This window comes from Triticum aestivum, chromosome 7B (assembly GCF_018294505.1).
Source record: "Triticum aestivum cultivar Chinese Spring chromosome 7B, IWGSC CS RefSeq v2.1, whole genome shotgun sequence".
Taxonomy (NCBI): Eukaryota; Viridiplantae; Streptophyta; class Magnoliopsida; order Poales; family Poaceae; genus Triticum; species Triticum aestivum.
This window is the reverse complement of record NC_057813.1, coordinates 32,903,231-32,975,319: the sequence shown is the minus strand read 5'-3', so window position 1 is coordinate 32,975,319 and position 72,089 is coordinate 32,903,231.

Sequence of the window (72,089 nt, the reverse complement as noted above, 5' to 3'; positions counted from 1 at the left end):
TGTTTTGAGCAGCAAGGGCATGTTGATCAAGCAGGTGTTCATGGGGAAAAGGGAAGGAAAATGGAAAAATGCCATAAGGAATTGAGTACAATTACCATGTGTCAGGTATATATGATTGGCAAAAAACAGAACATGAGAAATTGACAACAGAAATAATGGTAATGATATGGGTGTGTGAAATTTGCCATGGGGGAGGGTGGATTTTTTTATAAGTAGTCCCTTTGGTTAATTTGCCATGAATTTTAAAAATTAGCATGACTAGTTTATGGGAAACTAGCTAACATTTGCCATGCATGTGAAACCGTTGAAGCAACATTGGCTAATTTTCCATAGATATGGACATGTAATGGTTGAAATTTATACAATGCATAGAAAACTTGAATTCCAAAACAAACATTTACCATCCAAAAATGAACATAGTAATTGGAAGCAACAAGGTAACATTTGTCATCCATATGGAAACTGCTAAGAAAATCAAGATTTATATTTTTGCCAAATGATATGAACATGTGATAGATAAAATTTCCATCACTGCATGGGAAACTTCATGTCGAAACAAAAAAATGCCCTCCATGTAGGATAACACGAAAAAAGTAGAAATCATTCATCTATCATTTACCCGCAAAAGAAAATGCTTAGTTCTAATCTTTTTCTCTGCGCTTGTCCAGGTTAGAGGGAAACCCTCCTTTCCCCGCAGTCTGTCCTAGAAAGAGGAGGCAGTGACCAAGGGAGGCCATCAATAGCGGTGCCCAGGTGAGATCTCCTCCTACTCGTCCTTCTATACAAGCATGGGCATCCCTGCCGCTGCATCTCCTTCCCCAACTCTCTTGGCGCCCCATCATCTCTGTTGCGAGATCTCGCCTTTGCCATGGTCGTCATGGCATGCAACTTCTTGTCCGCCACCGCTCCAACTCCCGTAACCCTTCCGAGGCACGACCCTTTCCCATGCTCCGGATCACTTACTCCTCCATTCTTTCCCCATCGAACCACCTCCTCATCCATCCCTTCCACACTGAACCACTTTCTTGTGACACATTGATAGTTAAGCTACAGTAAACCCCTGCTAATGATGGCAGGTCATCATAATTATTTTTTGCTAAACCTCACTTGTTTTAAAATAAGTTCCAATTCAAATTCAGATAACAAGTCAAATTATAATTTCATAAAACAATGAATTGAAATTGTTCAAAGGGTTGTAAATATTCCCTAAATAATGGAAATACATCAACCAACATTTTTTTGGAATGTTTATGTGCCTCTAAGATAATTAAAACAGGAACAAACAACATTTAAATTAACCATTTGAAATAAACTAATATTTTTCCTTTTCAAAATGACTTGAAACTATGTGTGAAACTCCATTATATGACCCAATATTTATGTGCCAAGTTTCATATTCACTAAAACTCATTTGCTACTTAAACCTAAATGCAAAACAGAGGAGAAATAAATAAACAAAAAAAAGAAAAGAAAAGAGAGAGAAGTGCTACTGGGCACTTTGGCCTAGCTAGCTACAGCCCACCTCACCTTTCCTCCTTCCTCTGTTCATCCAGGGCATGGTGGACGTCGTGCAGCCGCCCGTGACCGCGGATGGCCATGTGCCGGCCATCCGTCGTGCCCCCGAGCCAGATAAGAGCCCCCCCTCTCTCCCCGAAACCCTAGCCCCATTCGCCTCTCTTCTTGCTCCCTATTCACGATCTGGACGCGCCCGACACTGCAATCACGATGGGTTCCCTAGTCGCCGCGGTCATCATGACTGCCTTCGTCAAAGCTCGCGCCAGGAGCTTCCATTGCTTCGCATTCATCGACTCCGAGCAGCAGATTGAGTTTAGCCGCACTTCATCGCCCGGATCCCCGTCTTCCTCATCTACTGTTACCTCTGCCGCTGCCGTCGATCCGACGCACTCCAGCTAGCTCGCCCCCCTAAACCGCTCCCGCGCATCACCGTGAGGCCCTCCTCTCATTTAGTCGCTGGAGGCGCCACCGACGACCTCCCGTAGTCGCGCGCGCCTGCTGCTCGTGCGCTACTGCTCTGCTTCTATGTTGTGTGGCTGTTGTCGCTGCTACTTGACGTCGCTGCCGCCCAGCCCGCACCCACGCTCTCTCCCGCACAACTCACTGCCCGGCGACACCTCCGCCCATGCCCATCAGTACCACGTTCGCGCGCGCCCGTGCCTCCCGTCGCCTTGCCTGGCCGTGCTCGTCGCGAGCTCCGCTGCCCTGGCCGTGCCCGGCGCTGCTCGCCGGGCCCCTGCCGCCCACGGTGGCGCCACGGCGCCCGCCGCCTACATCCTCGCACACACCCCGCACAACGCCTGCCGCTTCCCTTGCCGGCCACTCCTCTACCAACCACCGCGATGCCCGCCTTCAGCGTCGCCCCCCCACCCCCCTCCCTCCGGTCGGCTGCTGCTAGCGCTGCCCCACCCTGCGCCGTACTCGGTCGTGGCCGAAGGCCACTGCACGACGGGGCTGGTTTTGTTCATTGGGGACTAGCCCCTGACCAGTAGTCCCCCTCTTTTTATATTTTTTGTTTTACTAGTTCAGTTACGTACTTTTAGCAAATGAGTCTATTACATGTGGGCCCTTGAACCCTGTTGACCAGTCAACTGTGACTGGTCAACTGCTGTTGGCTGAACCCCTGGGTCCCGGCTGTCATACTCCTAGTCTAGCCAACTAGTGGGTACAAAAGGAATTCTGCGATGTTTAACTTTTAAAGTAAACTATTGAATTAATTCCGAAAAATGATTAAAACTTAGAAAATGAACACTAGAAAATAAACCATAATTCAGATGATACATGAAAGTTCCTTACAGAAACATGTCAACTTCGAATACGGCCTCCATTCGTTTGTTACACGCTCCTAGCACAGCGAGCAAGGAATCACCCCCCTTCGTTTCATCTGTCCAAAAATGCCTAACACTGGGAATACTTTCCCGGATGTTTTCCCCCTTCGATGGTATCATCTAGTACTGCGTTAGGTCACACATAGCATCGCTTATCACCATTTAATGCATCGTCATGCATCTGTTTGCATTGTATTCATTGTTTATTCTCCCTCTTCTCTCCGGTAGATTTCGAGACCGACGTCGCTGCTCTAGACGTCGACTACACCCCTGATGACCCGTCCTTCTCCGTAGAGCTTACAAGGAAGCAAACCCCCTTTATCATCCTGATATCGCATACTTCTTCTCTCTACTGCTTGCATTAGAGTAGTGTAGTTGTTACTTATCGGTTTGATTCTATACCGTTGCATAGCATGTCTTTACTACTACTTTTGATACTTTAACCGCAATCCTGAATGCTTGGTATAGGTTGCTAGGATTCCATTAGTGGCCCTACATTCTTGTCCGTCTGCCATGCTATTCTATCAGGCTGTGATCATGTTGGGTGTTGATCACGGGTATATACATACATACATACATATTATACTTGATTCATGTTGTGAGTATAGTCAGGTCGGCTCGTAGAGTATCCACGGGTGATTCACGAATGTGGGGGCTAAAGGGACGAGTGGTTCCATCCAGGTAGTGGTGGACCTAGGTTCCCAACCCTCCCCCTTGATTGATACCTTGTGGTGGGGCGACAGGGCAGGTTGAAACCACCCAGGAGAGAGGTGGGCCTAGACCCTAGTCGGCATCCGCGGTTTCTCCAAATAACACGCTTAACAAGATTGAGTATTTGATCTGAGTTGGTTTTGACCTATATGCACTAACCGCCATGTGGGACAAGATATGGGCTACCGGCGTCGTAGTATTAGCCGAAGCTTTCCAAACGTTACCGACTAAGCGGCACGCGCCGGGTTAGACCGCGTAAAGCATCTGCCTTTGTAATGGAGGTTGCCAGGTCTGCTCACAGGCCACGTACGCAACATGTAGGAGTGCAACGGGCGATGGGCCCAAGACCCCTGCGCGCTTCGGATTTAGACCGGTGTGCTGGCCTCTCTATTGGGCCTAGGTAGGGCTGCGGCGTGTTGATCTTCCAAGGCCGGGCATGACCCATGAAAGTCTGTGCGGCCAGAGTGATCGAGTGTGTCGGGTAATGTGGTGCACCCCTGTAGGGAAGTTTATTTATTCGAATAGCCATGTCCACAGTAGCATGACATATTGGAGTTGTATTACGACCTCTGACAACTAGAACTGGATACTTAATAAAACACACCCAGATAAGTTCCGGAGACAACCCGATGATTGCTGTCCCACAGGGCGACGAGGAGAGGATCGCCTGGTAGGATTATGCTATACGATGATACTTGACATATACCAGCTACTCTCTTCTATTTGCTTCAAGATAGAGGCTGCCAGAAGCATAGTCTTCGATAGGAGTAGCTTCTCCCCCTCTTATTCTGGCATTCTGAAGTTTAGTCCACAGATACTACCCGTTTCATTGATACCGATGCATATGTAATGTAGATCCTTGCTTGCGAGTACTTTGGATGAGTACTCATGGTTGCTTTGCTCCCTCTTTCCCCCCTTTTCCATTCTTCTCGGATGTCACAACCAGATGGTGGAGCCCAGGAGCCAGATTCCACCGACAACGACTACCACTACTCCGAGGGTGCTTGCTACTACGTGTAGGCCATCGACGACCAGGAGTAGTTTAGGAGGATCCCAGGCAGGAGGCCTGCGCCTCTTCGATATGTATCTATGTTTGTCCTAGCCATCTTATGGCACCTTTTTTAACTTAGTGTCTGTACTCATATATTGTTGCTTCCACTGACTCGTTTATGATCAAGCATTTGTATTCGAGCCCTCGAGGCCCCTGGCTTGTAATATGAATCATGTATGACTTAATTTGTGTTTAGAGTTGTGTTGTGATATCTTCCCGTGAGTCCCTGATCTTGATCGTACACATTTACGTGTATGATTAGTGTAAGATTGAAGGGGGGCGTCACAAGTTGGGATCAGAGCCAACTTCCTATAGGAATCCCCCTTCCAAACTCCTTAGCTAAAGTCGAGTCTAGTCATTGCAAAACTTTTACTAACATGGATGTGTGACTTACGGGCCGACATCGCCATTGGGTGGTATTAGGGTCTTTTATTCCTCGACCTATACTCTGGGAATCTGATCTCTCTCCTATTTGGGTTAAATGATTTTACTAACTCCGACTCTAGGTTCTCGTGACTATTTCCTGCTGAAGAGCCCCTCCATTCCAGATGATCGACTGCTTCACCAAAATGTTCCGAAGATGTTATTCAATGTTTTGCCTAGACACTTGTGCCCACCGCCTTTGCAGATTCCCCACCACTATTATATCCTTATGGATAACTACTTACACTTGCCATTCTTACATGCAATCCCATTGATCTTGTTATTACAAGATGCCCCGAACTACTCTCTGTTGTTCCGAGAATCCTTTGGGTTTACTGCCTTGCAGTTCTTGCCAAATGAATACCCCCTACGGATAATTCCTCGCACTTACCGAGTATCCGTTCTTCCCCCGTTCTTCAGATGATTCACCAGATACATTGAAATACTATCTGATCTTCCGGTAATCCTCTGCCCGCTATTTCTCTGCAAATACTTGTCTGCTTGCATTATGATTGCATTCCATATGACTAGCAATATTCAGTAGTATCCTTTGGCATTATCATTTCGAGCTCCTTGATTCAATATGTTACGAATGCTCGCAATCCTCAATCAGATCCTAGAATTCATCCTTCCGACTCAGACATCATTTTAAACATGAGCTGGTTCTTGATCAATCAAGTTACCGTTGATTGTACCCCTAAGTCTATTCAACTTACCCATCATTAATTAGAGCATTTGCTTCTGATACCTTGATTTGGAAATCATAATTCCTTTGCATTTGAGCTTTGAATTAGTCAGTTGTTTCTATAATATGATCTCCTTGCATTGTTTCTTCCTCTGGGTGTGTGCCAGTGCTCACATCAGCTCCGCTAGGGACCGTTAGATCCTTTATTGAATTATCATCCGATGATGTCCTTTGTATACAAAAACCTCAAGGAGTTCTTTCCCTGATACATAATGCCATTGGTACATCCTATTCTCTAATTTGGCCAACCATGCTGTGCTTTTGAGATGGTGATATTTACTCTTGAAGCTTGTGGTATATGTTTCTAAGATGCCCCGATGGGTTGAACCTATACCTTCCCTAAACCATATGAACCCGAAAGTTTTCACAAGTCATACCCTTCTGGTGTTTACCTGATAATTTTCTACCCTACAACTTCTTTGAAGACGAGAAGTGAATGAAAGGTTAGCCATTGAAGAAGTGGGAGTCGACCTTGAACCTTTGTGCTCATGCCCATGGACCGGATGTGGAACTTATCATGAAAGCTTCTTGCAAGGATATTTAATCATTTGAATAATTCTTCTGGTGTCATTAAATTGGATCCATTGCAGTTATGGTTACAGCCATGCTAACCTTATTCAATATATCTGAAAGGAAACCATTCTAGTGCCTCGTCTATTGTTGACAAGGTTATAGTATCTGTTACCGCAAGACAACAATCCAGTTCAGTTTCTATTCTGATCTACCTTCAAGGATTACCCTCTGGTATCTCGATAATATCACAGAACTGCAATACTTCTTGTGAGTCTTCGTCAAGTATTGCTTGTCACTAATTTCGTTTTCCTAGGTTTTTGATTTGTCGGACACTCAAGGACACCAATAACCGAATCAAGTCCGCACCATGATTAAACAACTCTTAGTAATCTTCATTACTTATGAGTTTGTACATGATCACGTCACTCCTAGCCTGATCGTCTAAATCATTATCATGCTGATTTTAACTATGCTACCTAATCCTTATTGCCGAAGCACAACTTTCGATGATGGCTAAGCTTACATCGATCTTCCTCGTCTTATAGTTTCACCCCGAACAACTAGCTTGATTTCGAGTTGTTGTCGAATCCATGGATCCAATGATCTTTTGTTGCATTAGTCCTTTTGCTTGATGCAGTCACTGTTCGATTGCTTCTTCGTGGAGCCTATCGATAAAATTTGTTGTGATCATCATCAACATTTTGACTTCTTCTAGGATATCAATTGAATTCATGATGATAAGTTCCATCCTCGTCCCTTGGTAATTTGAGTTACCATTGACAACATCCTTACCTTCCTTTCATCATAAATTTGTTCATGTTATGGATGCAACTAGCTATCCAACTTGTATTATGTTCTACCTTGGAGTATTACCATCTGTTATGTCAAGAATGTTGTGAGAATTGCTCCACCTCTTAAGAATTATTAATATAGTAATACTTCTCACCATCTCCGTTCATTTCTTGGTCCCCATGTTGTTTCTAACAGGAATACCGACAATTGAACTATGACATGTGAATTCAAAACTTCTAGCAACCCTATTGCCTTGAAGTGAATGCTTGATAGTTTCATTCTAAGTCTTTTGGTTATTGAATCACCATTCTAACATTGACTGTGCTAGTTGGCCCATATTTCGGGTCCACCTTTCAACCAAAGTTTAATTGTGTATGCTTTCCTCGAGCATACATCATTCTATCATTTGATCTGACAAATATTATCTCCTTGTTCACATAATTGTGGAAATCCATCTTTTTGGGAATCTTGATGAATTGTTGTTGAGTCCATCAGCCACCTCCTCATCCTCTCCTTGGTTTAATTATGAACTCTTGTTTCAGAACTCGCTTCCATAGTTCACTTCCCGAGAATCTTGCAATGTCATCTCGTCAATTTGTGTTGCACCTTTTTCTTCTCAGGGATCCTGAGTCTGAGGTATCCGGACACCAATCGGACCTGAATCTTGTCAGATATTATGGTTGGAGCATATTTCCAAGAGTTATAATGATGGTCTTTGTATGAGCCGGTAAGGTGATGTCATGCCTACCACACTTGGCAGGAGGACCTATTGTTATAATTCTTCTTTTTTTGCAAGGTTAACCATTCTTCTATCAAGAAATTGAGTGACTTGTTTTATAAGTTGTTCCTGATGGATCCTTTATGTATAAGTCTGGCCCTTACCTGATGACCATTTCAATGCTATCCTAAAGCACGTCTGTGTTGCTCCGATCATCAATAGGAACATTGGAAGCTCAATAAAAATATATATTTCTTGACCAATTATCCCAACACCATGGCATGGTTAACATGATGAGTTTCATAGCCCCTTTACCCAAATGGGTATGTACTTGTTATCTTGTTGTGTATATCAATCTCATCTTGTCCTTTGGAAGGATATACTCTAATACTTGAGTATAAACACCTTTTCCTTTCCTTTGGTCTGATTAACATAATAATCACATTTTCCTTTCCATTATTTTGTTTAACCTTTCTTGTGATCTATATGAAATTAACAGTAATATTTCCCTGTTTATGTAAACATCTCGGCGTACAACCATGTCAGTAAGACCCTGTTACTATTGTTGATAACATTCCCGTAACCACCGATGGACGAGAACTTTGCCTATTGGTCCACCTCGTTTCAATGAGGAAGAAAATGGCTCTCTTCGCCCCTCGCCCTTGGTACCGACGTTGTTGCCAACATAACTGATAGGCTATCCTCTGACTCGCCTTGCTACCATGACAGTACAAGATGTCACTGCTATTCCCACTCTTAACCCACATGGTGTGCCCATAACCCTTAGTTCCACAGGATCGAATCCTGACTCTCATATACACCCCTATTTCTAAAGTTATTCCTCACAACATCTTTGGGAAGAGCAACCAAGACTAAGAAGATCCGCTAGAATTTCATAACCAGAACTTTCCCCCTTCCCCTACCTCTTAAATCTCGAGACGAGATTTCTTGTAGTGGAGGAGATTTGTGACACCCCGATAGTTAAGCTACAGTAAACTCCTGCTAATCATGCCAGGTCATCATTATTTTTTTTTGCTAAACCTCACTTGTTTGAAACTAAGTTCCAATTCAAATTTGAATAACAAGTCAAATTATAATTTCATAAAATAGTGAATTAAAATTGTTCAAAGGGTTGTAAATATTCACTAACTAATTAACAAACATCAACCAACATTTTTTTGGAATGTTTATGTGCCTCTAAGATAAATTAAACGGGAACACACAACATTTCAATTAACCATTTGAATAAACAAATATTTATCCTTTTCAAAATGACTTGAAACTTTGTGTGTAGCTCCATTATATGACCCAATATTTATGTGCCAATTTTCATATTCACCAAAACTCATTTGCTACTTAAAAACTAAATACACAACATAGGAGAAATAAATAAACAAAAAAGAGAGAAGAAAAGAGATAGAAGTGCTATTGGGCACTTTGGCTCAGCTAGATACAACCCAGCCCGCCTCATCTCTCCTCCTTCCTCTGTTCATCCAGGGCATGGTGGACGTTGTGCAGCCGCCCTTGACTGCAGAGGGCCACGTGCCAGCCATCCGCCATGCCCTCGAGCCGGATAAGATCCCCACTCTCTCTCATCGGGAACCCTAGCCCCATTCGCCCCTCTTCTCGCTCCCTATTCATGATCTGGACGCGCCTGATGCTGCCATCGCCATGGGTTCCCTTGTCGCTGCGGCCATCCCTATTGCCTTCAGCAAAGCTCACGTCAGGAGCTTCCAGTGCTTTGCCTTCATTGACTCCGAGCAGCAGATCGAGTCCGACCCACTACATCGCCCGGATCCTCATCTTCCTCATCTACTGTCACTGCCGCCACTTTCGTCGATCCTGCACACTCCGGCTAGGTCGCCCCCCTAAACCACTCCCACGCACCACCTTGAGCCCCTCCTCCGTGTTTCCCTTCCCCCTCCTCTCATTTAGTCGCTGGAGGCGCCACACTCGACCTCCTATAGCCGCGCGCGCCTGCTGTTCGTGCGCTACTACTCTGCTCCTAAGTTGCGTAGCCGTTGTCGCTGCTACTTGCCATCGCTGCCGCCCAGCATGCGTCCACGCTCGGTCCCATGCAGCTCAGCGCCCAGCCGCACCTCCGCCCGTGCCCACCAGGACCACGTTCGCGCGCACCTGCGCCTCCTGTCGCCTCGTCTGGCCGCGCTCGTCGCGAGCTCCGCTGCCCGGGCCGCACCTGACGCTGCTCACCGGGCCCTACCCTTGCGCCCACGGCCGCACTACCACGCCCGTGATACGTCTCCAACGTATCTATAATTTTTGATCGTTCCATGCTATTATATTACCTATTTTGGATGTTTATGGGGTTTACTATACACTTTTATATCATTTTTGGGACTAACCTATTAACCGGAGACCCAACCCAAATTGTTGTTTTTTTTGCCTATTTCAGTGTTTCGAGGAAAAGGAATATCAAATGGAGTCCAAACGGAATGAAACCTTCGGGAGAGATCTTTTTGGAACAAACACAATCCAGGAGAATTGGAGTGGACATAAAGAAGTAAACAAGGTGGCCACGAGGGTCCAGGGTGCGCCCTAGGGGGGTGGGCGCACCCCCACCCTCGTGGCTCCCTTGACCGACTTCCTTCGCCTATATATATCTACATAACCCGGAAACATCCAGGAGCACCACGAAACCCTATTTCCACCGCCGCAACCTTCTATACCCATGAGATCCCATCTTGGAGCCTTTTCCGGCGCTCCGCCGGAGGGGGACTTGATCACAGAGGGCTTCTACATCAACGCCAAGGCCTCTCCGATGAGTTGTGAGTAGTTTACCATAGACCTTCGGGTCCATAGTTATTAGCTAGATGGCTTCTTCTCTCTCTTTGAATATCAATACAATGTTTTCCTCGATCTTCTTGGAGATCTATTCGATGTAACTATTTTTGCGGTGTGTTTATCGAGATCCGATGAATTGTGGGTGTATGATCAAGTTTATCTATGAGAAATATTTGAATCTCCTCTGAATTCTTGTATGTATGATTGGTTATTTTTGCAAGTCTCTTCGAATTATCAGTTTAGTTTGGCCTACTAGATTGATCTTTCTTGCAATGGGAGAAGTTCTTAGCTTTGGGTTCAATCTTGCGGTGTCCTTTCCCAGTGACAGCAGGTGGAACAAGGCACGTATTGTATTGTTGCCATCGAGGATAAAAAGATGGGGTTTATATCATATTGGTTGAGTTTATCCCTCTACATCATGTCATCTTGCCTAATGCGTTACTCTGTTCTTATGAACTTAATACTCTAAATGCATGCTGGATAGCGGTCGATGTGTGGAGTAATAGTAGTAGATGCAGAATCGTTTCGATCTACTTGTCGCAGACGTGATGCCTATGTACATGATCATGCCTAGATATTCTCATAACTATGCACTTTTCTATCAATTGCTCGACAGTAATTTGTTCACCCACCATAATACTAATGCTATCTTGAGGGAAGCCACTAGTGAAACCTATGGCCCCCGGGTCTATTTTCCATCATATAAGTTTCTGATCTACTTTATTTTGCAATCTTTACTTTTCAATCTATATCATAAAATATCAAAAATATTTATATTATCTTATTATCTCTTTCAAATCTCACTTACGCAAGTGGCCGTAAAGGGATTGACAACCCCTTTACCGCGTTGGTTGCGAGGTTCTTGTTTGTTTGTGTAAGTACGAGGGACTTGCGTGAGGCCTCCTACTGGATTGATACCTTGGTTCTCAAAAACTGAGGGAAATACTTAAGCTACTTTGCTGCATCACCCTTTCCTCTTCAGGGGAAAACCAATGCAATGCTCAAGAGGTAGCAACACTACAGAAAAGACACATCCGTAACATTTTGGGCCGAACGAATTTTTTCCTGTCATACTTATGACACTTCTAAGATGATAATTGTGACAAAACCTGGTGTCATCATAGATGTGGTGGGATCCTACTTCTATGACAAAAAAATCATGACAGAAAATGGGCTTTTCTTCCTTGGCGGGCCGGAGACGCAGCTGCATGACATTCTTTGGGCCTTCCATGTCGGAAAAAACAATGGTAGAAGCGAGGGCGAGGAAAATTTCGATGAGTTCCCGGTCACGATGGGTGGTCGTGGGCCGAGCGATGCGCGTTTCCCTCGTACACATACGCGTGTGTGTGCGAGGCGTTGGGCTGTAACTGAACCCGAGTGAGGCATTGGGCTCTACTGAACCCGAGCGATTGCACTGCAGGCCAGGCGTTACTAAACCCGAGCGATCGATCGATGGCTGTTAACTGAACCCGATCGAGCGATTCTTTCGCTACTGCTACTAACTAAAGCTGATTGATGCTGCCTCTGGATGAACAGTGAGTGGTGGGGGTGGATGAACAGGACCCTGTGGTGTTGCCTCTGGATGAACAGGACCCCGATCGATCGAGCCGGTTGGGGCTGGATGAACAGGACCCCGTGGAGGGCTGGATGAACAGGACGACCTCGTGGAGGGCTGGATGAACAGTAGACGATGGAGGGGTGGATGAACAGTAGCCCGTGGAGGGGTGGTTGAACAGTAGCCCGTGGAGAGGGGTGGTTAAATAGTAGCCGGTGGAGTAGCGCGCGGTGGAGGCTGGATGAACAGGAGCCCGTGGATGAACAGTCGTATTTGGAGGCTGGAGGAGGTCGACGGTGGATGAACAGTAGCCCGTGGAGGCTAGAGGAGGTCGACAGTGGACATAAACACTATCTCGTGGAGTCCTGTTTTGCGGTACGCCACACCCCTCCCGATGAACAGGACCCTCGTTTCGACTGTAGCTCTCCAGCGCAAGTCCGTTTCCTCCGTTTTGTGGTACGACACACCCCTCCCGATCAACAAGACCCCGTTTCGACCGTAGGAGGTCCAACACAAGTCCGTTTCCTCCGTTTTGGGGTACGCCAGACCCCTCCCGATGAACAGGATCCTGTTTCGAACATGGCCGATCGAACACAAGGCTGTTTCCTCCGTTGTGCGGTAGGCCAGGCCTCGTTTCCATCGCCTGTTCCGTCCAAGCTGGTAGGCTCCCACGCGTTCCGTTGCCTCCCGATGAACATGACGCATTTTGTTGCCTCCCGATGAACACGACGCACTCTGTTGCCTCCCCATGAACACGACGATGACGTAGTTTCTCCGTTCTGACCCAGCCATGTACACGAGCCCCTGGCCGTACGTATCCGTGAGTAGGCATTTGAGACACCGCCCATATGTACATATGTGGCCGTATTTTCTTTCTTGCACACTGGCCATTGTACGTACGTGTACATGCTACATACGCGCCTCTACTATGACACGTGCGCGCCTCTACATCGACAAGTATGTATGTACACGTTTGCGACCAGAATGACAATGCTACGTACGCTTCGACCAGGTGGGTCCCGACTGTCAGGCACTTCCTTGCGTGTGAAGATGTAGCTGGTGGGTCCCAGCAGTCAGGGGGGAGAATCATTTTTTCGCCCGGACGCACTTCCTTGTGTGCGAAGATATAGCTGGTGGGTCCCAGCAGTCAGGGGGCAAATCATTTTTTTTGCCCGGACGCACTTCCTTGCGTGGGTCCCAGCTGTTAGGGGGAAAATGTATTTTTCACGAAATACGGTGGCCCGTCTGGTGGGTCCCCTCTGTCAGGTGGAGGAATAATTATTTTGCGCGTAATAAGGAGGCTCTTCCATGCGGCTGCCGTGGAACCAGCTGTCAACCTTTCCACGTATAGTACTCTTCCGATGGAAGTCGGTCGTTGACCACGTTGACCACGCCGCGCCGAGAGCACCACGGCGGTGGACGAGGGCGAGGCCTAAAAAGGGGACGACGCGGAGCCGGGGAAGATGCGCCAGTGGATGCCCACGCAGAGAGGAGTAGGAGGGTTCACTGGTTCGGCTACGGTGTGAGGCTACCGTCGCCGCAGAATAACATGGGGTGTGGGTGAGTAGAGGGATGGCCTGGCCAGCGGTGGGAGTAGTAGGAGGCGGTGAGACCTCCGCGGCACCACAGCCGGCCACGGCAGGCAGGAACATGCGGCACGACCAGCGCGGCTTTGGGCGGCTGGTGCAAGAAGACCAGAGGTTGAAGAAGCACTACGGCCATTGGATGGACATCGTATGGTCACTAGAGATAGAATTGTTCATATTGACTAAAGTTGACAAAGGCCTCCGTCCTAGTCAACTTAGTAGGCCCACAAGTCATCCTCCCACCAAGGTGGGTCTCAGCTAGCAGGGGGAGTATTCATGTTTTTGTGCGTAATAAGGAGGCACTTCTGGTGGGTCCGAGCTGAAAGCAGGGGGAACATTTTTTTTGTGAAATACGGTGGCCCATCCGGCGGGTCCCAACAGTTAGGGGGGAAACATTTTTTTCGTGAAATACTGATGGTCGGTCTGGTGGGTCCCGGCTTTTAGGTCGAGGAATAATTACTTTTCGTGTAATAAGGAGGCACTTCCTTGCGGCTGCCATGGACCCAACTGTCAGCCTCTCCACGTATAGTATTCTTCCGATGGAAGTCAGCCGTTGACCACATTGATCACGCCGCGCCGAGAGCACCACGGTGGTGGACGACGGCGTGGCCTAAGAAGGGGACGACACGACAGTGGATGCCCACGCGAAGAGGAGTACGAGGGTTCACTGGTTCGGCTGCGTTGCCGTCGCCGCAGAATAATAGGGGGTGTGGGTGCGTGGAGTGGAGGGATGACCTGGCCAGCGGTGGGAGTAGTATGGGGGCGGTGAGGCCTCCATGGCAGCACATCCGACTACGAGAGACAGGAGCAGGCAACAGGACCGGCGCTGCTTTGGGCTGCTGGAGCAAGAAGACCAGAGGTTGAAGAAGCACTATGGCCGTTGGATGGACATCGTACGGTCACTCGAGCTAGAATCGTGCATATTGACTAAGTTGACATAGCCCTCCATCCCCTTCAACTTAGTAGGCCCACTATACTAGGTCCCAGCTAGCAGGGGGAGTATTCATTTTTTTGTGCGTAATAAGGAGGCACTTCCTTGCGTGCGAAGATATAGCTGGTGGGTCCGAGCTGTCAGCGGCGGTAATGTTTTTTTTCGTGAAATACAGAGGCCGTTTCGGTGGGTCCCAGATGTTAGGTGGAGGAATCATTATTTTGCGTGTAATAAGGAGGCATTTCCTTGCGTGCGGACGTGGACCTAGCTGTCAGCCTCTCCAAGTACAGTCCACTTCAGATGCATGTCGGTCGTTGACCACGTTGACCACGCCACGCCGAGAGCACTAGGGCGGTGGACGACGGCGAGGCCTAGGAAGGGAACGACATGGAGCCAGGGAAGACTCGGCAGTTGTTTCCCATTCGGAGGGGAGTACGACTGTACGAGGGTTTACTGGTTCGTTTGTCATCGCCGGAGAATAACAACAGGTGTGGGTGAGTAGAGGGATGGCTAGGCCAGCTATGGGAGTACGGTGGGGCTGTGGGCCTGCATGGCAGCACAGCCGACCGCGGGGAGGAGGGAGTAGGCAGTCCCGCGGGCGCTTGTTTGAGCGGCTGGAGCAGGAAGAGCAGAGATTGAAGAAGCACAACGGCCGTTGGATGGACATCCAGCAGTCACTGCTTGTGCGTCAACCTTTTTTAGGAAAGCCTCAAATCTGTGGAAAACAGCATACATGCCATCTGCCATTATTTCTAATAATTTACAACCCATTTGCTAATTCTTAAGGTTTTTTTGGAGCCCATGTTCTTTTTGTTAGCATTACAGCCCATATTGTGGCCACGGTTAAAAAATTATACGAAATTTTGCATATGTCGGTGCAGTCTGAACTGTTTTAATCCTGAAATTTCGAGTCACATTCAAACTGATTTTAAAAATAAATGTATATCAATATAAAATCCAATAAATTGTCCACGCATAAAAATCAATGCAATTTAAAATCTCAAAAATGAAAAAATAGATTTGAAACTAATTGCCGGTTTGATGTGTTTTATAAATGTACAACCAATTTCTCATTATTGATAGGCCATTTTCTCGGCCAGTCGAATGAAGCTCTCCTCGTCTTGAAAGATTTGCAGCCCAACAGGCCTGACAAAGCGACTTACTTGACAAATCACAAAAAAACTGGGCTAGCCATTTTCCGAAACGAAAAAAAAACTACTAGGCTGGTCTGTGGTAAACATAAAAGAAAAGGCTGTCTAGACAGGCCAGAGTGTCCCGCACAACCCTGCTTCTGTCTGAAAAACAAATTAGATAAATGCCACTCCAATTATGGCGATTCAAAAAAATGGCATTGCAATTTCCAAACTTTGAAAAATGCCACTACAATTTTTGCAAACTTTGAAAAATGCCACTACAATTTTTGCAAACTTTGAAAAACGCCACTGCAATTTGCAAACTTTGAAAAACGCCACTCCAGACTTCGAAAAATGCCACTAGAAATGGCATGAAATGGCATTTTTCAAAGTTTGGAAATTGCAGTGGCCTTTCACGGAAACACCAGATTTGGAGTGACATTTATCAAATTAAGCCAAAACAAAAATAACTGGGCGAGCTGTTGGGTCCCTGGTGTCAGCCGCTCGTTGTGCAATTCTCTCGTTTATTGACTACATTGACAATGGCATGGGACCCAGATGTCAGAAATCCATTAGGAGGAGCCATTTTTCTATTGGCTTGAAATAAGGAGGCACTTGCTTGCGTACTGCCATGACCTTGGCGGGTCCCTGCTATCATCCTCTCCACGTACAATCATCTCCTCATTGTGTACGCGTCAACTTGGTAGGCCCACAAGTCAGCCTCTAAACCCATGGAGGACAAATACAACCCATTTAAGAAAATAACAACCCATTCCATACGGTCAAACGGAAAGTTCAACATTCAGAGCAAAGTAACAGGTCTGATCCACATATAGAGTACTGAACTTCCACGTTGACAACCATCATAGCCAAGTTAACTATCTACTCCCACTAATACTCTAGTAGCGTACAAGTACTAACTTACTCTTAGCTAACTACAAGATGCCAGCCGCCATCTGCGGTACACGCTAAACGCCGGCACCGGCGTCCTCCGCCTCGCCTCGGACTTGCCAGAGGTGCGATAGGGTGCGTTGCTTGCGCGCGTTGACCCTTTCCATGCCGGCGTGGTCCACTGAAGCTTCGGCTTCTAAGCGGGAAACATACTTGATGAGCTGGTAGTAAAAATCAGCGTCGCGAACGCGTGCTTGCCTGACAGCCTCCAGGGCTATTTGCCGGGCGCCGGCCTCCATGTAGTCGGCCCTGTTGCGGGAGCTCTTCTCACGACTCAGAGGGTCAGTGTGCTGCTGCTCCATGTCCCACTGGCGGCGCAAATCGGCGATATGCTGCTCCTGCGCCAGGTGGTCGCGCTCGAATAACTCCTGCTCCTCCGCCAGATGGTTGCGCTCCAACAAGTCCTCGATCTCCGCATTGCCATCTAAAGACAGATAGAATGCCTCCTCCCTCCGTCTTCCCTCCGGTGAAAAACTGAACACTAGTTGTGGCGGTGACCGCCTCTGGCCTCGCCTACCGCGGACGGGCGGGGGCATGGTGGACGTGGCGAGGGCGAGGATAAGTGGCGAGCAACGTCGGGCCAGTGGGGGCTTATGAGGATATGGCGACTTGGGTCACGGTGCTACCGAAGAAGGTCGGGAAAAAATACTTATAGGCGGAAGGTAGCGCGACGGTCATCGGAATCCAATACATAAGCAGGCATGGCTTAGAGTGCCAGCTTGCCTTGGAAAACTAGAGAAACTGAAATTATTACTGTGTCATCCCATCCCTTCTGGGTCACACGCTAGCATGACGGTCAAATGAGTGCACTCGAATCATCTCCCTCCTTGTCAATAATGATTCCACAGATTTAGAAAGCCTACAACAATTAGAGCGCATCTTTTTTCGCATCTTAGCTGCCTTAGAATCGCTCGCAGGCACTCAGAATCGCTCGCAGCCAGTACGCAGAGCAGCATGCAATGAGTCGCAGCCGAGGGCACGCATGCAGCCACTTAAATTGCTAGAATTAATTAGGCTTGAACTTCTGCATGCCGTTAATTGTTGCCATGCCTTGGTCTTGCTGCTTTGCTCACGGGACTAATAAACCCGGACGGAGGGAGTACCTTGGTTGGTGATAGGTTTGAATTAATCCCTGCAAACCGGAAAGGAGGTACTAGTACGTGCGTGATCCACTATTGTTTTGTGTAGGATCGAGTAGTCGTTTCTTGAATTGAGCCCTGTAAATCGGAAAGGAGGTAGTATGTGCGTGATCCGCTATTTATCCGTGTAGGATCGAGTAGGTAGGATAGTGTAGCTTGTCAGTTTCTGCAGAGGTAGGCATTTTTATTCAAAAAACTGCCACTTCGGATCTTGTGTCGCAAATAAAGCTGCCAGCAGCGCATTAGTAGGATAGCTAGTGATCAATTAGTAACTTGTAAACACTGAGCGAACAGAAATAAGTAACTTCTAATGCATCTCAATGATTCACAAATCATATACAAATATGTAGCTCCAAAAGCAAAGATCAGCCACTTCATATCTTGCGTCGCAACTAAAATCAACTAGGACGATTCCCATACATAAGATCAACATGTTAATGCATCTCAATGATTCACAGATCATATACAAATATGTAGCTCCAAAAGCAAAGATCTAGAAAAAACATGTGTTCTTCCTACTAACATGGATGCTTCTATTGGCCAACATTCAGTACAGACTGAAAGACAAATTTGTTTGTGAAGTCTACAATTCCTCTTGCAAACGTAAGTGGTTTCACCAACAGCTGGAAACATGAGAATGAACCACACATGATGGAGGAAGATCCACTGCAATATGATTTGTTCTTCTCTCGATCACACGGCAAGACTATTTTTGGAATACAAACTTTAACTTTGGCAAAATGATGCCCATTGTATAATCAGACCAAAGCAATGAAGCACCTAGTGTTGCCCAATAAATAGTATAATACTACTTTTCTGCAGTCCATGAAGTGACTATCCAATCTTTCTGTGTCTATTTCCAAATGGCACTGCATGCAGTGACTATACTATTCTCTTGTGCAGTTCAACCAAAATTGCGGTCACTTTGTTTGTTTGCCAAATAGCAATGGGCAGACATCTCTGTCTGCACAAATATCTAGTAGCTAGTAAACATATACCACACCTTGTATTTTCGGTTTAAACCTTTCTCTTCCGCTTAGCATCTGTCATGTTCTGCACTGGACAATTTGATATAATTATGTTTTGCCCTGGACAATTTCATACTGAATTGATTTGCTAGTTCAGAGCAGAAATATAGCGCCTATTCTTCATCAGACCAAGGATATCCATGTTCGCAGTGATGGAAGAGGTGAAATCTATACAACCGAAATTGAGCATCCAATCATTGAATCCTGTCCTACACCTCCAATGTAGGTCCACTCTGCCAATAAATTCACATGCAAACCACTAGTATTACTATCTAATGATAGTACAAAAAGAGTAGCAAGATAGTAGCAAACCATGTACCTTCGTAATGAATAGCTCATAGTACCACCAATTGGATATAAAGGTTTGGAAGAAAACATGCTCCTAATGTTGAACCAGTTGGACTTTTTGTGCAGTTCCACTAAAATCGAGCATCCCTGTTTGCATAGATATTGAAAGTGTGATTACTGTAAAAACTACACTAGTTGAAGCATAGACTCACAAATATAAGCATTCCAATTTCTTAATGGAAAAGGTAGCAAGACTGTTTCTAACCACCTGTTTGAAGGAATAAATAAGGCAACAACGGTTGCGTTCAGAAAGGCATATATAGTTCTTTTCGAAAGAATGATAGACTCCTGACCTTTCCTCTTCTTTTAAGCATATTTTGTGCAGTTCAACTAAAATAAAATGCCATCACCGCCTTGACAATTCAGTGACACTGTACAAAAGGAAATGACTTAACATTACATCATGATGTCAGGTATGTAGTCGACAGGCATTAGAGACAAACATACAGACCTCCTCCGATAACATAATGAACAATAATTTTAACAAAGGTGTGACTAGCTTTACCGGGATAATTATAGTGAACTCTACACCCTCTGTTCCTTAATATAAGACGTTTTCGCGGTTCAATTTAAAGTACCCAAGCGTCTAGTATTTAGAATAACAGGGAGTAGTTTTCTTGAGCACATATCTGGGAAAGCTTGCCACACTATATTTATGTCCATACGCTAATGCAACACCATTCGCATACTACAAATATACACTAATCCAGTGGCTAGTGCAACAGTAGAGTAGTTAGTTTATTACAGGGTATAGTACAATGGTTTTACTGAACAGATTTCAATAAACTCTAGCACTAGAAGATTTCTATGAGAATTAACAACACAAAATGTAAATGTAACAAGTTTCAGCATTGGTATACTAACTATGCATGAGCATTAAACTAAATACAAAAGTCTGAAGGTAACTAGCATTATTAACTAATGACAGTATAAAAAATTTGCAAACCATGTACCTCCAAGGTAAATATCATTTCAAACTCGTGGAGACCTTAAAAATTGCTATCCCAATCTTGATAATCGATCAAACATAAGTACTTGATCGAACGAATCAAGAGAACAACCGGAGGAGGAGGTGCCCACTCTTGACCTTTCCTCTTGTCTTCATGATTTTTGTGCAGTTTAAGCAAAATAAAATGACATCAGCGCCTTGGCATTTTGGTGACACTATACAAAATAATAACTTAGCTCATGAAAGTGAGGTATGTAATCTATAAGCATTAACAGTGCAAAAATCTGAAGGTAGTAACAAGTTTCATCGTTGGTATACTGGCTGTGCAACAACATTAGAATGCCTTAGCTGAAAAATCTTTAATACATCCACAATCAACAGCTAACCCTGAAATAATCCAGTGACATTAACTGGCATTGCTTAAATTTATCGGTGGCATTAGACTGAGTGCGACATTAGTTAAATGTGGCATCACTTTAACAGTAGCATTGCTTGACTTGACTGCTGGCTTTATACTAACAACAAAGAAGTGGCAATAAGAGCATGGGAGGCCCATTCGAACAGTGGGCGCACCAGTACGATGTACCTCCACAGACGCAGTGTCGGTGGTTGGGTGCGACATATGCCAAAGGATGGCTTATCATGGTGGGGGCGAGTAGAACATTGTCGGTGCCTGGAAATGGGATGAGACGAAGACATGCACGACGGCAGATCTTACCCAGCTTCAGGGCTCTCCGTGGAGATAACACCCCTACTGCTACTATGGCAAAGTGAGTACAAGGTTGCTCCTTGAGCTGTTTCCCGGAGGTAGGAGAAGGCAAGGCTAGCTCCCTCCTTCCTGTATGGTCTAGTCTATTGCTAAAAGAATCGACCCCCCTTGCATGGGTGCCCGGGTGGCTTATATAGGCCCGCCCCCCAGGGATACAATGGTAATCCGGCTTGGTGCGGGTCCCAGCCGTCTGTCGCTCAGGCTACCGTCTTCTCTGCCGACTGTTGGGGCCCGCCGACTGGTGGGCCCCACCGATAGGCCCGGTACTGTAGCCGTGCTTCTAATGACGCTGGCTTGGTCATGGGGTCGTGGCAACAGTGCCGCCGCCTGACGAACGATCACTGTTGCCATTCCACGTCTTGTCTAGTTAATGGCATGCGGGGCCCGTGGGAGGGGCTGGCCGACTCCCAACGGGTCCGTCTTGTCGCGCTCTTGCCGTCTCCTGTATCCCCACTGACGGATGGGACCCGCCGTTTCTGGGCCGTACAGACAGGCCGTCGTGGGCACAGTGCGCCACCCATTGGGGCTGAGGTCAGGGCAGGCATGGCAACAGTGCCGCGCCGGATGGAGATCTCCATCGATACGGCGCACTGTGGCCATGCCAGCCCTTCGTAAGCGGGGCGGGGATGGGTCGCACGGTGGCCGTACCCCGTCCCGCCCATCGTGGCGTAGGCAGGAGGTGTTCGGAGTCGCGGGCCGACTCCCCATAGACGGCTTCTCTGGAAGTCGCCAGCTAGGAGTCGGCTTATCTCGAAGTCGTCCCTGGGACTCGGCCGTGAGGGGCAGTTGCCGTTGACTCTCAGGAGGCGGCTCTTTATCGTGGGGTCTTGAGGGGCGCAGCCCGTCCCGATGTCTTGAAAGGTTCAGGGGCTCGGGTTAGCCTACCCGTGGCCCATTACTCTGACAGTAGTCCCCGAAGCTAGTGAGGCGCCGAGGGAGACATGTCGAGGAGCCTCAATAGTTTCATCTTTCTGGGGGTGGAATCTGGACCTTGCCCGCCGTCTTCCTCTAGGCCGACTAGCTGGAGTCGGACTTGCAGAAGGCCGTCTTGCCCCCTTAGAGAGTTTGAAGATCGCAGCGGGATCCAGGTAGCGTGCCTGATAAACTTCCAGGCAGTTGCCCGTTGCGGACCCGTCGCATGGTGCCATGCGACAGGGTCAGTCTGCCCACCCACGCGCGCGACGGGACAGGCCGTCAGGCGGGGCCCACCACTACCGCGCCTCGGCACGCGAACAGATTTATTGCGGTCGTGCGGACGGTTGGGGTTCCCACGTCGTAACTGCATGCAGTTACTTCGTGTGGTAAATCGTGGGGGGCGTGGGGTTCTGGGCGTAGTTAATCCCACGTTCGCCCCATCGGCTTCTCAGCCCACGAGCCTATAAGTAGGCGGGAGGAAGGGGGTAGCGAAGCACGCGCGCCCATCTCCCCTACTCCCCTACTCCCCTCGCTTCCTCTTTCTTCTTCTTCTTGCTCTCGCCGCCGCCGCACCGGACCACGCCACGCCCGCAGCGATGAGCTCTTCCTCCGCCGCTGCACCTCCCGCCGTGCGCTCCGTCGTGTGGGACGGCTCTGAGGTGGACGACGACCACATTGAGTTTCTTCGCACGACACGTCGCCTCCCCGGCGAGGACCTAGTGCGGGCCCGCGCTGCACCGGAGAGGGAAATATCGCCGGCGCCGGAGGAGGGCGAGCGGGTCGTATTCCGCTCGCACCTCGTGCGCGGCCTAGGGCTGCCGGCGAGCGGTTTCTTCCGCTCCTTCTTGGGGTTCCATGGGCTCCAGCCGCACCACCTCACTCCGAACACGGTGGTGGTGCTGGCTGCCTTCGCCACCTTGTGCGAAGGCTTCCTCGGCGTTCTCCCCACCATCGAGCTATGGGGGGAGTTCTTTCAGTCCAAGCTCGGCACGCACGTCGCCGGCGTGCCGGCCCAGTGTGGTGCCTTCATCGCGATGCGGAGATCGGTGGCTGACAACCCATTCCCCACCATTTCGTTGATTAAGTCAGTGAAGATGTGGCAGCGGGCGTATTTTTATGTGAAGAACGTCGCCCCAGACGGCGAATGGGTCAATCTGCCGCCTTACGAAGCCGCCGCACCGGCTGGGAGGCTCCCCAGCTGGTCCCATCGGGTCAAGACGCTGACCCCCGCTGGTGCCGCCGCTGTTGCGCGACTCCGAGTGCTGATGTACTCGGAGGGTCTGATTGGGGCCGACCTGCTAGCCGACTTCGTGGCGCGCCGAGTCCTCCCACTCCAGGGCCGACCTCATCTGATCTATCAGATCAGCAGCCACCGAGACCCGAGTCGGATGTGTTCCAAGGACATGCCCCACGCGGAGGTGGCGGACATGGTGAATTACATCGCCAACTGCAATCTCGCGGCGGATTGGCAGTGCGGCAAGGAGCCGTACTCACGCCCCAACCCCCCGCCTGCCGTAAGTCGTCTCTCTTCTTCTTCTTGTCTTCTTTTGTAGCCGAATCCAGCCTCTAATCTTTTTGGTTTTCTTCGAGTCAGAACCCCCTCATCCAGCCTTCAGCCGGCACCACGGCCCCGGCCCGCCAGTTAGTCTCCGACCAGGCGGAGAGCAACGTCGATGACCCTGACTTAGGGGCGGCGGTGATGGGGGCCGACACCGAAGGAGGAGCAGGAGTAGGAGGAGGCTTTAGGCCCTCGGCCACCTTTGCCGACTGGCCTGATGACAACGCCAAGGGGGAAGTCGCCCCGCGTCGCCAACCAAAGGTCGGCCAGCCGGGCGCGAGTTCCTCCGCCGGGTTGGATGGTCAAGGCGGCGCGAAGAGGCGCCGGGCCGGGCCGAGCTTGCTTGGCGGCCGGTCGAAGAAGTTCAAGGGGGGACCGCCGCGACCAAGCGGGAAGAGGCGGTCCCGAAAGCCAACCGCTTCCGTAAGGAAGTGAAGAAGCCGCCACTGGTCTCTGCGTAAGTGCATCCGCAATTTGTCTTGTTTTCTACTGGTGAATTTTGTCCAAATCTTTTACATGCCTTCCTCGCTTTAGGGCTCCCCTTACCTTTGAGAGGGTCGCCGCCGCCTCCGTCATGGGGTTGGCAGAGACGTCCGCCACTACTCAGCGGATTGACCCCGCCACCGACCTCCGGGAGGCGACGGAGCGGAACACGCGGGAGAAGCGCAATGAGGACGAAGCCGCCCGCCTGGAGAAGGCGGAAGCCGAGAAGGCGGCGGCCTCCGCTCAGAGGAAGCTGGATGAGGCCGAAGCCGCCATCGTGGCAAGGCGGCGAGGCCTCCATGTCGGACACGCCCGTGCAGCCGCCCTCGGAGTTCATGGGGCAGACTGGGGAAGCCGGCGGCGAGAACCCCATCATAGAGAAGGAAAGCGGCGAGGCCTCCATGTCGGACACGCCCGTGCCTCCACCGCTGCCTCCGCCACCGTCTGGGAGCGCGCGAGGTAAACAACCGGCGGGCCCGCCGGTGCCGCCCGACTGAGGACGAGTCTGTGGCGAGGCTGCTCCTTCAAGTTGCCTCGCCAGTGCGCGGCCGCCTTGAGAAGGCTACTTCGGCGCCACGCCCCTTGGCGATCGGCGCCGCCAGCTCGGCCATCCCAGACGCTGAGGCGACAAGTGCCACGCCCGTTGGGTTGGTGCGAGGAGGTGGCACAGGCCCACTGAACCAGGCGCTTCTGATCGTTCAGGCGAAACTGCGAGCCGAAAGCGACGCCATCCAGAACTGCACCAAGGTACATCTGGCGTCGCGAGCAGCCGTCCGGGTATGCTTTCATTTTTGACTTGGTTTTTCCATGTTCTTCTCTGCGGGGGCACGCCAGCGCACCCACTGGGTGTAGTCCCGGGCCGGCTGCTGAGCAGGCGGCTTGGAACTCCATCTAGCAAGTTCCAAATATTTACCTTCGTCTAAAATTCTTATCACAGGAGTATCACAACCTCCGCGTCACTGCCTTCAACCGCAATGTTGCGGAGCTGGGCAAGCGGACTACCGACTTGTCGGAGAGCCGGAGTGAGTCCTCCTTCTTCTTCGCGAGGGCGTGCTGGCGCACCCGCGGGCTATAGTCCCCGAGATTCGGGCCGACTGCTGAGCAGTCGGGCCGGATCTTCCCAGCGATCTTCTTTGTTGACGACTTAACGTCTTTTTCCTTTTTATTCTTCAGGGGCCAACGCCCCTCTTCAGGAGCAGCTGGGCGAAGCCAACACCATCTTGCATGCCAAGGGGGAGGAGTGCGGCAAGCTCGCCGCAGAGCGCGACCTGCTGGGCGTGCAGCTGGCGGAGCAAAGGGAGCTGCTCAAGAAGGCGTAGGACGAGGCGGAGAAGAAAGAGACTGCTCTCCTGGCCGAGTTCGAAAGCGAGCGCTCCTCCTAGACCGACAAGGAGGCACTGCTGACCTCCGGGTTCCATGAGATTGAGGACATCGTCAACGGTGAGTTTCTTTACTTTCTTTCTTTCTTTGAGCCGCCGACTATGGGTCGGGCTGACTCTTGATTTTTGACTTGCTTCTTTTTTCGTCTTGGCAGACTTCTTCACTGGCCACTCGCAGGCGGTCACTCAAGCCATCGAGGCTGATCGCGAGGCGCGGAGGGCAAATGGTGAGGAGGTCGCCGCCAATGCCCCCCGGACCCTCGATGAGCAGCTTCTAAGCATCGAGGCTCGTCTGCGGCCGGCCCATCGGATGCTGCGCCAGCTTCAACGTGCCGGCGCCCAGGCGGTTGCTGCCCTATGGACAGACATGCCGGTTCTGCGCACTCCCAGTCGGACTGCCGACTGGCTGGAGGTCGCGGCTGGTCGTCTTGAGGCTTGGAAGGGTTCCTCGGCCCGGGCTGGAGCGCGCCGGGCCTTGGAATTCGTCAGGGCATGGTATCTAGGGCTGGACCTGGACCGGCTGGCCATGTTCCGGTCAGAGGCCCAGGCGGAGCTGATAGCTGTGGAAGACGCCCTCATCGCGCGTGGAGTGGCGATCGCCGACTACGCAGACGCCAGAGTCTTCGTCCCTGATCGGGCTGAAGACGGCGGGGAGGCGCCACCGGAGTGGTTCGGTATGAACCCAGACTATGACGAGGACTCGTCGGAGGTGATTGGTTCCAGCACCGAGGAGGAAGGCGAGGCGGAAGACGGAGCCGAGATGGAGGCACCAGAAGGCGGAGCAGGCGACCAGCCACAGCTCGACCGTGCCTCCAGCAACGAGCCGTGCCCAACCGAGCCGGCCGCCGCCGGAGACGATCAAGCCGAGAGTGTCCGGCCGGCCGCCCCGATGCCTGACACCGCCGTCTCTTTCGAGCCTCTGAACCCGTCTGCCGCTTCCTAGGCTGCCGTCGTGCCTTCATTTTATCTGCTTTAGTAGTCTTTGAAGAACTTGTTAATTCGAACAATTCCACCCGCGGGGTGTATTTTGAACTTCTGCTTGAAGATTCGGCCAAGGGCCTATGCTATGTAAATATTTGTCCGAGTTCTATCTTTCCTTGCTCATTGCTCCTTTGGCTTTTTCCTTTGCCGCCTTCCCTTAGTTGCCGCCTTGCCAGTCGGACAATCGTTCTATGGACTGCCACTGGATCAAATGCTTGGCCACTTTGGGGAGTCAAGTACTCGGCCATTTTTTAGAGTCTTTTTAACAAGTTGGATAGAAAGCGGCAAGCCGACTACTCAAGAGTCGGCTTCGCTAAGAGAGGCAGGAAGCCGGCTTAAGCTATGTTTATGCTTTGAGTCCTTAGCCATTTTTCATGCGGGTGCCCATTCTTCCTTACTCCTGTCCACCAAACAGTCGCTCTGCAAGCTGCGGCTTCTGACATGAGACGGCTTAGGCACCACGCACTACTTGTCCAACTGCAGGAAGCATTTCATAGCGCATGGCGGCGAGTCCCCGGGCCGACTAGTCGAGCTCGGTGCCAAGCGGCATAACAAAGAGTAGTATACTCGAAGGCATAATTCTTATCATACAGATGAAAAAAAAGGCAGTCCCCGAGCTCGTCTCGGGAGCCCCGAAGTCTTGGTAATTTTAACACAAAGGGTAGCATGGTACATACTGCATCAACTGTAAAATCTTCGGAGAAGATTTGCATTCCATGGGCATTCTGTATCTTTGCCGGAGTCGTCCCTCTTGCGTGCTCAGGCTTCTGAGCGTCAATTAGGTAGTAGGAGTCGTTGCCCAGCATTTTGCTGATAATGAAGGGGCCTTCCCAAGGCGCCGACAGCTTGTGCTGGCCGGCTGTTTGCTGGATTAGCCAAAGCACAAGGTCACCCTCTTCGTCTCCTCGTGCCTTGTCGACATCCATGTCAGTGGCAGCAGAGGTGGGGCTGGAAAGACACAAGGATTTGTCGGTCAGATAAAGAAAATCTTCAGTCGACTTACGGAAACACAAAAAATATACCCACCCTGAGGCAACGGGGACGTCCATCTTGATGCGCGGCAGTGTCTTCCGAGCCTTGGAGGGAGCAACTTTAGGCTGCTTGGCCACCTTCTCCATCGGCTCCGGAGTCGACGTTCGAGTGCGCTTCTGAGTATTGGCACTCGGACCCACACCTTTCCCGCGCTCGCCGGCCGGGTCATGCTGCTGTTTGGATCGACGTTCGGAGCGTGGCGGCCAGTCGACTTCCTGTTCCTCGTCCGACTCCTCGCTCTCCTCCTCCTCCTCATCGTCTTCCTGGGAATCCCACTCGTTACTATCTTCCACGTTGTCCTCCCCCTCCTAGGCCTGCTCCAAAGCCTGCTCGCCATTGGGCATCGAATGCATCTCAGTGAACACCTGTGGAACAAATCGGTCGAACGAGAGTCGGTCAATCTCAAGTGCAGTCGGAGCATGAATGAGAAGCAGTCGGAGCGAAAGGCGTACCTTGTTGGGTGGGTTGTCGCTGCTAAAGGGAACGACTCGCCTAGATCCTCTGGGGTTGTCCTGATTGCCTGTGATGCTCCTCAGCCACAAAGCTATTGTGGCAGATGGTACTTCTTCTGGATGGACCCGTGCGGTGTCGTCCAGTCCGGAATACAGCCACATCGGGTGATCGCGGGCCTGGAGAGGCTGGATGCGTCGACTGAGTAACACCTCCAACAGATCCAGACCCGTAACACCATCATTGACAAGCTGAACCACCCTATCCACCAACATCCTCGTCTCCATGGTCTCGCCAGTTGTCACTTTCAGCGGAGCAGGAATCTGGACTCAGTCAAACGAGAAGTGGGGGAGGCCGGTCGACTGACCTGGAGCCGCGACATCCTGGCAATAGAACCAAGTCGGTTGCCAGCCTCTAACGGAATCAGGAAGAGTCATAGCAGGAAAAGCACTCCCTTTCCTCTTTTGGATACCTAAACCCCCGCACATCTGGATGACATGGGTTTTCGAGTCACTCGACTTCGCCTTTTTTACCGATTGGGAACGAATGGTGAAGATGTGCTTGAAAAGACCCCAGTGCGGTCGACACCCCAAGAAGTTCTCGCACATCGACACGAAAGTAGCTAAATACATGATGGTGTTGGGGGAGAAATGGTGGAGTTGAGCACCAAAATAGTTCAGAAACCCCCGGAGGAAAGGGTGCAGGGGAAGCGAAAAGCCGCGGTCGACGTGGGTGGCGAGCAGAACACACTCACCCGGTTGAGGCTGAGGGCTCATCTCCTCCTCCGGCAGCCTTGCCGCTCCCTTGGCGATTAACCCCGACTCCGCCAGCTCGTCCAGGTCAGCCTGCCGAATCGAAGACCGGATCCAATCGCACTGGATCTAGCCCGACGGCAGCCTCGCATGCGACAACGACCCGCATTGCTGCTTCCTGCCCTTCGCCACCTCCTTCGTCTTCTTTGCGCGCTCTAGCGCCGCCGTCTTGTCCTTCACCATGGCAGCGGCGTCGGAACGGAAGAGTAAGGTGCGGCGGAGAAGCGGAGAAAGAAGAAGGAAGAGAAAATGCACACAGTACAGACGCCTCGGTCCGGCCACCTTATAAGAGATTGTTTCCGAGTGACTGACGCATGGGACCAGGCGATCCCGTCAAATCCCGCAACAGTCGCGCGCAGCGCACATGGCGAAAAAGGCGGCATGGGAATCGATGAATCACTGTTTATCCGCTCCGCCTGCTTCGGCACTCCCCATCTGGTGCGCATCCCCGAAATTTCGTATCCCGCAGAATCCGGGATACACTGCAAGCAATCGCGCCCAAGATCCCGCGCTCCAACATGACACTCGGCACATAAGATCAACAGTTGACTCGACTGTCCACTGAATGGATCAAGGCGACCGAGTCGTCACCAAACATCGGCACGGGCGTTCAGACTTGCAGAAAGCACTCGCGAGATCCCAAAGCTCAGGACAAGTTCAATTTCAGCCTATTTTGCACTCGCACCTTAATCCATTTGGGGGCTACTTATGAGGATACATACCTGGGGTAGGGTCATAGGCCTGACCTATACGTCCTACCCAAGGTCACTACCCCAGAAGATAAGAAGACCAAGAATCCACTCGACGGCATAATCACTCGACTGTCATTCCCCACTTTCACTCGACCGTATGGGGAATGACTCGACTATATCGAAGACCAGGAGTCGGAAGAGCGCACAACGGCCGGGCATTCACTCCTTAGTCTTCATGAGCATGAAGAGTATTTAAGACTGCCGTTACTAGTAACGCCCTTACTTTATGTACATTAAGCTCCTTGTAATGGAGGTGGGCTGGGGTCCTGGCGCACACTATATAAGCCACCCCCCTCCTCTGGGACAAGGGTTCGCACCCCCTGTAACACAACACACATAAACGAATCGACCGCCTCCGGGCACCTAGACGTAGGGCTATTACTTCCTCCGAGAAGGGCCTGAACTCGTAAACCTCGTGTGTACATCTTCGCCATAGCTAAGATCTTGCCTCTCCATACCTACCCCCCTTTCTACTGTCAGACTTAGAACCACGACAACCAGCAACTGTTTACTTTCCATCTTTTTGTGCTGATAGGGATATCCATTTCACCTTGTTCCTATTGTGACCTTTTGGTGAACTGCACAAAACACTATTTTTTTGGAATGAGTGTCTTGTGCAGTTCAACTAAAATGTCATGTGGGCAACATCTCTCAATTTTGGTGGAACTGCACAAAATGGCGATTGGAGTTTCCAAAATCTCAGTCAAGTTCTACTGGTAATCTCATGCAACATTTTATTAGCCTTTGCAAGATGGAGCCGTCACTGTCACCACAATGGCACTTTATTTTAGTGGAACTACACAAAAGGATAAGAAAATTGTAGTTGCACCTTACATGAGCCAGACAGCCAACCTTAATGTTCCTCAATTTTAGTGCAACTACTAAAGAAGAACCTGCCAGCTCATGAGAGCTAGTACTTCTTGCTAGCTGAATGATGCAATCTTTGCTTCATTTCAGGTGAACTGCAGAAAAAGGCGTATGAATTGAATCATGGAACTCCAGGCATACCTCATCCTAGTGGAGCTGCAGGTTGAGTTCAAGGAGGCCGCTATTAAAGTGAAATCATGCTCTCCTGTCTCCTTGTTTGTGCTGTGCAAACAGGAATACTCAACTACAGATGTTGTGACGGTCAAGAGCATTCGCCAAGTTCTTCGATTGTATGACATGGCTAGCCAAGATAGATTTAATCCCGATATTCACTTTATCAAAAGGCTCTAATGGGTTGGTTCTGAATCTTGCAAGCTGGGAATCAATGAGATGTGTAGGAATCTTTGTTATACTTATTATTTGAATCTTATTTGTTGGTTTTGAATCTTGCAAGCTGGGAATCAATGAGATGTGTAGGCATGTTTGTTGTACTTATTATTTCGATCTTATTTGTTGGTTCTGAATCTTCCAAGCTGGGAATCAATGAGATGTGTAGGCATCTTTGTTGTACTTATTATTTGGATCTTATTTGTTGGTTCTGAATCTTGCAAGCTGGGAAACATGGCATGATGATGCAGAGGACAACAACCATAACAAACAGCTCAAACTTGGTAGTATTATCTTTGTGAAAGTGCGACAAATGTGCTGATCGTGTGCGTCCTGAGAATAATAATTCTAATTGTTGTGCATGTTGATCCTGTGGCACTGATAGAACGAGCGAATGCATTGCTTGTTTTAAGTATAAATTTCTATTAAAGCTAATTAAATTTAAGTAAAGTGACCACTAACTCCTGTTATTACAGTACCAATACAGACCCGCTCTTGAATTGACGTGTGGCCAGAGTAGGTTTCTTAATGGAGGCGTTTGAATGTGCCGAGGGTGCATCTTCTGTCGGGCGTGGAGCGGACGAGGGAAAGGTAGTAACTGCTGTCGCCTCTACACACTCAGCTTACTGTTGAATCTAGTTCCCCAAGAGCTGAAAAACGAACTGCTGCTGCCGCCTACACACTCGTTTACTCGAAGAGACTCCAATGGCGATCCGAGGGGTGAGCCTGCTGGATATGGACTTCAGCAAGGAGTACCCCTTTGAGTTCTCCATTCAGTCCTATGGCTGCACCAAGTTGAATGTCATGTACACCAATGATACGGACTCAGTGAAGCTCTGCCTCGCCTCAGTCCTATGGCTGCACCAGGTTCAAGAGCATTCGCCCATTTCATCGGCAGCGCCGACTGCACCTTCGCTACGGTGGAGAGAAGGAAGAACGTGATGACTCGGCCATCTGGTGCAACAAGCTTGTCGACATCCAGAAGCAATACAAGATCATCAACAACGGGCAGGAGAAGGACTCCGTGGTTGAGCTCGCTGAGACCATCATCGACCCCTGATACGCCAACATGAAAGAAGACAACGATACCAAGGACCTAAACACGTGGGAGTGGGAAGTACATCTAAATCTAGCCTACATAACCTATGCGGCCAGGGACGCATACGCATGCTACGACATGTCCATGCAGATCTTGGACATGAGGGCGTGTCTGCTTCCCATAACCGATGAGTACATGGACAGCTGCATCATCATGATCAAGCGTGCCAGGAAGGTCTAGATGTTGTACTTTATCTGTTTATAAGCACCTTTATCATCTGAGTGCTTCATGCATTAGCCGATGTGTCGTAATTATCTGTTTTATCCGAAATATTTCATTTAAGAACCCATTAACCTGATTGCTTTTTTAGTGGCTATTTGCTTATGTATGCAACTAGTTCACTTGTCCGTTAAAAAAACTAGTTCACTCGGCTGCCGTGCTTTGAATTTCCTTCCTCCCAACATATTCCCCTCCTCAGGTGGACCCAGCAGGTCTCTGAATTTTCTCCCACTTTCTTTTTCAATGTAAACTGAGTTTTCTCCCAGTACTTTTCCCTAGAACCAACTCAACTGTCTCACGTCTAGCCTAAAAAATAATAATACCCCACGTACTATTAACTCATCAAATTTAAATGATATTTTATTTCATAAGTTGAAAGTTCTTACAAAATAATGATAATAATTCTTTATATATAACTTGGAAAGTTAACTCCTAGTGATTGCGTACATAAGCTTGCAAAGATTTTACTGACCAATGCAGTAATAGACGTGCAATCATGTGTTTATGGTTTTATAACATTTCTCCGTCTAGCCCAACATGATATTTTCACCTAGCCCAGCAAGTCCGCAGATTTCGAGAAAAATGCAAATGGGGTTTAAACAGGCTGCATAGATGCTACATCATTGTTTCACCCAGCCCACCAAATGGACTAAAAAACAAAAGGACTGGCTGACATATGGGCCAGTAGGTCGAAGCCTAAGAAGGCATTGGATTTACATCCAACGGCCGACATTCTTCTTCAATCTCTCGTCTTCTTCCCCCAGTGCTGCCGAAACCGCCTGCTCCAGCCTTCGGCGTCCAATGGTGTTGTTTTGCGCTCCTCAGCGAAACGCTACCCCGCCGACGGCCAGGCCATCCCTCCACTCTGCACCTCCTGTTATTCTCTGCCGAGTGTAGGCCCACCCCGCACCCGAACCAGTCATGTTAACCACTCCTCTTAGTCTGCGACTCCACTGCCGCGCCTTCCCCATCTATGGGTCGTTCTAGTCTGGGGCCTCGCCGTCATCCACCACCTTGGTGCGCTTGGCACGGTGTGGTCAACATACGAGAGTCATCGGAAGAGGACTGTATGTGGAGAGCCTGACGGCTGGGACCCACGAGGTCCATGGTCGCACGCAAGGAAAGTTCCTCCTTATTATGCTCTGTATGTGGACTGTACATGGGAAGGGCTTCTGTATTTCGCGAAAAAAACGTTCCCCCGCTGACAGGTCGGACACACCAGCTATATCTTCGCACGCAAGGAAGTGCCTCCTTATTACGCACAAAAAATGAATACCCCCTGCTAGCTGGGACCCACATAGTGGGTGGCTGACTTGTGGGCCTACTAAGTTGACGAGGACGGAGGGCTTTGTCAACTTAGTCAATATGAACCATTCTAGCTCCAGTGACCGTACAATGTCCATCCAACGGCCATAGTGCTTCTTCAACCTCTGGTCTTCTTGCTCCAGCTGCCCAATGCAGCATCGGTCGTGCCGCGTGCTCCTGCCTCTCGTGGCCTGCTGTGATGTCGTGGAGGCCTCACCGCCACCTACTACTCCCACCGCTGGCCTAGGGCATCCCTCTACTCACCACACCCCCTGTTATTCTACGGCGATGGCAGCCTCACGCCGCAGCCGAACCAGTGAACCCTCGTACTCCTCTCCGCATGGGCATCCACTACCGCGTCTTCCCCGGCTCTGCGTCGTCCCCTTCCTAGGCCTCGCCGTCGTCCACCGCCTTGGTGCTCCCGGCACAGCATGGTCAATGTGGTCAACAACCGACTTCCATCGGAAGAGTACTGTACGTGGAGAGGATGACAGCTGGGTCCACGGCCATAGCCCAGTTTTTTTGTGATTTGCCAAGAAAGTCGCTTTGTCTGGCCTATTGGGATGCAAACCTTTCAAGACGAGGAGAGATTCATTCGGCTGGCCGAGAAAATGGCCTATCAGTAATGAGAAATGGGCTATACATGTTTAAAACACATCAAATCGACAATTAGTTTCAAATATCTTTTTTTCATTTCGAGATTTTAAATTGCATTTATTTTTATGCATGGACAATTTGTTGGATTTTATATTGATATACATTTATTTTTAAAATCATTTTGAATGTGACTCAAAATTTCGGGATTAAAAACAGTTCGGACCGCACCGAAATATGCAAAATTTTGTCTAATTTTTTAACCATGGCTACAATATGGGCTGTAATGCTAACAAAAAGAATATGGGCTCCAAAAAAACCTTAAGAATTAGAAAATGGGTTGTAAATTATTAGAAATAATGGCAGATGGGCTGTATGCTGTTTTCCACAGATTTGAGGCTTTCCTAGAAAAAGGTTGACGGACAAGCAGTGACTGTTGGATTTCCATCCAACGGCCGCCGTGCTTCTTCAATCTCTGCTCTTCCTGCTCCAGCCGCTCAAACAAGCACCGACGGACTGCCTACTCCCTCCTCCCCGCGGTCGGCTGTGCTGCCGCGCAGGCCTCACCGCCCCACCATACTCGCATCGCTGGCCTAGCCATCCCTCTACTCACCCACACCTACTGTTATTCCCCGGCGACGGCAGAGGAACCAGTAAACCCTCGTACAGTCGTACTCCCCTCCGCGTGGGAAACAACTGCCGAGTCTTCCCTGCCTCCATGTCATTCCCTTCCTAGGCCTCGCCATCGTCCACCGCCCTGGTGCTCTCGGTGTGGCCTGGTCACCATGGTCAACGACCGACATGCATATGAAGTGGACTATACGTGGAGAGGCCGACAGCTGGGTCCACGGCCGCACGCAAGGAAATGCCTCCTTATTACACGCAAAACAATGATTCCTCCACCTGACATCTGGGACCCACAAAAAGGGCCTTTGTATTTCGCGCAAAAAAACGTTACCGCCGCTGACAGCTTGGACCCACTAGCTATATCTTCGCACGCAAGGAAATGCCTCCTTATTACGCACAAAAAAATGAATACTCCCCCTGCTAGCTGGGACCCAGTATAGTGGCAGGCTGACTTGTGGGCCTACTAAGTTGACGGGTGAGGGAGTCCTGGATTAGGGGGTATCCGTACAGCCGGACTGTGTACAACGTCTGGACTATTGAAGCGTGAAGATACAAGACTCAAGACTTCGGCCCATGTCCGGATGGGTCTTTCCTTGGAGTGGAAGGCAAGCTTGGCGATCCGGATATTATATTTCCTTCTATGTAACCGACTCCATGTAAACTCTAGCCCTCTCCGGTGTCTATATAAACCGGAGAGGTTGGTCCATAGAAGGCCGATCACAATTACATTCATACCATCATAGGCTAGCTCCTAGGGTTTAGCCTCTATGATCTCATGGTAGATCTACTCTTGTACTACCCATATCATCAATATTAATCAAGCAGGAAGTAGGGTTTCACCTCCATCAAGAGGGCCCGAACCTGGGTAAACATCTGTGTCCCTTACTTCTTGTTACCATCAGCCTTGACGCAGAGATCGGGACCCCCTACCCAAGATCCGCTGGTTTTAACACCGACATTGGTGCTTTCATTGAGAGTTCCTCCATGGCGTCGCTGTCGAGCTTGATGGCTCCTTCAATCGTCATTAACGACGCTGTCCAGGGTGAGACTTTCCTCCTCGGACAGATCTTCGTGTTCGGCGGCTTCGCGCTGCGGGCCAATTCGCTTGGCCACTTGGAGCAGATCGATAGCTATACCCCCGTCCATCAAATAAGGTTCGGAAACCTGAACTACACGGCGGATATCCGCGGAGACTTGATCTTCGACGGATTCGGGCCAGCGCCAGAAGCACCGAACAGTCGCGATGAGCACGGCTTAGACCTGCTGTCAGACGTCGCTCGGCATATCGTCCCAGCAGAAGCCTCGTATATAAATCCGGGACAGGTTGCTTCGCCTAAGGACGGAGGGCTGGACCCCGCCCCACAGGCCGTACCTTCATGGAGGATGGAGCCGAACACAGGTTTCACCTCTAAGGGAACCTGTGACTCCGGACCCCCAGATTCATATCCGGACGAAGGTTCCAGTTCGCGCGCCCCCGAGCCCGCCAATCCTGGTTGGTCTCCAGTGATGGAGTTTACCGCGGCGGACGTTTTTCAGCACTCGCCCTTTGGCGACATGCTGGACTTATTGAAGTCTCTCTCCTTGTCAAGAGACTCCAGGTTGAACTATGTCCGGCTCGAGTGGGAAGCAGACAACGAAGGAATTCGTTGCCCACCCACCACCCACTTCATTGCCATGATCGATGATCTAACCGACGTGCTTGACTTCGACTCCGAAGACATCGACGGTATGGACGACGATGTAGGAGAATCACAGGAGCCACCGCTCATCGGGCGGTGGACGGCCACCTCCTAATATGATATATATATGGTGGACACTCTGAAGGAAACTAATGGCAACGAGGCAACAGAGGACAACCCCTCGGGAAGAAAATCAAAGAATGGGCGTCGTCGGCGCCGCCCCAAGCCCCGCCATAGCAACACCGGCCCCAGAGGCAAAAATAATCTGGATGGCGCCGAAGAAGAATATGACCCTGATCAGCCCGCCTTTGAGCAGGCCGAACAGGAAGACAAGCAGGTCATCCCAGAAGAACAGGCGACAGATGCATACCCGGAGGATGACAACTACATGCCCCCCTCCGAAGACGATATCAGCCTCGGCGACGATGATTTCGGCGTACCCGAGGATCCCGTGGAGCAGGAGCGCTTCAAGCGTAGGCTTATAGACACTGCAAGGAGCCTGAAGAAGAAGGAGCAGCAACTACAAGCTGATCAAGACCTCCACATAGATGGATGGACTGAAGTCCTAGCAGCCGAGGAATATGGACTCGAACGCCAAACGGCTGACCGGCCACCCCGTGGCCGGGACAAAACGGGATACTAGCCCGCACCCCCACACCGATACACTACGACTCCGGGTAACAGGCACGACCTGCAAGATATTCTGGACAATAAAGCAGGACAGCCAAGATCGATCTACGGATCGAGGGGGCGCGCCCCAGCGCGCGACGACGACCATCACGCCGGATACATCACCAACAAACCCGGCTGGGCCGAACATAGCAACCTAGACCAATCCGACCTGCGTAGCCTCATAGCCTGGCACAGAGGCGCTGCACACCCACTCTGCTTCACGGACGAAGTAATGGATCATGAATTCCCAGAAGGGTTCAAACCCGTAAACATCGAATCATACGATGGCACAACAGACCCCGCAGTATGGATCAAAGATTTCCTTCTCCACATTCACATGGCCCGTGGAGATGCATTCCTTGACAACTTCCAGGGCACATATGTGCGGCCACTAGAAACTGATGACCTGAGCCACATTACTCAACAACCCGAAGAGTCAGCCCGGAAATTCTGGACTCGGTTGCTCACTAAAAAGAACCAAATAGTCGACTGTCCGGATGCCGAAGCCCTAGCAACTTTTAAGCATAATATCCGTGACGAGTGGCTCGCTCGACACCTTAGCCAGGAAAAACCCAAGTCTATGGAAGCTCTCATAATCCTAATGACCCGTTTTTGTGCGGGTGAGGATAGCTGGTTGGCTCGTAGCGGCACCACCCCACATTTCGGCACTTCGGACGGCCCGATGCTAACGGCAAGCCACGGCGCAACAGACATAAGAGACGGAACAACGGCGACAGCACGGAAGACACGGCAGTCAACGCCGGATTCAGCGGACCTAAATCCGGACAGCGGAAAAAGCCGTTCAAAAGAAATAATCAGGGACCGTCCAGTTTGGACCGCATACTAGAGCACTCGTGCCAAATTCATGGCACACCGGACAAACCAGCCAACCACACCAATAGAGGCTGCTGGGTTTTCAACGACAAGGGGATGCACAACAACGATGATGATGAGCCCCGGCGTCCGAATACGGGGGGGGGGGGTAGAAGAAATTCCCCCCAGGTGAAAATGGTCAATATGATCTATGCCACCCACATCCCCAAGCGGGAACAGAAACGGGCACTACGGGACGTCTATGCGATGGAGCCAGTCGCCCCCCAAGTTCAACCCATAGTCAGCTTGTCCGATCACCTTTGACCGTAGGGATCACCCTACCAGCATCCGTCACGGCGGCTCAGCCGCATTGGTCTTAGACCCAATCATCGACGGATTCCACCTCACGCGTGTCCTTATGGACGGCGGTAGCAGCCTGAACCTGCTTTATCAGGACACGGTGCGCAAGATGGGCATTGATCCTTCAAGGATCAAGCCCACCAAAACCACCTTTAAGGGTGTTATTCCTGGAGTAGAGGCCCGATGCACGGGTTCTATAACATTGGAAGTGGTCTTCGGATCCCCTGACAACTTCAGGAGCGAAGAGCTGATCTTCGACATCGTCCCTTTCCGCAGTGGCTACCACGCACTGCTCGGGCGGACCGCATTCGCAAGATTCAATGCGGTGCCACACTATGCATATCTCAAGCTCAAGATGCCGGGACCGCGCGGGGTCATCACTGTCAATGGAAATATGGACCGGTCCCTTCGAACAGAAGAGCATACGACAGCCCTCGCGGCAGAAATACAATGCGGCCTCCTCCAACAAACCAATCCGGCGACAACTTCGAGCACTGTCAAATGAGTCCGGAGCTCCCCGCAACAGGATCAACACGAATGTCAAGATCATGATTAGCTGTACGGCCTCCGCTCAAGCCCCTCCAAAGCAGCATTCATGCCACGCGCACACAATTACACACTCAAGATACCTTGGGCATACGTGGAGGCACATCAACGACTCAGTCGATACTGCGGGTAACCGCTAAATACCTTCATACGCTTTCCCTTTTACCTTTCAGGACACCGCGTTAGTGCAGCATCCTCAAAAGAGCCGAATTGCCGGACTCATATGGAAGAGACACCCACGGAGGCAAGAGAGGTTGTGCGCAGAAGGAAATACCCAGGTGGAATCTACTTACGATCATTATACCTGCTTCATCTATCTGCACACGGCTTGCCCCTGGATAGGACATGTCAAATAGTCCTATTTTTATCTCTGCCTAATGCATCCATTGTAAACATATGCTTAAATGTATTTTTCGCCAAATGGAGATTATATATAGCGTCAGCTTATTTTCCTTATTTGAGTATTCTTCTCGTATAAATGTTTATTTGGTATTACATCCGTACACCTTGGTACGACCAGTTTGCCAGGGGCTTCTTATGACGCCCCGTAATATGGCAACTAAAAGTCCGAACACTTTCAATAGTGCGGCACCCCGAACTTATAGCACCATATGCATCAGCTCTGAATTATGTCTTGGGTCTATAGTTGGGATAGCACGGCTCCCTTGTTTTGGTGCCTTACGTTCCGTTATATCGGCTAAGGTAGCGCAGGGAGAACTACTGCGATTGTGTCTCGGTTCTTTCGGACGAGCAACTCAGTAGAGAAAGCCGAAAGGCATGATGTGGCGAGAGCTGGTCGCTGTTCGAGAGGTACTAAAATCCTTAAAGATTTTCCGCTTTAGGCAATAAATCGGCTTTGTCCGACCAAGGCGTATATAGCGCCCCAATTCGGCCTTCCGGATTCTAGGGGCTTCTCCGAAATTTAAAATTGTAGACTTCTATAGCTAAGTGAAAGTTATAAAGCCGCATAGTCCGATTGCCTCGTTTGCTGCGCTGGACACCTCCTTAAGGGACCAATCATTTGGATAAAGAGTGTCCAGGTTTTCCACGAACACCCCAGTGCTAGTCACGCGGGGGCGGAAGCCGACGACTGGCCTACTTTCAGGATTTTATAAACAGCGGCACAGAAGGTAATATTTTAAATAACAAAAGCGCTACATAGTGCAAGTAACTTCTTCCTTCAAACACAAACATGACAGAAGCGGATTCATTCAAAAATGGTGGCCTTGGTACATTCGTCAGCCACGAGACGAGCACCCTTCATAAGGCCATCATAGTACAGCTCGGGATGGCGATGCGCCTTGCCCTCCGGCGGTCCGTCCTTGACCAGCTTCTCCACATCCATCTTGCCCCAGTGCACTTTGATGCGGGCAAGGGCCCGACAGGCACCCTCGATGCACACGGATCGCTTGATCACCTCAAGCAGCGGGCAGGCATCCACCATCCGCTTGATGAGGCCGAAGTAGCTACTGGGCACGAGCTCACCAGGCCACATTCGGACTATGAACCCCTTCATAGCCAGTTCGGCCGCCCTGTGGAGTTCGACCAACTGCTTCAGTTGGTCACTCAGAGGCGTCGGGTGTTCGGCCCCAACATACTAGGACCAGAACAGCTTCTCCGTTGAGTTCCCCTCCAGCGCACGCTAAAATTCCGCAGCGTCTGATACGCTGCATGGCAGATCTGTGAATGCCCCTGGAGAACTCCGAATTCGAGTAAGTAATAGAAACACCTCCTCCACATGTTTGCTTTGCATAAAGAAATTCTTACCTGCTGCTATCTTCTTAGCCTCCTGGATCTCCTGCTGTGCTTTCTCGGCTTCGGCCTTGGCGTCTTTTAAGCTCATAAGGACCTTCGCAAGCTTGACCTCATTGCCCTTTAGATCATGCTCCACGGACTCACATTTCTTGCCGAGGTCCTGGAGCTCCTGCTGTACCTCACCTACCCTAGAACTTTGCTTTTCGCGCTCCTTACATTCCATGGCCGCCTTGTCTTCGTCCTCGGACAACGCCTTCTTCAGGGCCGCCACTTCGGCGGGGGCCCCTGTTACACGGTCACGACACTTAGTTGTCAGACCCACCAATTCTACCTATCCTTAAATACATAAGAACGAGAATTACTTACCCTTGTTCTCTTCGAGCTACCTCTTCGTGAGGTCGAGCTCTCCCCGCGCCTGCTCCAGGTCCCGCTTCAGATCGGCAACCTCGGAAGTACGGGCAGCAGCAGCAAGCAGCACAGCCTGCTTATTCAAAATAATACTTATGATTAGACTCCTGTGGATTTTAATTGACCCTTTGCTCGGCTTTTCCTTCCGAACGCCAAATAGAGCATCAGGGGCTACTACCTATCAGGTGGTAATTTTCCACACATTTATTACTTACCTCGAAGCCTGTTAGGGGGCTGGTGCATGCTTCAGTTAGTCCGCTCTTGGCGGACGAAACCTTCTGAATCACCATACTTATAAGAGTACGGTGCCCTTCGTCCAGGGAAGCGCCGCAAAGCGCTTCCAGCAGACCATCTGGCGCTTCATGCACAACCGAAGTCCGTCACACAGACGGCTCACCCTCCCTAGCAAGGGGTCGCCTGCCTGAGTCCGGAACCATTGAAGGTTCCGAAATTGTGTTCGGCTCAGAGCCCGGCTGGCCGTGGCTCTCGTCGACACGATCCGCGGGGATCTTGAACCCCGCGTGTCTGATGTCTGGGACCCCGCCTCGGGGCGTCTGTAGAGTCATCTCCCCCTGCTCTGGGAGCCTTTGGGACAACACCTCTGTGTCGTCCGTGGGTCGAGGAGTAGTGGCTGTCGGAAGCGAATTCATCTCCGAATTGCTCAGGGACCTGGAGGAGGATACCTCGGGGTGATCCCTGGCCGGACTGCACATATGTTCGGCATTATAAATACAAAAACTATGAAGTGAAGTCATGATAGAGTGCAAACACTTACGATCGTGCTAGGGGCTTCCCCTTGGGCAGCCACCCCTCCCTGCTAAGAGTGGCCGTGGTGGAGTAGTCCAGAAGGGGCCCCTTCCCCTTCTTGGACACCCCAGCCGCCCCTCGTGGGGCGGCTTTTCTCTTCTTCTCCCCCCTGGTGGGGGAAGGCAGGATCTCTTCTTGATTCCCCCCGCCTCCGCGGGAGGAATCCGACTCGTCATCATCGGACTACAGGGGAATGACGGCCCTGCACCGAGGACCTTTTCCAGCCCCCGGGTCCGCCTCCCCGGACCCCTCATCCTTTCCGGATGGGGCGTCTTCTTCTTCTTCCTCCTCCCCTTCATGGGAGGAGTCCGCCTCGTCGTCTTCGGACGAGGCTTCCGGTACAACCTTACGCCGGAGACCCTTTCGGATCCCCGGGGCCTTCTTCTCGGCCTTCTTCTTCGGCACCTTGTACAGCACCAGGACCAGCATCTCCATCAGGAGAACATTTGCTGGGTCTTCTGGCAGCGGAGCTGGGCAGTAAACCTGCTCCGCTGTCTCCACGTAATCCTGAAGTAAATACGCACAACCACTTAAGGCACTCCCGTGAATGTATCGGGAAGAACTGGGTCCGATGTCATTCTAAGAACTCATCGGCCTAGGAGCCCGCGCGGTGTGAAGCCCGCGGTCCTCGGATGTTGGAGGAGGCACTTCGGAGGCCTTGAACAGCTCCTTCCATGCGCCTTTGTGCGTCATATCGTAGAGCCTCTGGAGCGTCCGGTGCTCGGTGGGGACGAACTCCCATAGATTTACTGCCCGCCTCTGGCAGGGAAAGATTCAGCAAACGAGCATGACCTGGATCTCGTTGACAAGCTTGATGTTCTTGTCCTTCATGCTTTTGACGCATGTTTGGAGTCCGGCCAGCTCCGCGGAATCGCCCCAGGACAGGCCCTTCCTCTCCCAGGAGGTGAGCCGCATGGGGGCTCTGGATCGGAACTCGAGGGCCGCTGCCCAGTTGGCGCCGCGTGGCTCAGTGATGTAGAACCACCCCGATTGCCATCCTTTTACGGTCTGCGCAAAGGAGCCGTCGAGCCATGTGACGTTGGGCATTCGGCCCACCATGGCCCCTCCGCACTCTGCCTGTTGGCCTCTTACCACCTTCGGCTTCACGCAGAAAGTTTGCAGCCATAGGCCAAAGTGAGGCCTGATGCGGAGGAAGGCCTCGCACACGACAATGAACACCGAGATGTTGAGGACGAAATTCGGGGCTAGATCGTGGAAATCTAGCCCGTAGTAGAACATAAGCCCGCGGACGAAGGGATGGAGTGGGAATCCTAGTCCACGGACGAAGTGGGCGACAAATACGACCCTCTCGTGGGGTCCTGGGGTCGGAATGACCTACCCGGCGTCTGGTAGACGGTGCGCTATGTCCGCGGCCAAGTATCCGGTCGCCCGAAGATTGGTGATGTGCTTCTCCTTGATGGTGGAAGCCACCCACTTGCCTCCTGCCTCAGACATGTTTAGCTGTGTGGGGAAGACTTGGGCTTGGGCGCTGGAGCTCGAGGGGGCAAGTGTGGGCAAAGGAGGAAGAAGGCATGGGTGAAAATGGGGGAATCTTATCCCTTTATAGAGGTGCCGGAAGCGGTGCGCCTCCCCACTTGCCCGTTGGGAATTGCTTGTTTCCCAAGCGCCACGGTTAATGGCACGGTTAGATTACCCATGCCCATATTGATGAGAATTCCGTAATAAGGGGACACGATCTCTGCTTTGACAAGACGTGTCACAAAAACCGCCTCGTGATATGCGTTGTAGCTGGTTGTGTGGAAACGGTTCGAATAATGGATCCGATCATAATAACGTGTCGCGTCATCAGGAAAAGTTATCAGCAGATTGCATTTGTGAAATATCCTCCTCTCTATGGTGGTATGCGAAGATGATTTTTTCAGATCCGGACACGATTTGAGTGTTCGGTGATTACTTTGGAGTATTCGGTGGAGGAACCCGCCTTGCAATGCCGAAGACAACACTGCGCGCCGGACTCATTGTCATTGAAGCCTGGTTCAGGGGATACTGAGGGAGTCCTGGATTAGGGGGTATCCGGACAGCCGGACTATGTATAACGTCCGAACTATTGAAGCGTGAAGATACAAGACTCAAGACTTCGGCCCGTGTCCGGATGGGACTTTCCTTAGCGTGGAAGGGAAGCTTGGCGATCCAGATATTATATTTCCTTCTATATAATTGACTCCATGTAAACCCTAGCCCTCTCCGGTGTCTATATAAACCGGAGAGGTTGATCCATAGAAGGCCGATCACAATTACATTCATACCATCATAGGCTAGCTCCTAGGGTTTAGCCTCTATGATCTCATGGTAGATCTACTCTTGTACTACCCATATCATCAATATTAATCAAGCAGGAAGTAGGGTTTCACCTCCATCAGGAGGGCCCGAACCTGGGTAAACATCTGTGTCCCTTACTTCTTGTTACCATCAGCCTTGACGCACAGATCGGGCCCCCCTACCTGAGATCCGCCGGTTTTGACACCGACAACGGGGACGGAGGGCTTTGTCAACTTAGTCAATACTCCAGTGACCGTATGATGTCCATCCAACAACCGTAGTGCTTCTTCAACCTCTGGTCTTGGTTCTCCAGCCGCCCAAAGCAGCGCCGGTCGTGCGGCATGCTCCTGCCTCCCGTGGCCAGCTGTGATACCGCGGAGGCCTCACCCACACCCCATGTTATTCTGCTGCGACGGCAGCTCACACCGCAGCCGAACCAGTGAACCCTCGTACTCCTCTTCGTGTGGGCATCCACTCCTGCATCTTGCCCGGCTCCGCATCGTCCCCTTCCTAGGCGTCGCCATCGTCCACCACCGTGGTGCTCTCGGCGCGGCGTGGTCAATGTGGTCAACGACCGACTTCCATCGGAAGAGTACTATGCGTGGAGAGGCTGACAGCTGGGTCCACGGCGTCGCAAGGAAGTGCCTCCTTATTACGCGCAAAATAATTATTCGTCCACCTGATAGCGGGGACCCACCAGACGGGCCACCGTATTTCGCAAAAAAAAAATGTTTCCCCCCTGACTGCTAGGACCCACCAGCTACGCCTTCGCATGCAAGGAAGTGCGTCCGAAAAACAAAACAAAACGATTCGCCCCCCTGACTGCTGGGACCCACCAGCTACATCTTCGTACGCAAGGAAGTGCCTGACAGCCGGGACCCACCTGGTCGAAGCGTACATAGCGTTGCCATTCTGGTCACGAACGTGTACGTACATATATACTGGTCGATGTAGAGACGCACACGTGTCATAGTAGAGGCGCGCACGTGTCGTAGTCGAGGCGCGTACGTGTCGTAGTAGAGGCGCGCACGTAGCATATACACGTACGTACAGCGGCCAGTGTGCAAGAAAGAAAATACGGCCACGTATGTGTACATACGGGCGGGGTCTCGAACGCCTACTCACGTATACGTACGGCCAGGGCTCGTGTACATGGCTGAGTCGGAACGGAGAAACAACGTCATCATCATGTTCATGGGGAGCCAACGGGCTGGGTCGGAACGGAATGGGTCGTCGTGTTCATCAGGAGGGCTTGGATGGAACAGGCAATGGAAACGAGGACTGGCGTACCACAGAACGGAGGAAACGGCCTTGTGTTTAACCGGGCATGTTTGAAACGGGATCCTGTTCATCGGGAGGGGTCTAGCGTACCGCATAACAGAGGAAACGGAGCTCCTACAGTCGAAACTGGGCTCCTGTTGATCGGGAGGGTTGTGGCGTACCGCAAAATGGACGAAATGGACTTGTGTTGGAGTGCTACGGTCGAAACGGGGGTCCTGTTCATCGGGAGGGGTGTGGCGTACCGCAAAACGGATGAAACGGACTTGTGTTGGAGCGCTACGGTCGAAACGAGGGTCCTGTTCATCGGGAAGGGTGTGGCGTACCGCAAAACGGGACTCCACGGGATACTGTTCATCTCCACCGTCGACCTCCTCCTTCCTCCACGGGCTACCATCGACCTCCTCCAGCCTCCATGGGATCCTATTCATCCAGCCTCCACCGTGCGTTACTCCACCGGCTACTTTTCATCCACGCCTCCACAGGCACCCCTCCATCGTCTACTGTTCATCCAGCCCTCCACGGGGTCGTCCTGTTCATCCATCCCTCCGCACCACGGGGTCTTGTTCATCGAGCGGCTACGCCACTGCTCACTGTTCATCCAACCCCCCCCCCCCCCCGTAACGCTCACTGTTCATCCAAAGAGGCTGCATCGATCAGCTTCAGTTAACAGCAGTAGCAAAGGAATCGCTCGATCGGGTTCAGTTAACAACCATCGATCGATCGCTCGGGTTCAGTAACGCGTAGCCTGCAGTGCAATCGCTCGGGTTCAGTTAGAGCCCAACGCCTCGCTCGAGTTTAGTTAGAGCCAACGCCTCGCACACACGCGCGTACGTGTATGAGAGAAATGTGCATCGCTCGGTCCCCGACCACCCACCGTAACTGGGAACTCCCCGAAATTTTCCTCGCCCTCGCTTCTACCACGGATTTTTCCGTCATGGACGGCCCAAAGAATGTCATGCAATTGCGCCTCCGGCCCGCCCAGGACGAAAAGCCCATTTTCTGTCATGATTTTTTGTCATAGAAGTAGGAGCCCACCACATCTATGATGATACCGGGTTTTGTCACAATTATCGTCATAGAAGTGTCATATGTATGACAGAAAAAAGTTTCATTCGTCCCAAAATGTCATGGATGTGTCTTTTTTTGTAGTGAATAGTGGGAAATATACCATACCCAACATCCTTCATGTCAGTGTCTCCAATGACAACATTAGGGTCTTGCCGCCTTTCCCAAGATGACTGTTGTCACAGCGATTAGGGCAACTAGGAGCCCAATGATCATGATCTCCACACACATGACAAACACCTTTGTTCTTGTCATTCTTCTTCTTGAAGTTTGTGTGCTATACAGCCTTGTTCTTCCCATCAAACTTTGATTTACCATCAAACTTTCCCTTGTTCTTGAACTTGTGGGGCTGGAAGTTTTTCTTCTTTACTAGATTGGCACTAGATCCTCCCTCAATACCTCGAGCACGTGTGTCCTTTGCTCTCGCCTTTTCTTCCACATCAAGAGTACCAATGAGATCCATAACGGAAAACTCCTACCTCTTATGCTTCAACAAGGTAGCAAAGTTCCTCCACGAAGGAGGAAGCTTAGTGATGATGCCTCCAGCAAAAAACTTGTCTGGTAGCATACAATTGTAGTGCTCAAGTTCTCTAGCAAATGACTGTATCTCATGATCTTGCTCAACCACGGAGCGCTCTTCAGTCATCCTGTAGTCATAGAAATGTTCCATGATGTACATCTCAGTGCCGGCATCCGAGACCCCAAACTTGGCCTCGAGTGCGTCCCACATATCTTTTCCATTGTCAACTAATGCACAAGCATCAACTATGTTCTCACCAAGAACACTCAAGAGAGCAGCCTTAAACAGGGTATCCATTTTCTGAAAAGCTTGTTCCTCTTGAGTATCAAGAATTCCTTTAGGTTTGCCTAGAGTGGCGTCATAGCAGCTTGTGGTCTGAAACCATAAGACTGCTCTCACGCGCCACCTCTTATAGTGGATACCCTCAAACATAGGAGGCCTCATGGATGCATCAAAACCACTCGAGGTAAATTGCCTATAATAAGTTTTTTAGATTGTTGGAAATATGAGCAATTTACCAAATGATTTTATTAACAGAAATACTAGATAAAGCATGACTAATATAGCAGAAATAAAACAAGTCAAGTGATCTGACAGAGAGAAGGTAAATAGCATATGCATATATGAACTGTAACCAAACATATCTAGGGCAAACACTAAAACAAGGAACTGTGGTAGGACCTCTAACAGGAAGAGCAAGAACACGATGGGACAACAACAACAATAGGAGCACCGGATTGGGGTCGACATCCTTGCCAGCCATGTCATCGAAGAGGTTATCGACGTCGGGGAAGAAGTTGTGGTTGGGGAAGTGGTCGTCGGTGTCCGTGATGAACCGGCCAGTAGTCATGCAGAGCGCTCCCCAAAAACCTTATCACCCTTCTCCCGTACAAGACTCAAAGAGGTGCAGTTTCAGAGGCCTACTGTCCCGACTCGCAGTGCACGCCACAAGCCGGGATGAGGATGACAATAGCATCTTAGAGATTGGAACCGATGGCGAGAGGATGAAGAAGTTTTGGTGCGTCTCTCTGAGAGGAGCGTCCTCCCTTTTATAGGCGCAAGAGAAGGAGGCGATAGGCCAGCAAAGGGAGGTGAAGCAAAAGAGGGAGACGAAGCAAACAGACTTCAGCCGAAGAGGCGCGCCGTTCGGATTCAGTGTCCACTATAGAAAACATTTCAGCTCCCGTGTGACCTTTTGTATACTCGTCATGCGTGGCAAAAATTTAGACATCGGCTCGGCTCATTCCCGCAACCCGCGGCGCATCGTGACGAGGCATGGTGTGGCGAGGCGGGTGGCAGAGGAGGAGCGTGCGTGGATGTCCCTCTTGTTCTCATGCTCATACAAGTGGGAAAAGAACCTCCCTTATAAAGAGGTCCAACTCCCTCTAAACTAACAATGTGGGACTAAACTTTAGTAGTGCCCCTTGCCTTGCATGAATGGGCTAAGTGGGCCTCTGGGATTTATTAGGGATGTCTGAAATTGTTATTGGGTTGGCCCATAAATAGATAAAACTCCAGCAATCCCCCACCAGATCCGAGAGGGACACAAAATTTGCCTTTGGTTCCCAAACACTGTTTTATATACCGGTATTGCAGTGGAGAATGTTAAGTTGAACTTCCACCTAGAACTCTGTGCTACACTAGTTAGCAACTTGAAGAGTGGACTGGGCCTTGAACTGCAAGTTTTCTGCGAATCTAGCTCCACACAAATCCTTGACTGATACTAGGCTACCGTGGGTCTTCCCGCGGGTGGTGCTTTGCTACGTCTTGAGCTTGCGTTGGTTTTCCTTGAAGAGGAAAGGGTGATGCAGCAATAGTAGCGTAAGTATTCCCCTCAGTTTTTGAGAACCAAGGTATCAATCCAGTAGGAGGCTCCTCAAAAGTCCCACGCACTTACACAAACAAACAAGAACTCGCAACCAACGCAATAAAGGGGTTGTCAATCCCTTCACGGCCACTTGCAAAAGTGAGATCTGATAGAGATAATATAGTAAGATAAATATATTTTTGGTATTTTATAATATAGATAGGAAAAATAAAGATGCAAATAAAAGTATATTGAAAGCTTATATGATAAGAGATAGACCCGGGGGCCATAGGTTTCACTAGTGGCTTCTCTAAAGATAGCATAAGTATTACGGTGGCTGAACAAATTACTATCAAGCAATTGATAGAAAAGCAAATAATTGTGAGATTATCTAGGCATGATCATGTATATAGGCATCACGTCCGTGACAAGTAGATCGACTCTTGTCTGCATCTACTACTAGTTTCATTCCGTTTGGACTCCGTTTGATATTCCTTTTCTTCGAAACACTGAAATAGGTAAAAAAAATAGCAATACGGGCTGGGCCTTCGGTTAGTAGGTTAGTCCGATGTATCAAGCATCCCCAAGCTTAATTCCTGCTCGTCCTCGAGTAGGTAAATGATAAAAACAGAATTGTTGATGTGGAATGCTACCTAGCATAATTCTCAATGTAATTTTCTTTGTTGTGGCATGAATGTTCAGATCCAAATGATTCAAAATAAAAGTTCATATTGACATAAGAAATAGTAATACTTCAAGCATACTAATCAAAGCAATCATGTCTTCTCAAAATAACATGGATAAAGAAAGTTCATCCCTATAAAATCATATAGTTAGGTCATGCTTCATTTTTGTCACAAAAAAATGCTCCCATCTTGCACACCCCCGATGACAAGCCAAGCAATTGTTTCATACTTAAATAATCTCAAACTTTTTCAACTTTCACGCAATACATGAGCGTGAGCCATGGATATAGCACTATGGGTGGAATAGAATATGACGAGGGAGATTGTGTGGAGAAGACAAAAATAGAGAAAATCTCACATTGACGAGGATAATCAACGGGCTATGGAGATGCCCATCAATTGATGTCAACATGAGGAGTAGGGATTGCCATGCAACGGATGCACTAGAGCTATAAATGTATGAAAGCTCAACAAAAGAAACTAGTGGGTGTGCATCCAACTTGCTTGCTCATGAAGACCTAGGGCATTTTGAGGAAGCCCATCGTAGGAATATACAAACCAAGTTCTATAATGAAAAAATCCCTCTAGTATATGAAAGTGACAACATATGAGACTCTCTATATGAAGAACATGGTGCTACTTTGAAGCACAAGTGTGGAAAAAGATAGTAACATTGCCCTCTTTTATTTTTTTTATTTTTTTTCTTTGGCCTTTCCTTTTTTCTTTTGGCCTTTCTTTTTTTTCTTTTTCTTTTTTTTCTTTGGCCTTTATTTTTTTCTTTTTGGCCTTTCTTTTGTTTATTTGGGGACAATGCTCTAATAATGATCATCATCACACTTCTATTTATTTACAACTCATGAATTACAACCCAATACTAGAACAAGATATGACTCTATATGAATGCCTCCGGCGGTGTACCGGGATGGGCAATGAATCAAGAGTGACATGTATGAAAAATTATGCATGGTGGCTTTGCCACAAATAGGATGTCAACTACATGATCATGCAAGGCAATATGACAATGATGATGTGTGTCATGATGATGAACGGAACGGTGGAAAGTTGCATGGCAATATATCTCGGAATGGCTATGGAAATGCCATAATAGGTAGGTATGGTGGCTGTTTTGAGGAAGATATAAGGAGGTTTATGTGTGATAGAGCGTATCATATCACAGGGTTTGAATGCACCGGCGAAGTTTGCACCAACTATCAAGGTGAGAAAGGGCAATGCATGGTACCGAAGAGGCTAGCAATGATGGAAGGGTGAGAGTGTGTATAATCCATGGACTCAACATTAGTCAAAAAAGAACTCATATACTTATTGCAAAAATCTACAAGTCATCAAAAACCAAGCACTACACGCATGCTCCTAGGGGGATAGATTGGTAGGAAAAGACCATCGCTCGTCCCCGACCGCCACTCATAAGGATGCACAATCTAAGAACACCTCATGTTTCAAATTTGTTACACAACTTTCACCATACGTGCATGCTACGGGACTTGCTAACTTCAACACAAGCATTTTTTAAATTCATAATCACCCAACTATCATGACTCTAATATCACTACCTCCATATCTCAAAACAATTATCAAGTATCAAACTGATCATAGCATCCAATTCACTTCCTATGATAGTTTTTATTATACCCAACTTGGATGCTCATCATTCTAGGACCGATTTTAACCATAGCAAACACCATGCTCTTCTAAGAGACTCTAAAAATAATATAAGTGAAGAATGAGAGACTAACAATTGCTACAAAATTAAGCCACCGTCGTGCTCTAAAAGATATAAGTGAAGCACTAGAGCAAAAACTATCTAGCTCAAAAGATATAAGTGAAACACATAGAGTATTCTAATAAATTCCAATCAAGTGGGTTTCTCCCAAAAGGTGTGTACAGCAAGGATGATTGTGATAAACTAAAAAGAAAATACTAATATCATACAAGATGCTCCAAGCAAAACACATATCATGTGGCGAATAAAAATATAGCTCCAAGTAAAGTTACCGATAGATGAAGACGAAAGAGGGGATGCCTTCCGGGGCATCCCCAAGTTTAGGATTTTGGTTATCCTTGAATATCTTGGGGTGCCATGGGCATCCCCAAGCTTAGGCTCTTGCCACTCCTTATTCCATAGTCCATCAAATCTTTACCCAAAAACTTGAAAACTTCACAACACAAAACTCAACAGGAAATCTCATAAGCTCCATTAGTGCAAGAAAGCAAAACCACCACATAAGGTACTGTAATGAACTCATACTTTATTTATATTGGTGTTAAACCTACTATATTCCAAGTTCTCTATGGTTCATACCTCTACATACTAGCCATAGATGCATCAAAATAAGCAAACAACACACGAAAAAAGAATCTGTCAAAAACAGAACAGTCTGTAGCAATCTGTAACTCTAGAATACTTGTGGAACTCTAAAAATCCTAAAAAAATAGGAAGTCCTGGGAAATTTGTCTATTGATCTACATCAAAAAGAATGAACGCAAAAGCACTTTTCTGTGAATTACTAAAATTATTCTCATGCGCGCAAAGTTTCTATTTTTCAGCAGGATCAAATTAACTATCACCATAGGTTATCCTATAGGTTCTACTTGGCACAAACACTAATTAAAACATGAAAACACATCTAAACAGAAGGTAGAAGCAAAATTTATTACTAAACAGAAGCAAAAACAAAAAACAAAGATAAAATTGGGTTGCCTCCCAACTAGCGCTATCGTTTAACGCCCCTAGCTAGGCATAAAAGCGAGGATAGATCTAAGTACTGCCATCTTTGGCATCTAATTCCTCAATACAACACTTACAATCTTTAGGGGATTCTCCCTTTTTAGCAATGATTAAACCCTTAAGAATTCAAGAAATTCATTTGTAGCAAAAGGTTCCTTAATGATAGAGAGACAATTGGGATTAATACTTATTGATTTGAGATCCGCATTTCCCTTATTAGAAGATTCACCCTTATTTTTAGGAACATAAATAAATTTGGCAGTTTTGGTAGGAGGATTTGGAAAGTTTTTCACGGAAGAAAATGCCAACCCTAAGTTGGTAATCATATCCTCAAGTTTACCGATTCTCGTAGAATCTAGATCTATTCTTTCATTAACTATAGGTTCTTTCTCTTTAAATTTTTTCAAAGTAACAACAACCCTAGATCCATATTTGGTAATTTGATTATGAATCTTTTCATCCAAATTTTCAATCAACTCAACAGTGGCAACTTTATTTTCAATAATTTCAAGCCTTTACATCACATGTTCCAAAGTTAAAACAGTTCCATTAACCAAAAGAGGTGGTGGGCCAAACAAATCTAACATCGCATTATAAGCATCAAACGTATGGCTACTCAAGAAATCCCATCCGGTAATGGTATCAAGAATGCATCTATTCCAAGGAGTAATGCCTACATAAAAATGGCGAAGAAGAACGGAAGTAGAAAGCTTCCTAGTAGATTTATTTTGAGCATTGCAAATTCTATGCCAAGCATCTTTTAAATTTTCTCCCTCCCTTTGCTTAAAATTAAGAATTTCATGTTCGGGAGTAATAATGAGGATAGGAGGAGTAGCCATGACAACGAGCAAACAAAAGACAAGCGAACGAGAGAGGAGATTGGGAAAGAGAGGGCGAATAAAACGGCAAGGGTGAAGTGGGGGAGAGGAAAATGAGAGGCAAATGGCAGATAATGTAAATGCGAGGGAGATGAGTTTGTGATGGGTACTTGGTATGTCTTGACTTGAGCGAAGACCTCCCGGCAACGGCACAAGAAATCCTTCTTGCTACGTCTTGAGCTTGCGTTGGTTTTCCTTGAAGAGGAAAGGGTGATGCAGCAATAGTAGCGTAAGTATTTCCCTCAGTTTTTGAGAACCAAGGTATCAATCCAGTAGGAGGCTCCTGAAAAGTCCCACGCACCTACACAAACAAACAAGAACTCGCAACCAACGCAATAAAGGGGTTGTCAATCCCTTCACAGCCACTTGCGAAAGTGAGATCTGATAGAGATAATATGATAAGATAAATAATTTTTGGTATTTTATAATATAGATAGGAAAAGTAAAGATGCAAATAAAAGTATATTGAAAGCTTATATGATAAGAGATAGACCCGGGGGCCATAGGTTTCACTAGTGGCTTCTCTCAAGATAGCATAAGTATTACGGTGGGTGAACAAATTACTGTCGAGCAATTGATAGAAAAGCGAATAATTATGATATTATTTAGGCATGATCATGTATATAGGCATCACGTCCATGACAAGTAGACCGACTCCTGCCTGCATCTACTACTATTACTCCACATATCGACTGCTATCCAGCATGCATCTAGAGTATTAAGTTCATAAAGAACAGAGTAACACATTAAGAAAGATGACATGATGTAGAGGGATAAAATCATGCGATATGATATAAACCCCATCTTTTTATCCTCGATGGAAAGAATACAATAGTGCCTTGCTGCCCCTGCTGTCACTGGGAAAGGACACCGCAAGATTGAACCCAAAGCTAAGCACTTCTCCCATTGCAAGAAAGATCAATCTAGTAGGCCAAACCAAACTGATAATTCGAAGAGACTTGCAAAGATAACTTAATCACACATAAAATAATTCAGAGAAGATTCAAATATTTCTCACAGATAAACTTGATCATAAACCCACAATTCATCGGATCTCGACAAACACACCGCAAAAAGAGTTACATAGAATAGATCTCCAAGAAGATCGAGGAGAATATTGTATTGAGATTCAAAGAGAGAGAAGTAGCCATCTAGATAATAACTATGGACTCGAAGGTCTGTGGTAAACTACTCACAACTCATTAGAGAGGCCCTGGAGATGATGTAGAGACCCTCCGTGATCGACTCCCCCTCCGGCAGAGCGCCGGCGAAGGCTCCAAGATGGGATCTCGCGGATACAGAAGGTTACGTCGGTGGAAATAGTTTTTCGTGGTCGCCTCTGATGTTTTCGGGGTACATGGGTATATATAGGAGGAAGAAGTAGGTCGGTGGATGCCCGAGGGGCCCACGAGGGTGGGGGGCACGCCCAGCCCTAGGAGGCACTTCGGGCACCCTCGTGGCTGCCTTGGTTGTTTCTTGACTTCCACTCCAAGTCCTGTGGATCACGTTCGTTCCAAAAATCACGCTCCCGAAGGTTTCATTCCGTTTGGACTCCGCTTGATATTCCTTTTCTTCAAAACACTGAAATAGGCAAAAAAACAGCAAAACAGGCTGGGCCTCCGGTTAGTAGGTTAGTCCCAAAAATGATATAAATGTGTAAAGTAAAGCCCATATACATCCAAAATGGGTAATATAATAGCATGGAACAATTAAAAATTATGATACGTTGGAGACGTATCATGCTTATGCGTCAAACGCCGTGACCTTTCATGATTACACTAGAGAGAACCCTACTCTCATAGATTGCGACGTTTGACAATCAGACTCATACAGGTGTGTTCTTCAAAGGATGTTCTGCATGACAACATCTCTGCTTAAATGAGCCACTTAGAATACATTAAGATATACTTCAACCTGCCATGCAGATTTAGGAGAGTATTGCATCTTCATGGAGTGGTACTGTTAATAGTAAGGATACTCTCCTCTCAGTTGACCAACAGCTTGTCTTCCACATCTAATTCATCGGATCTCGACAAACACACCGCAAAAAGAGTTACATCAAATAGATCTCCAAGAAGATCGAGGAGAACATTGTATTGAGATTCAAAGAGAGAGAAGAAGCCATCTAGCTAATAACTATGGACCCGAAGGTCTGTGGTAAACTACTCACAACTCATCGGAGAGGCCTTGGAGATGATGTAGAGGCGCTCTATGATCGACTCCCCCTCTGGCGGAGCGCCGGCAAAGGCTCCAAGATGGGATCTCGCGGATACAGAATGTTACAGTGGTGGAAATAGTTTTTCGTGGTCGCCTCTGATGTTTTCGGGGTACATGGGTATATATAGGAGGAAGAAGCAGGTCGGTGGACGCCCAAGGGGCCCACGAGGATGGGGGGCACGCCCAGCCCTAGGAGGCACGCCGGGCACCCTCGTGGTTGCCTCGGTTGTTTGTTGACTTCCACTCCAAGTCCTCTGGATCATGTTCGTTCCAAAAATCATGCTCCCAAAGGTTTCATTCCGTTTGGACTCCGTTTGATATTCCTTTTCTTCGAAACACTGAAATAGGTAAAAAAACAGCAATACGGGCTGGGCCTTCGGTTAGTAGGTTAGTCCGATGTATCAAGCATCCCCAAGCTTAATTCTTGCTCGTCCTCGAGTAGGTAAATGATAAAAACAGATTTTTTGATGTGGAATGCTACCTAGCATAATTCTCAATGTAATTTTCTTTGTTGTGGCATGAATGTTCAGATCCAAATGATTCAAAATAAAAGTTCATATTGACATAAGAAATAGTAATACTTCAAGCATACTAATCAAAGCAATCATGTCTTCTCAAAATAACATGGCTAAAGAAAGTTCATCCCTATAAAATCATATAGTTAGGTAATGCTTCATTTTTGTCACAAAAAAATGCTCCCATCTTGCACACCCCCGATGACAAGCCAAGCAATTGTTTCATACTTAAATAATCTCAAACTTTTTCAACTTTCACGCAATACATGAGCGTGAGCCATGGATATAGCACTATGGGTGGAATAGAATATGATGAGGGAGATTGTGTGGAGAAGACAAAAATAGAGAAAATCTCACATTGACGAGGATAATCAACGGGCTGTGGAGATGCCCATCAATTGATGTCAACATGAGCAGTAGGGATTGCCATGCAACGGATGCACTAGAGCTATAAATGTATGAAAGCTCAACAAAATAAATTAGTGGGTGTGCATCCAACTTGCTTGCTCATGAAGACCTAGGGCATTTTGAGGAAGCCCATCGTAGGAATATACAAGCCAAGTTCTATAATGAAAAAATCCCTCTAGTATATGAAAGTGACAACATATGAGACTCTCTATATGAAGAACATGGTGCTACTTTGAAGCACAAGTGTGGAAAAAGATAGTAACATTGCCCTCTTTTATTTTTTTTATTTTTTTTCTTTGGCCTTTCCTTTTTTCTTTTGGCCTTTTTTTTCTTTTTCTTTTTTTTCTTTGGCCTTTATTTTTTTCTTTTTGGCCTTTCTTTTGTTTATTTGGGGACAATGCTCTAATAATGATCATCATCACACTTCTATTTATTTAGAACTCATGAATTACAACCCAATACTAGAACAAGATATGACTCTATATGAATGCCTCCAGCGGTGTACCGGGATGGGCAATGAATCAAGAGTGACATGTATGAAAAATTATGCATGGTGGCTTTGCCACAAATAGGATGTCAACTACATGATCATGCAAGGCAATATGACAATGATGATGTGTGTCATGATGATGAACGGAATGGTGGAAAGTTGCATGGCAATATATCTCGGAATGGCTATGGAAATGCCATAATAGGTAGGTATGGTGGCTGTTTTGAGGAAGATATAAGGAGGTTTATGTGTGATAGAGCGTATCATATCACAGGGTTTGGATGCACCAGCGAAGTTTGCACCAACTATCAAGGTGAGAAAGGGCAATGCATGGTACCGAAGAGGCTAGCAATGATGGAAGGGTGAGAGTGTGTATAATCCATGGACTCAACATTAGTCAAAAAAGAACTCATATACTTATTGGAAAAATCTACAAGTCATCAAAAACCAAGCACTACACGCATTCTCCTAGGGGGATAGATTGGTAGGAAAAGACCATCGCTCGTCCCCGACCGCCACTCATAAGGATGCACAATCTAACAACACCTCATGTTTCAAATTTGTTACACAACTTTCACCATACGTGCATGCTACGGGACTTGCTAACTTCAACACAAGCATTCTTTAAATTCATAATCACCCAACTATCATGACTCTAATATCACTACCTCCATATCTCAAAACAATTATCAAGTATCAAACTGATCATAGCATCCAATTCACTTCCTATGATAGTTTTTATTATACCCAACTTGGATGCTCATCATTCTAGGACCGATTTTATAACCATAGCAAATACCATGCTCTTCTAAGAGACTCTAAAAATAATATAAGTGAAGCATGAGAGACTAACAATTTCTACAAAATTAAGCCACCGTTGTGCTCTAAAAGATATAAGTGAAGCACTAGAGCAAAAACTATCTAGCTCAAAAGATATAAGTGAAGCACATAGAGTATTCTAATAAATTCCAATCAAGTGGGTTTCTCCCAAAAGGTGTGTACAGCAAGGATGATTGTGATAAACTAAAAAGAAAATACTAATATCATACAAGACGCTCCAAGCAAAACACATATCATGTGGCGAATAAAAATATAGCTCCAAGTAAAGTTACTGATAGATGAAGACGAAAGAGGGGATGCCTTCCGGGGCATCCCCAAGTTTAGGATTTTGGTTATCCTTGAATATCTTGGGGTGCCATGGGAATCCCCAAGCTTAGGCTCTTGCCACTCCTTATTCCATAGTCCATCAAATCTTTACCCAAAAACTTGAGAACTTCACAACACAAAACTCAACAGGAAATCTCATAAGCTCCGTTAGTGCAAGAAAGCAAAACCACCACATAAGGTACTGTAATGAACTCATACTTTATTTATATTGGTGTTAAACCTACTATATTCCAAGTTCTCTATGGTTCATACCTCTACATACTAGCCATAGATGCATCAAAATAAGCAAACAACACACGAAAAAAGAATCTGTCAAAAACAAAACAGTCTGTAGCAATCTGTAACTCTAGAATACTTGTGGAACTCTAAAAATCCTAAAAAAAAGGAAGTCCTGGGAAATTTGTCTATTGATCTACATCAAAAAGAGTCAACGCAAAAGCACTTTTCTGTGAATTACTAAAATTATTTGCATGCGCGCAAAGTTTCTGTTTTTCAGCAGAATCAAATTAACTATCACCATAGGTTATCCTATAGGTTCTACTTGGCACAAACACTAATTAAAACATGAAAACACATCTAAACAGAAGGTAGAAGCAAAATTTATTACTAAACAGAAGCAAAAACAAAAAACAAAGATAAAATTGGGTTGCCTCCCAACTAGCGCTATCGTTTAACGCCCCTAGCTAGGCATAAAAGCGATGATAGATCTAAGTAGTGCCATCTTTGGCATCTAATTCCTCAATACAACACTTACAATCTTTAGGGGATTCTCCCTTTTTAGCAATGATTAAACCCTTAAGAATTCAAGAAATTCATTTGTAGCAAAAGTTTCCTTAATGATAGAGAGACAATTGGGATTAATACTTATTGATTTGAGATCCGCATTTCCCTTATTAGAAGATTCACCCTTATTTTTAGGAACATAAATAAATTTGGCAGTTTTGGTAGGAGGATTTGGAAAGTTTTTCACGGAAGAAAATGCCAACCCTAAGTTGGTAATCATATCCTCAAGTTTACCGATTCTCGTAGAATCTAGATCTATTCTTTCATTAACTATAGGTTCTTTCTCTTTAAATTTTTTCAAAGTAACTCCAACCCTAGATCCATATTTGGTAATTTGATTATGAATCTTTTCATCCAAATTTTCAATCAACTCAACAGTGGCAACTTTATTTTCAATAATTTCAAGCCTTTACATCACATGTTCCAAAGTTAAAACAGTTCCATTAACCAAAAGAGGTGGTGGGCCAAACAAATATAACATCGCATTATAAGCATCAAACGTATCGCTACTCAAGAAATCCCCTCCGGTAATGGTATCAAGAATGCATATATTCCAAGGAGTAATGCCTACATAAAAATGGCGAAGAAGAACGGAAGTAGAAAGCTTCCTAGTAGATTTATTTTGAGCATTGCAAATTCTATGCCAAGCATCTTTTAAATTTTCTCCCTCCCTTTGCTTAAAATTAATAATTTCATGTTCGGGAGTAATAATGAGGATAGGAGGACTAGCCATGACAACGAGCAAACAAAAGACAAGCGAACAAGAGAGGAGATTGGGAAAGAGAGGGCGAATAAAACAGCTAGGGTGAAGTGGGGGAGAGGAAAATGAGAGGCAAATGGCAGATAATGTAAATGCGAGGGAGATGAGTTTGTGATGGGTACTTGGTATGTCTTGACTTGGGCGAAGACCTCCCGGCAACGGCGCCAGAAATCCTTCTTGCTACGTCTTGAGCTTGCGTTGGTTTTCCTTGAAGAGGAAAGGGTGATGCAGCAATAGTAGCGTAAGTATTTCCCTTAGTTTTTGAGAACCAAGGTATCAATCCAGTAGGAGGCTCCTGAAAAGTCCCACGCACCTACACAAACAAACAAGAACTCGCAACCAACGCAAGAAAGAGGTTGTCAATCCCTTCACAGCCACTTGCGAAAGTGAGATCTGATAGAGATAATATGATAAGATAAATAATTTTTGGTATTTTATAATATAGATAGGAAAAGTAAAGATGCAAATAAAAGTATATTGAAAGCTTATATGATAAGAGATAGACCCGGGGGCCATAGGTTTCACTAGTGGCTTCTCTCAAGATAGCATAAGTATTACGGTGGGTGAACAAATTACTGTCGAGCAATTGATAGAAAAGCGAATAATTATGATATTATCTAGGCATGATCATGTATATAGGCATCACGTCCATGACAAGTAGACCGACTCCTGCCTGCGTCTACTACTATTACTCCACATATCGACTGCTATCCAACATGCATCTAGAGTATTATGTTCATAAAGAACAGAGTAACACATTAAGAAAGATGACATGATGTAGAGGGATAAAATCATGCGATATGATATAAACCCCATCTTTTTATCCTCGATGGAAACAATACAATAGTGCCTTGCTGCCCCTGCTGTCACTGGGAAAGGACACCGCAAGATTGAACCCAAAGCTAAGCACTTCTCCCATTGCAAGAAAGATCAATCTAGTAGGCCAAACCAAACTGATAATTCGAAGAGACTTGCAAAGATAACTTAATCACACATAAAATAATTCAGAGAAGATTCAAATATTTCTCACAGATAAACTTGATCATAAACCCACAATTCATCGGATCTCGACAAACACACCGCAAAAAGAGTTACATAGAATAGATCTCCAAGAAGATCGAGGAGAATATAGTATTGAGATTCAAAGAGAGAGAAGAAGCCATCTAGATAATAACTATGGACTCGAAGGTCTGTGGTAAACTACTCACAACTCATCAGAGAGGCCCTGGAGATGATGTAGAGACCCTCCGTGATCGACTCCCCCTCCGGCAGAGCGCCGGTGAAGGCTCCAAGATGGGATCTCGCGGATACAGAAGGTTACGTCAGTGGAAATAGTTTTTCGTGGTCGCCTCTGATGTTTTCGGGGTACATGGGTATATATAGGAGGAAGAAGTAGGTCGGTGGATGCCCGAGGGGCCCACGAGGGTGGGGGGCACGCCCAGCCCTAGGAGGCACGCCGGGCACCCTCGTGGCTGCCTTGGTTGTTTCTTGACTTCCACTCCAAGTCCTCTGGATCACGTTCGTTCCAAAAATCACGCTCCCGAAGGTTTCATTCCATTTGGACTCCGCTTGATATTCCTTTTCTTCAAAACACTGAAATAGGCAAAAAAACAGCAAAACGGGTTGGGCCTCCGGTTAGTAGGTTAGTCCCAAAAATGATATAAATGTGTAAAGTAAAGCCCATATACATCCAAAATGGGTAATATAATAGCATGGAACAATTAAAAATTATGGATACGTTGGAGACGTATCATGCTTATGCGTCAAACGCCGTGACCTTTCATGATTTCACTAGAGAGAACCCTACTCTCATAGATTGCGACGTTTGACAATCAGACTCATACAGGTGTGTTCTTCAAAGGATGTTCTGCATGACAACATCTCTGCTTAAATGAGCCACTTAGAATACATTAAGATATACTTCAACCTGCCATGCAGATTTAGGAGAGTATTGCATCTTCATGGAGTGGTACTATTAATAGTAAGGATACTCTCCTCTCAGTTGACCAACAGCTTGTCTTCCACATCTAATTCATCGGATCTCGACAAACACACCGCAAAAAGAGTTACATCGAATAGATCTCCAAGAAGATCAAGGAGAACATTGTATTGAGATTCAAAGAGAGAGAAGAAGCCATCTAGCTAATAACTATGGACCCGAAGGTCTGTGGTAAACTACTCACAACTCATCGGAGAGGCCTTGGAGATGATGTAGAGGCGCTCTATGATCGACTCCCCCTCTGGCGGAGCGCCGGCAAAGGCTCCAAGATGGGATCTCGCAGATACAGAATGTTACAGCGGTGGAAATAGTTTTTCGTGGTCGCCTCTGATGTTTTCGGGGTACATGGGTATATATAGGAGGAAGAAGCAGGTCGGTGGACGCCCAAGGGGCCCACGAGGATGGGGGGCACGCCCAGCCCTAGGAGGCGCGCCGGGCACCCTCGTGGTTGCCTCGGTTGTTTCTTGACTTCCACTCCAAGTCCTCTGGATCATGTTCGTTCCAAAAATCATGCTCCCAAAGGTTTCATTCCGTTTGGACTCCGTTTGATATTCCTTTTCTTCGAAACACTGAAATAGGTAAAAAAACAGCAATACGGGCTGGGCCTTCGGTTAGTAGGTTAGTCCGATGTATCAAGCATCCCCAAGCTTAATTCCTGCTCGTCCTCGAGTAGGTAAATGATAAAAACAGATTTTTTGATGTGGAATGCTACCTAGCATAATTCTCAATGTAATTTTCTTTGTTGTGGCATGAATGTTCAGATCCAAATGATTCAAAATAAAAGTTCATATTGACATAAGAAATAGTAATACTTCAAGCATACTAATCAAAGCAATCATGTCTTCTCAAAATAACATGGCTAAAGAAAGTTCATCCCTATAAAATCATATAGTTAGGTAATGCTTCATTTTTGTCACAAAAAAATGCTCCCATCTTGCACACCCCCGATGACAAGCCAAGCAATTGTTTCATACTTAAATAATCTCAAACTTTTTCAACTTTCACGCAATACATGAGCGTGAGCCATGGACATAGCACTATGGGTGGAATAGAATATGACGAGGGAGATTGTGTGGAGAAGACAAAAATAGAGAAAATCTCACATTGACGAGGATAATCAACGGCCTATGGAGATGCCCATCAATTGATGTCAACATGAGCAGTAGGGATTGCCATGCAACGGATGCACTAGAGCTATAAATGTATGAAAGCTCAACAAAATAAATTAGTGGGTGTGCATCCAACTTGCTTGCTCATGAAGACCTAGGGCATTTTGAGGAAGCCCATCGTAGGAATATACAAGCCAAGTTCTATAATGAAAAAATCCCTCTAGTATATGAAAGTGACAACATATGAGACTCTCTATATGAAGAACATGGTGCTACTTTGAAGCACAAGTGTGGAAAAAGATAGTAACATTGCCCTCTTTTATTTTTTTTATTTTTTTTCTTTGGCCTTTCCTTTTTTCTTTTGGCCTTTTTTTTCTTTTTCTTTTTTTTCTTTGGCCTTTATTTTTTTCTTTTTGGCCTTTCTTTTGTTTATTTGGGGACAATGCTCTAATAATGATCATCATCACACTTCTATTTATTTACAACTCATGAATTACAACCCAATACTAAAACAAGATATGACTCTATATGAATGCCTCCGGCGGTGTACCGGGATGGGCAATGAATCAAGAGTGACAGGTATGAAAAATTATGCATGGTGGCTTTGCCACAAATAGGATGTCAACTACATGATCATGCAAGGCAATATGACAATGATGATGTGTGTCATGATGATGAACGGAATGGTGGAAAGTTGCATGGCAATATATCTCGGAATGGCTATGGAAATGCCATAATAGGTAGGTATGGTGGCTGTTTTGAGGAAGATATAAGGAGGTTTATGTGTGATAGAGCGTATCATATCACAGGGTTTGGATGCACCAGCGAAGTTTGCACCAACTATCAAGGTGAGAAAGGGCAATGCATGGTACCGAAGAGGCTAGCAATGATGGAAGGGTGAGAGTGTGTATAATCCATGGACTCAACATTAGTCAAAAAAGAACTCATATACTTATTGGAAAAATCTACAAGTCATCAAAAACCAAGCACTACACGCATTCTCCTAGGGGGATAGATTGGTAGGAAAAGACCATCGCTCGTCCCGACCGCCACTCATAAGGATGCACAATCTAACAACACCTCATGTTTCAAATTTGTTACACAACTTTCACCATACGTGCATGCTACGGGACTTGCTAACTTCAACACAAGCATTCTTTAAATTCATAATCACCCAACTATCATGACTCTAATATCACTACCTCCATATCTCAAAACAATTATCAAGTATCAAACTGATCATAGCATCCAATTCACTTCCTATGATAGTTTTTATTATACCCAACTTGGATGCTCATCATTCTAGGACCGATTTTATAACCATAGCAAATACCATGCTCTTCTAAGAGACTCTAAAAATAATATAAGTGAAGCATGAGAGACTAACAATTTCTACAAAATTAAGCCACCGTTGTGCTCTAAAAGATATAAGTGAAGCACTAGAGCAAAAACTATCTAGCTCAAAAGATATAAGTGAAACACATAGAGTATTCTAATAAATTCCAATCAAGTGGGTTTCTCCCAAAAGTTGTGTACAGCAAGGATGATTGTGATAAACTAAAAAGCAAATACTAATATCATACAAGACGCTCCAAGCAAAACACATATCATGTGTTGAATAAAAATATAGCTCCAAGTAAAGTTACTGATAGATGAAGACGAAAGAGGGGATGCCTTCCGGGGCATCCCCAAGTTTAGGATTTTGGTTATCCTTGAATATCTTGGGGTTCCATGGGCATCCCCAAGCTTAGTCTCTTGCCACTCCTTATTCCATAGTCCATCAAATCTTTACCCAAAAACTTGAGAACTTCACAACACAAAACTCAACAGGAAATCTCATAAGCTCCGTTAGTGCAAGAAAGCAAAACCACCACATAAGGTACTGTAATGAACTCATACTTTATTTATATTGGTGTTAAACCTACTATATTCCAAGTTCTCTATGGTTCATACCTCTACATACTAGCCATAGATGCATCAAAATAAGCAAACAACACACGAAAAAAGAATCTGTCAAAAATAGAACAGTCTGTAACAATCTGTAACTCTAGAATACTTGTGGAACTCTAAAAATCCTAAAAAAAAGGAAGTCCTGGGAAATTTGTCTATTGATCTACATCAAAAAGAGTCAACGCAAAAGCACTTTTCTGTGAATTACTAAAATTATTTTCATGCACGCAAAGTTTCTGTTTTTCAGCAGAATCAAATTAACTATCACCATAGGTTATCCTATAGGTTCTACTTGGCACAAACACTAATTAAAACATGAAAACACATCTAAACAGAAGGTAGAAGCAAAATTTATTACTAAACAGAAGCAAAAACAAAAAACAAAGATAAAATTGGGTTGCCTCCCAACTAGCGCTATCGTTTAACGCCCCTAGCTAGGCATAAAAGCGAGGATAGATCTAAGTAGTGCCATCTTTGGCATCTAATTCCTCAATACAACACTTACAATCTTTAGGGGATTCTCCCTTTTTAGCAATGATTAAACCCTTAAGAATTCAAGAAATTCATTTGTAGCAAAAGGTTCCTTAATGATAGAGAGACAATTGGGATTAATACTTATTGATTTGAGATCCGCATTTCCCTTATTAGAAGATTCACCCTTATTTTTAGGAACATAAATAAATTTGGCAGTTTTGGTAGGAGGATTTGGAAAGTTTTTCACGGAAGAAAATGCCAACCCTAAGTTGGTAATCATATCCTCAAGTTTACCGATTCTCGTAGAATCTAGATCTATTCTTTCATTAACTATAGGTTCTTTCTCTTTAAATTTTTTCAAAGTAACTCCAACCCTAGATCCATATTTGGTAATTTGATTATGAATCTTTTCATCCAAATTTTCAATCAACTCAACAGTGGCAACTTTATTTTCAATAATTTCAAGCCTTTACATCACATGTTCCAAAGTTAAAACAGTTCCATTAACCAAAAGAGGTGGTGGGCCAAACAAATCTGACATCGCATTATAAGCATCAAACGTATGGCTACTCAAGAAATCCCCTCCGGTAATGGTATCAAGAATGCATCTATTCCAAGGAGTAATGCCTACATAAAAATGGCGAAGAAGAACGGAAGTAAAAGCTTCCTAGTAGATTTATTTTGAGCATTGCAAATTCTATGCCAAGCATCTTTTAAATTTTCTCCCTCCCTTTGCTTAAAATTAAGAATTTCATGTTCGGGAGTAATAATGAGGATAGGAGGACTAGCCATGACAACGAGCAAACAAAAGACAAGCGAACGAGAGAGGAGATTGGGAAAGAGAGGGCGAATAAAACAGCTAGGGTGAAGTGGGGGAGAGGAAAATGAGAGGCAAATGGCAGATAATGTAAATGCGAGGGAGATGAGTTTGTGATGGGTACTTGGTATGTCTTGACTTGAGCGAAGACCTCTCGGCAATGGCGCCAGAAATCCTTCTTGCTACGTCTTGAGCTTGCGTTGTTTTTCCTTGAAGAGGAAAGGGTGATGCAGCAATAGTAGCGTAAGTATTTCCCTCAGTTTTTGAGAACCAAGGTATCAATCCAGTAGGAGGCTCCTGAAAAGTCCCACGCACCTACACAAACAAACAAGAACTCGCAACCAATGCAATAAAGGGGTTGTCAATCCCTTCATAGCCACTTGCGAAAGTGAGATCTGATAGAGATAATATGATAAGATAAATAATTTTTGGTATTTTATAATATAGATAGGAAAAGTAAAGATGCAAATAAAAGTATATTGAAAGCTTATATGATAAGAGATAGACCCGGGGGCCATAGGTTTCACTAGTGGCTTCTCTCAAGATAGCATAAGTATTACGGTGGGTGAACAAATTACTGTCGAGCAATTGATAGAAAAGCGAATAATTATGATATTATCTAGGCATGATCATGTATATAGGCATCACGTCCATGACAAGTAGACCGACTCCTGCCTGCATCTACTACTATTACTCCACACATCGACTGCTATCCAGCATGCATCTAGAGTATTCAGTTCATAAAGAACAGAGTAACACATTAAGAAAGATGACATGATGTAGAGGGATAAAATCATGTGATATGATATAAAGCCCATCTTTTTATCCTCGATGGAAACAATACAATAGTGCCTTGCTGCCCCTGCTGTCACTGGGAAAGGACACCGCAAGATTGAACCCAAAGCTAAGCACTTCTCCCATTGCAAGAAAGATCAATCTAGTAGGCCAAACCAAACTGATAATTCGAAGAGACTTGCAAAGATAACTTAATCACACATAAAATAATTCAGAGAAGATTCAAATATTTCTCATAGATAAACTTGATCATAAACCCACAATTCACCGGATCTCGACAAACACATCGCAAAAAGAGTTACATAGAATAGATCTCCAAGAAGATCGAGGAGAATATTGTATTGAGATTCAAAGAGAGAGAAGAAGCCATCTAGATAATAACTATGGACTTGAAGGTCTGTGGTAAACTACTCACAACTCATCAGAGAGGCCCTGGAGATGATGTAGAGACCCTCCGTGATCGACTCCCCCTCCGGCGGAGCGCCGGCGGAGGCTCCAAGATGGGATCTCACGGATACAGAAGGTTACGTCGGTAGAAATAGTTTTTCGTGGTCGCCTCTGATGTTTTCGGGGTACATGGGTATATACAGGAGGAAGAAGTAGGTCGGTGGATGCCCGAGGGGCCCACGAGGGTGGGGGCACGCCCAGCCCTAGGAGGCACGCCGGGCACCCTCGTGGCTGCCTTGGTTGTTTCTTGACTTCCACTCCAAGTCCTCTGGATCACGCTCGTTCCAAAAATCACGCTCCCGAAGGTTTCATTCCGTTTGGACTCCGCTTGATATTCCTTTTCTTCAAAACACTGAAATAGGCAAAAAACAGCAAAACAGGCTGGGCCTCCGGTTAGTAGGTTAGTCCCAAAAATGATATAAATATGTAAAGTAAAGCCCATATACTTGAAAAATGGGTAATATAATAGCATGGAACAATTAAAAATTATAGATGCGTTGGAGACGTATCATGCTTATGCGTCAAACACCGTGACCTTTCATGATTTCACTAGAGAGAACCCTACTCTCATAGATTGCGACGTTTGACAATCAGACTCATACAGGTGTGCTCTTCAAAGGATGTTCTGCATGACAACATCTCTGCTTAAATGAGCCACTTAGAATACGTTAAGATATACTTCAACCTGCCATGCAGATTTAGGAGAGTATTGCATCTTCATGGAGTGGTACTCTTAATAGTAAGGATACTCTCCTCTTAGTTGACCAACAGCTTGTCTTCCACATCTAATTCATCGGATCTCTGATCGCATAGACTAGGTTACCACTGCGTACAACTCATATTGTGGGTCTCATACCCATCTCCCTCGATGCATTATCTATAACACTACGTGATAGACCCTTAGTAAAATGATCTGCCATATTTTTAGATGTTTGGATATAATCCAATGCAATAACTTCGGAGTTTCTCATTTTTCCAACAGACTTTAACTTTCTTTGAATGTGTCTTGATGACTTCATGCTATCCTTTGAGATTCTCACTTTCGTGATAACAATTTGATTGTCGCAGTTCATAAGGATACCCGGTACAGGTTTCTCAACGACCGACAAGTCATTCAAGAGCTGACAAAGCCAATCTGCTTCGATCATAGATGTATCTAGTGATGTGAGCTCTGCTTCCATTGTTGACCTCGTTAAGATGGTCTGCTTGCAAGACTTTCAAGAAACAACGCCACCTCCATGAGTGAATACATATCCTCTCATGGCCTTTATCTCATCAGCATCTAAGATCTATTTTGAGTCACTATACCCTTCAAGCACCTTTGGGTGCCCAGTGTAGTGAATTCCATAATTCGCAGTTCCTTTCAAATTACGCAAAATTCTCTCTAGAGCTTTCCAATGCACATCTCCTGGTTTTGAGACAAACCGACTCAGTTTGCTAGCAGCAAAAGAGATGTCAGGTCTTGTAGCACTGGCCAAGCACATAAGCGAGCCAGTAATCTAAGAATATTTCAATTGATCTCCAGCAATTCTTGGATTCTTTCGAAGCAACACACTGGCATCATATGGTGTTGGAGAGGGCTTGCAGTTACTATAGCCAAAGCGACTCAAGATCTTTTCCACATAGTGAGATTGAAGCAATGTAATCCCACCGTCATCGTGTCTCAGCAACTTGATGTTTAGAATGACATCAGCCACTCCTAAATCCTTCATCTCAAAACAACAAGATAAGAAATCACTGACCTCCTTGATAACCTTCAGATTTGTTTCGAAAATCACTATGTCATCAACATATAAAGGATAACTCCCTCGCCCCCACCATGGTGATAGTACACACATTTATCAGCTTCATTTACAACGAAACCCATAGCTATTATAGTTCTTTCAAACTTCTCAAGCCACTGCTTGGGTGCTTGCTTAAGTCCATACAAAGACTTCAACAACTTGCACACTTTTCGTTCCTGACCATCTACTATGAACCCATCTGTTTTTCCACATAAATTTCCTCGTCCAACTCTCCGTTTAGGAAAGAAGTCTTAACATCCATTTGATGAACGAGAAGTCCATGTGAGGCAGCTAGTGAAAGTAGAACTCGAATAGTGGTTAATTGAGCCATAGGTGAGTAAGTATCAAAGAAATCTTCACCTTCCTTTTGGGTATAACCCTTGGCCACGAGCCGTGCCTTGTATTTATCAATAGTACCATCAGGCCTAAGTTTCTTCTTGAATACCCATTTGCACCCTATAGGTTTGCACCCATAAGGACGATCAATTATCTCCCAAGTCTCATTTGCTAAGATGGAATCCATCTCACTACGGACTGCTTCCTTCCAATAGTCAGCATCTTCAAATGCATTGGCCTCTAAAATAGATCTGGGAGTGTCATCTATTAGATAGACAAGAACATCATCACCAAAGGACTTTGCTGACCTCTGTCTCTTGATCCTAGTAGGAACTTCATTATTCTCCTCCACATGATTTTCAAAGTGTTCCATCAAATTGGCAGGTTCTATAATTGTATCTGGTTCCTGATTCGATGAATTAGGCATCTCCTGATTAGATGAGGTAGCCGTATCCTTCATGGGAAATATATCTTCAAAGAAAGTCACATCGTTTGACTCCATGAGCATACCGACATGCATGTCAGGTACCTAAAATTTTACAACCAAGAGTCGATAACCAATGCTATGAAACGCATATCCCAGGAAAACACAAGTCCAAGCTTGTGCTTCTTTGGAATTGGCACATTGACTTTCTTCACCCATTCCTCAAATGGAATTATCTCTTTGTTCTTTGTGGGAACCTGGTTTAGGACATGACATGTCGTCAATATTGCCTCCCCCACCATGCCTCTTGGAGAGACCCGATGTGTCTAACAATGTGTTAACCAAATCAGTTAGAGTACGGTTCTTTCTTTCGGCCACCCCATTTGACTGAGGTGAATAGGGAGGTCCTCTCATGGATTATACCATGTTCTGCACAAAAGGAATCAAATTCATTTGAGAAATACTCTCCACCACGATCGGACCTAAGCTTCTTGATCTTTCAATCAAGTTGGTTTTTTGCTTCAGCTTTATAGATCTTGAAATAGTTCAAAGCCTCATCCTTAGATTTCATAAGATACACATGACAGTATCTAGTGGAGTCATCAATTAACGTCATAAAATAATTCTTTCCACCTTTTGTCAATACACCATTCATTTCACAAAGATCTGAATGTATGAGCTCTAGTGGTGCAAGATTTCTTGTTTCCACAGTCGCATGAGACTTACGAGGTTGCTTAGCTTGCACACACACTTGACACTTAGATCCCTTGATAGTAGTGAAACTAGGGATTAAGTTCAATTTGGCTAGTCATGACATGCAAGCAAAATTAACATGAAAGAGACGCGAATGCCACACATTTGATTCACTATTGTTGCAAAAATGATTAACAACTTTATTGCGAACATCTGACAAGGATAAACGAAACAGGCCTCCTGACTCATAGCCTTTAGCAACAAATGTACCATACTTGGATATTACAAATTTATTCGACTCAAAGACAAGCTTGTAGCCATCTCTATGCAGAAGATATCCGCTAACAAGATTTTTATTGACGAAGGGGACATAATGCACGTTCTTCAGCCGCACGATCTCCCCCAAAGTAAACTTTAGATCGACCGTGCCAACACCATGAACAGAAGCACTTAACCATTGCGCATCATCACGGTGCAAGTTCATGTGGTCTAATAAGATGAAAACATGGAAATATCACCGCATACATGCACATTAGCACCCATGTCAATCAACCAATCAGGAGAATGACATACTGAAAGGATAGTGGGAAATATACCATACCCAGCATCCTTCATGTCAGTGTCTCCAATGACAACATTAGCGGTCTTGCCGCCTTTCCCAAGATGATGCTTGTCATAGAGATTAGGGCCACTAGGAGCCCAATGATCAGGATCTTCACACACATGAAAAACACCTTTCTTCTTGTCATTCTTATTCTTGAAGTTTGTGTGTTGTATAGCCTTGTTCCTCCCATCAAACTTTGCTTTACCATCAAACTTGTCCTTGTTTTTGAACTTATGGGGCTGGAAGTGTTTCTGTTATACCAGATTGGCACTAGATCCTCCCTCAATACCTCGAGCACGTGTGTACTTTGCTCTCGCCTTTTCTTCCACATTAAGAGTACCAATGAGATCCGGAATGGAAAACTCCTGCTCTTATGCTTCAACAAGGTAGCAAAGTTCCTCCACGATGGAGGAAGCTTAGTGATGATGCCTCTGGCAACAAACTTGTCCGGTAGCTTATAATTGAAGTGCTCAAGTTCTCTAGCAAATGACTGTATCTCATGAGCTTGGTTAACCACAGAGCACTCTTCAGTCATCCTGTAGTCATAGAATTGTTACATGATGTACAACTCAGTGCCGGCATCTGAGATCCCCAACTTGGCCTCGAGTATGTCCCACATATCTTTTCCATCGCCAATTGACGCATACACATCAACTATGTTCTCACCAAGAACATTCAAGAGAGCTGCCTTAAACAGGGTATCAATTTTCTAAAAAGCTTGTTCCTCTTGAGGATCAAGAACTCTTTGCCTAGAGTGGCGTCATAGAAGCTCATGGTCTGAAACCATAAGACTGCTCTCCCGCGCCACCTCTTATAGTGGATACCCTCAAACATAGGAGGCCTCATGGATGCATCAAAACCACTCGGGGTAAATTGCCTATAATAAGGTTTTTAGATTGTTGGAAATATGAACAATTTACCGAATGATTTTATTAACAAAAATACTAGATAAAGCATGAATAATATAGAAGAAATAAAAAAGTCAAGCAATCCGACAGAGAGAAGGTAAATAGCATATGCATATATGAACTATAACCAAACATATCTAGGGCAAACATTAGAACAAGGAACTATGGCAGGACCTCTAATAGGAAGAGCAAGAACACGTATGGGACAACAACAGCAATAGGAGCACCGGACTTGGGGTCGACATCCTCGCTAGCCATGTCGTCGAAGAGTTGTCGACATCAGGGAAGAAGTCGTTGTTGGGGAAGTGGTCGTTGGTGTCCATGATGAACCGGTCAGTAGTCGCGCAGAGCGCTCCCCAAAAACCTTATCACCCTTTTCCCGTATAGGACTCAAAGAGGTGTGGTTTCGGAGGCCTACTGTCCCAACTCAGGGTGCACGGAACAAGCGAGGATGAGGAAGACAGTAGCAGCTCAGAGAATGGAACCGATGGCGAGAGGAAGAAGAAAAGGAGGCGAAGCGAAAGAGGGAGACGAAGCGAACAGACTTCATCTGAAGAGGTGCGCCGTTCGGATTCAGTGTCCAATATAGAAAACGTTCCATCTCCCGCGTGACCTTTCGTATACCCGTCATGCATGGAAAAATTTAGACATCGGCTTGG